Below are 72089 nucleotides of genomic sequence, written 5' to 3' on the forward strand. Positions count from 1 at the left end.
GCAGTGCCTTCTGTTTGTCCTTTACTATAAGTAAATGTAATCTCCAAAAATGGGGGATTTTAGATTCACTTAAATGTATCTAAAAAGGCGTTGTTGTTTTTTTATATATATATTATCCTCTTTAATTAGCTGAAAGCCATTGTGAGCAAAGATCACATTATTTTATAACATTTAGGGAGGAAAAATTCTGGCACTCATGCATGCAGGATGATATTTGTCACTGTGTATAGGATCAGGAATAGCGAATTACTTAGCCACCAGAGGCTTTTAATTAGCTCAGCTGATCCAGAAGTGATGCAATCATCACTGCCCCGTTTTCAGTGATATTTAAATCCTTTTCTGCATGGATGGTCTGGGCAATTGGCAAATCTTGACTCTGTGCTGACTCTGGTTTGGATTTAATGCGTATGGAGTGTTTGTGTGAGTGTCTGCAGCTGTGCCCTTTGATATTTTTTTTTGGAACGTGTGCGTTTCTGACCATCCTTTAATGCTTAATATGTGGTCTGCTGGAGGGAATCCATTGTTCTCATCAGGGCTCTATCCTAAAAGGAAATCTTTCACAGCAGGCTTCAACTCGTAAATAACCTCGCACTTCACTCCACTTTAACTTCTAATTAACAACTGCTCTGTTTGTTACTTATGCTGATGAATGAACACAGTGCCAACAATAAATTGTTCTTTAAAGTCAAGAAAGGCTCAAACTTGGGCTTTTTTTATTTTTACTTTATCTTAAAGTCATATTTACGACCAATTATGGAAGCAAGACTTTGTGCTGAAGTCAGTAAATGGGACTTATTTCCACAAGAACAGCAACAGTGATTATAACCTTTGTTTCACAGAATGATAAACTTCTTTTTTAAATCCTAAACTATTTTTAATGTCACATTTGCCTTCCACATACACCAGGAATGTGTCACCATCATAGCTTTTAAAGTTTCCGAAATTAGTACAGCAAAGTACAAAGAAAGAACAATAGTGTTTTGGAGGGGAAAAAAGCTTTTATTTGAGTTTCATTTGAAAACACAGTAATTAATAAAAATAAAACAACATGTTTCCATATGTTACATTGTGTTATTTTTTCCATAAAGATTGATCTTGATGGACCATGATGCATGGATAAATTATTTTACACTTTAAATAAATTCAGACAACAGACTTCCACTCGATGGTAAAAGGAAGATCCAAATAAACAGCCAGCACTGTGACATCAATGATCAGCTCCTGCAGGAAGAAATGTGGAGAGGAAAGACATGGCTTAATGAGTGTGTTCATTCAAAGGGACATTATTTATGAATAAATGTAATATTTAGTTTTTTCTTGTTAAGTATCATGTGTGAGTTATGATCAATTTTATGTGCACAAATTATGAAATAAAAGAAAATTCTGCCCAAAAAAAAACAACAGCAAAAAACTGTTTCTCTTTAGGTAACAAACATTATGTTTAGATCATGACAGAATAAACTGTCTTCCCTGACTGTATTTAACCCACCCCCCCAGCTGCTTATTCTTTAAGTTGTCACCCTTGCAGGCATTTTAGGAGATAAATGAATTGTCTTGTGCTTTAAAAACATTTATTGCCGGTGCGCATGCTATATCATCTTTGCCCTCATGTAATCCGTCTTGCTTTTGTTCTTTCTTTGTCTTTCTGCACCATTTAGTTCTCACTGTTTTTTCTTTCTCTGTCCCGTCTTTTCTGTCCCTCTTCCCAGGAAAAAGGAACGTACTGCTGTCATTTCATTATTCCCAGCTCAGCATTGCGTTTCTAACACATCCTCCTTCTGTCATTCGGATTTTCATCTGCAGTGGTAGGCTTTCTTTTTTGTTTTGTTTTTTGCTTCTCTATTTCCATCTTCTGAAACATCCACAACAATCTACAACTGTGACATTTTTAACCTGCAACTCTACAAGATATAGTTGTAGTAGCTTTCAAGTTCACTGAGTACACAACCGTCGGAGGAATATTTTACAAAAGGTCAAAGGAGCGAGCTTTACTGTAGTGCAACGGCCTCCTTTTTCCATTCCCATCAGATCTGTCGCTTTCTCTGTCGCCGTCTTATTTATTAGCTGTAGAGGTCTGTGTTTGCATTTTTGGACCATTACTGCTGTACAGTTTATTTTCTTGACACCCTTCATGTTTGATGTTTTTCTGTTAAAGTTACCAACAATAAGGTGAGTTCGTAGAATTTTGGTTTCAAAAAAGGGACTTTTTTGGTTAGTTTGTGCATAAAATAGCTTTAAGTGCTTTTGATTTGGCATATTTAAATACAACACAAACTCCATATAATAATAATTATAATTTAAAAAAAAAACATAGTTGTATGTTTTTAAAGGAAACTTAGACAGAAAAAACATGGCTCTGACTTGCATCATAGCTTATATTCTCTGAAATACGAATCAGAAATATCCTTCCAGTAAGCCATTTCAGTAGGTTATGGTCAGTGGACAGTATTTATATGAGGTTTTGAATGTCTTGCTGACTAATCGAAACATCATTTTAAAACTTGGTGTTCAGTTTCGTGCCCCAGGGTAGGTTAGAATATGAACTGGGGAAACCAGGGATCATATTTCTGATCTTGCAGCTGGTGGATGACTGCTATCCACCAGTTTTAACTGCCTTTCCTGAGTCAGTACTTAAGATCACACATTTTCTCTGTTGCAAAATGAAGGACAATGTAACAGAATTTTGTCAAAAACCTGAGTTGATTGTTGCTATTGTTGACAAACTGCAGGCTTGCATGGAGTTGCGTAAAGACTGTGACAACCTTTAGTTTTTTTTGTTTTTTTAGTACTGGCACTGAAACAAATCACTCAACTCAAATACGGTTGTTCTGTTAAGATAGAAAAAAAAATACTGCTCACAAAGACATAACGGCCATGCATTAAACCAGTCTGACTGATTAGTGACATATGCACAATTCACACCAATTACCAAACAATAATATAAAAACTTCAATCAATTTATAAATCAAAATTATAAAAGATCTGCAGTTATCCATGTTTTTTGTGTTCTAAAGAAGGTCTCTCTAACCTTTATTACTGGACTGTTTTTTTTTTCTTTCCTTTAGAGGATATCTGCAAACCTAACATGACTTTAACATTTGATTAGCAGGAAAACTGGGGTATAAAAGTCCTAAAATGCCACTGACAAAACCCCACTGACCTGAGTGTAGATGTTCTGCTGTGGAATCACTTGATGAATCTTCCCAGTGGAGTCTGTCAGAGTGACTTCAGTGATCTTTTCAGTGCCTGTGCCCCAGACCTTCACCGAACCCAGAGTCAGGCGATCTTCAGGATTCAGACCATTGTGGACAACTTTGTTGGTCAAAGTGTTCTAGGAAAAAAAACAGAAAAGTTACAACCATTAAACATATAAATATCTTGATTCATGTCTTTACTAAAATGTACATTTATTTTTAAGTTGCAGCAGAACTCACAACAGTAATTTTTTCCAGCAATTGTAATTTTAGTCATTTTATAGGTTCATATTGTTTTTCATATGTGTAGATTTTATTTGCCATCGCTTTGAGCCTGCATTATTGAGAATTTTCTTTTTTGTATTTGCCTTGGCACGCCAAACAGTAGACCCACACCAGTAGTCATATGCTACAGATTCATAAACATAAGCCACTGAAAGCCCAGAAGAAAATGGAAGAGACATGAAGATTCTGGAGCACAAACAAAAGCACACATACACACAACTGTATGTATATGTACTCCATCCAAAATGGCATATGATGTGCTAATCTGCCAGGCAGTAATTGCTTCATTGGACAACCTATCCTCATCTTCTCACATCTGTCAGTTCACATGTTCACACACAAGAACAGACACACAAACTGAGCACATCACACACACTGGAGCTCTTTTCCTCTGTCGCTCCCCTCTTCTTTGACTGCCAGACTCCGTGTCTGTTTTATGGTCGTGTGAAATTGCTTTGGATTGAGCCTGATGGTAGGCAGAGGACTGCCACAGATGTTTGGCTGCAATAACTGTATGATGTAAATGTGTGCACATGAATGTGTGAGGGTGTATATGGGATTGGGTTCTTGTGTATGTGCTGGCCTTTGCGAAACACAGATGACAGTAATTTGCGTACAATAAGTGCTTGGACAGTTTTTAAAAAGCTTAAGTAAAATGAGTTACTAACAAAGCATTGTTTTAAACTATTTTTTATTTATTTATCACAGACAAAAGATAATTATGATAATTTATTTCCTTGTCATATGCAATAAATTCCTTTTCTAATTACTGTATTGTGGTTTGATTGCTATGGTTTACCGTGGAACTGAAGACCGTGGAGGACTTTAGGTACTTAGAGTCAACAGTCCAGAACAGATCATGTAGGGAGGTGAAGAGGCGTGTGCAAGCAGGTCAAGGAAGGTTTCAGGTGTGATGCTGAACAAAGGGTGTCAGCAAGAATGAAAAGAAAGGTGACTGAGCAGCTATGTTGTTGGTTTAGAGGCTCTGAGAAAGAGACAGAAGGCAGAGCTGGAGGTAGCAGAGATTACGATGTTATGGTTCTCTTTAGGAGTAACCAGGATGGATATAATCAGGAATGAAGACATTGGAGGAACTGCTAAAGGTAAATGTCTTGGAGATAAATACAGGGAAGCAGGTTGAGATGGCTTAGACATGTCGAGAGGAGGAACAGTGATGATGTTGGTCAAACAACACTGAAGTTGGAGCTACTAGGAAAGAGGAAGACCAAAGGGGAGCTAATGTAGAGAATGAGGATGCATAGGAGAGGGTTAGACGGAGGCGGATGATTCTCGACTCCTGAGGGGAGCGGTCAAAAGGCAGAGAAGATCTTTTAATCATGACAGAAGAGAAGCAGCATGTCCCAGAGGCTCTCAATAGGGTTGAAGTCCGGACAGTCTAGTGGCCAATCATGTGTGAAAATAATGTGTCATGCTCTCTGAACGACCCTTCAACATTCTGAGCACAATGAGTTCTGAAGTTGTTATCCAAGAATATGTCTCGACCATGACAAAAAAAAAAAAAAAAAGAAAGAAGTAAGCACTTTTGTGGTCAAATTGTTTGTTTAGCAGTTAACCCCGATAGCTAAAATGTTGACTTTTATAATAAAGACGCTTGTGTAATAATGTGGCTTCTTAATAGGCTAATGTTATAAAAAATACAAAAAGGCTGAACTTCAATCAATGAGAGTGAAATGTGCTGTACCAGCAATGATACTATTATATCTCAAGGCACTAAAAGGGACACTTAAAAGTCTTGTTTTTGTTTTGTTTTAAAAAGAAAAATGAGAATATGCCTTATAATCCTGAGTGCCTTATGTATGGTTAATGCTGGTGGTTCTTACTGAGAGCTACGTGTTCTATCAAAATAATAGTCTGTATTTTTACAAGTTCTAACCAAGGTTGGGTGTTTATCATAAGTAATGTGGCTCACATGTAGCAGTGTCAGATTGTGTTCTTTTACGTTTTACTATCAACATTGGGAGTTAGTGTAGTCACAGGTTTGTTTTAGCAGTATCGGCTATTACGTGTTCGGAGTTAGTGCTATTTTGAATATGCTAACACGGCTAATACTTTAAGGTGGCTAACATGCAGTGTGTCATATACACGTTCTAGATTTAATGTGAACCCAATTAACAATGCATGACTGACTGACAGACTTATCCCTGACTCTTCTTGTAGTTTGGTGCGCCTTACATTTGACATAATTTCAAAAAAACACCATTTATTGAGGGTGCGCTTTGTAATCCTAATCCGATGTTCCCTAAAGTGCAGAAAACACAACGCACAAGGTAAGTTGTATTTTCTCTTTTTGCTAAAGCTGAATTGCTGTCTTTGTCGTGCTAAAATCAGAACTGAACTCACCGATGCCGTGGAAAAGGTTGCATGGAGATACTTCTTCTGCTCCACCGTGTCTAAAAAAAAAAAGAGGAAATAACAGTTATTGATATCTTGACTCAATATAGCACTTAACTTTCTGTAAAATCAAATAAATGACCAAAAAAAATTGAAAATCAGTGACAGGATATTCACTCGGTAATAATTTCTCTCTTAAGTTTGTTCATGGCTGATCTGAGCGAGAAAGAGATGAGGAGCAATAAAAGTGTGAAACAAATGGGAATGACACTGAACCGCATGGAATAATCAACTGGCTGCAAGAAAGATGGAACATTTATAACAAATGAGTGAAGGAGTAATGTTTTTTTTTTCCACTGGTTTGAAACCAAGAGGTGTGGAATAAAAAAAAGAGAGAGAGAAAATTCACACAATATAAAAGAAAATGGATCCAAAAAAGGCATTAACAAGCTATGAGGAAGACATGGAAAGGTATGCAAGGGGGAATAGCAGAAAAAAAGAAACTGATGGAACACATATCTCGAGGCAGCTACACGGGGGATTACTCCAACAGTTTATGTCACAGACTCTCCATGCATTCCTTCATTCATTCTTTATCTCTCTCTTTTTGTCCAAACAGAAACGGTCAATTCACAGAGGAGTGCCTCTTCTAACAAAAACACTTTAGGGACCAAATCTGTGCAATCAAAAGAATGGGCAGAAACATGTAAAAAGACACTTTTGGTTAGCCTGGTTTATTTGATGATAAAAAAAAAGGTTAATTTTACATAATAAAATAAAAATAACAGGTTCTTTGTTCATCATTGTGGGACAAATTTAGGTTTTGTCATTTTCACCTTCAGATTTCTTTAAGTACCCAAATGAGTCACCTTTATCAGATAAATCACATTAAGTATTTTTTTTTTATTCCACACACATTGACAGCATCTTTAAAAAATTATAAAATCGATAATCTCACAGTTTTTTGTATTGAGAAACTTTGATTGCTTCTTTTGTTGCTTTTTTTTCAAATAAAAGGATGTTGAAAAGCAATCAAGTAAGACTTTAAAAAACAAACTTTTTCATGTAAAGCTTAAAACACATGGAGAGTCAGGGTGCAAGACTGGTTGCTCTATCTTAAGGTTGTTTAATTACGCAAGATTTTGTCGTAAGTGTGAGTAACAGATCTCACATAGATGTGCCATGACATGATGAAAGAAGGGGTGTCACAGTTGAAGAGTGACCTTTCACTCACCTATGCCTTCTCCGTCATCCCAGAAGAATGATCCTTCAGCAGTCCCACTGTCACTCAAGGCAACGATCAGTCCTAGAGGATTCTTTCGGCTAAAACAGAGAGGATGAAGAGGGTTAGAGCGGATTTCTGAAGGACAGCGTCTATTTCTGCCCTGCTGCTGAGAGGACATAAATTAACATCCTTGCTGGAAGGATCCACCTGATCACACTGCTGCAGGACGTGTCACTGTCTCACTCTCTCAGTCTCACAGTGCCTCTTTCAACCCACAACAATGATCACAGGTGACATTTGTTTTAATCAGGAGGGTCTCTGAAGGGCCACCTCCCCACTATTTGTTAGGTTTAATACATCAGCAGCAATGACAGAATAATTGTTGCAGAAGACTTGTGTGCATTCTAAATGACAGGTTTAATTAACCAAATGTTTTTCCAGCAGGTTATAATTTTAAGAACAAGTTTCTGACAACTTGAGAATTCTCCCAACTGTCTTAGACATACTAATGTAAACAATTTCAGGCCTTAAAGGGTAATGCATTATTTCGGTTAGTTATTAACGCCATGTTAAGGCCCATGTTGTGTCAGACAAAATAGTTTTAATCAAATAAAAGAGAAAAATGTTTTCAGTTTTTCTATAATCATCCTCATCAGCTAGATTACTTGTTGCCATCAGGAGCAAACATGCACTTACCTCAATTTTGTATTGCTCTCTGGTTTCTGCCAGGGCAAAATGTAGCCCCCTCTGACATGAAGGTTGATACGTTCAAGGGGTGTCTGCATGGTTAACCACTTGCCACGGACCCCGACATCTTGAGCCTAGAGACATCAGGAAACAATATTTTACTAAAGCACGATCACACGCTATTTTTAAGTGGCTAATAATGACTACCTGTGTCATTGAATAGTTTAAAGCAGACATACATATTATAAACTTTTGCATTAGATATTTTGGCAAAATTGTCTTCAGTTTTGCTAAGGGTCAATAAGGCCATCAGTTTTCTTGCTAATATTTAATCTATTGATTTGTTATGTTAGTTAATAATAATTGTATTTTACTTTGACTATTTTTCACCATTCTTTAGAATTATTCCCTTGAACATTGGTTAACAGCTGCCTAAATGCTCAGAGTGGAGAGTCGTCTGCATGCATGATTATACTCAGGAGCTGGCAGTAACCATCACTTAAATTATGGAAGTATTGCACGTGCTGTGCTGGAACATCTAAGTCCATCTTAGATTATATGCAACCAACAACAGTTAGTATTAAATGGTTTCTGTCTATTACTTACAGAGTGGTAGTCATACCAGCGTGCAACTGGAAGGTAGCCATTGACCACCGTTTGTCCCTGTCAGCACAAAAAGTACAAACGAGTCAAAACAAATTAAGCAAGATGTGAAAGGAGAACTGCAAAAAGGTTTTGTATACCAAATGTTACAAATAATATTAATAAATAAAAAATTCCAGCATTTGTATGGGGGAGCATACCGCATCTAGAGCTGGACTGATAAGTAGGGCAGGTCCCCAGAGGAACTGTCTATGGATGTCCCATGTAGTTTTGTCATTTGTAAACCTGTTACAAAAGCAAAGAGCCACTATTAGCCTGGGCTGGAAACATGTGCTACTGAAAGTCCAGCCCTGGATACTGTGCACATGCTTACTTACAACTCTTTGGTTTAAAAAAAAAGATGCCCAAATAATAGAAAAAACATATTTCATAAAACCACAAAAAAGCTGCAGGAAGTATGTTTTGCATTGGTGCTTACTCATGTAACACTGGTCTGACAACGGTGCTTCCTTGGGTATGTGCCTCAAACATTAATGTGTACAGATAGGGCAACAAGGTGTAACGGATGTTCAAGACGTCCTTGGATATGGTGGCAAATCTGTCATCCCAAGCGACAGGGTCTTGTCTCTATAATCAAAAAAGGAAACACAAACAGCCCGGACAAGTAAGAAAAAAAGTCAACGTTAATAGAAAGAAAACACTGACATATGCATGCTATTTTGAATCTATGTGCATACACACACAAAAGATTATGAGGATTTCGCGCTCACAGTGTGTCGGCACCATATGCTCCCTTTTTTTGTTGCTGTGTACGGTAAGTGTTTGGGTTTAAAGACTCTTGCGTATGTAAATGACTATGTGGTGCATGTGAGTTTTCATGCTGCCAGTATTTTTATGTTGAGAAAAAATTACAAGGAATATGATGCATTCGCACAAACCTTTAAAGTGAGCTATAAAGCAATAAAGAGATTTTCTTCCCAGCTGCAGTTCTGCTAGATCATTTTTTATCTTGGTTATTAACTGTGGCACAGTGGTTACTCAGTAGATGCCTAACAGCAAATCACTGCATTCTGGATTTCTATTATTTTATGATTTAAAAAGTTTACTAAGTTATGACTTTCTGTTTGTTTACTTTGATGTAAGCGCTTCACAAAACTAATGTCTAAAGAATATGACCACAGATGCCATGCGTTTAACAAGGAATTGACTTCTGTTTTTTATTTAAATGGTTTGTGAAAAAATGCCCCCAAACATGAATTGCAGTTCTTGGAATTCACCAAGCACAGTGTGCTGCCTTATCAAAACTTGAATAAGAGTTTGACTTGGTGTCTTCTTTTTATTAATTCAGAGAAAGATAGATGTTCAGCCTTATCCAGGGTGATGCTGGTCCACTTCCAAGTTCACTCCATCAGCATTGACCACCTCAAATCCCGATACTTTATATACTGTTCGAAACTTAAGGTTTTGACGACAGAGCAGTCAAGCATTGCATATCGGTCCATAGACTCTTCTCTCTGCATCAGAATCAGCTGATTTTCGTTAACTGCGTAAACACCTTGCTACTGTAAAGTCTTGCATATCAGCTCAAAGCTGCTTTTTCTCCACTTCAGAATCCACTGGAATTACGTTGTGTAAATGATTAAAAAATTACGGTAGTTCAAAGAATGTAAATGGTGGGGCTAAAGCTCCGGTGTTACAGGGTTAACAAAAAATCTGATTTGAATTAGCTATACAGCCGAATGTAAAGCAACGTCTTCAGTCTAATAAAGGAAATATAATGTATGTGAAGTACATGAAGCAATTAAAATAAATAATTTCATGTCAGAGTTGTTTTGAATCTTCTCCTCCACATTTAACTGACATTTACTATGATTGTTGTTGTTGTGTTTATATTGCAAAACTCAGATCTGCAGAAAAAATATCTTGGGTACTGTAATATGACGGCCCAGATAATTACCAATATGCACAACTCCAATATGGCTCCTTAGCTGAAACAGGGGATGAGAGGGGGACCTTCCTGGTTTAATTAATTTTGCTCTGATATGACTTTGAAACCAGCAGTATATTGCCGGAGCAGTGGAAAGATGTGGAGGTCAACAGTGATGGTTGTCTGAGGGCAAAGAGGCACTGGGCGAGATGAGGTGAAGCGAATGACTCTGCAGAAATGCTCTTATTTTTTTCTCTGGATGCCCTTGTGCAGTATACAGCTTTGCAGCTTTTTCAGTTTATTTGGTTGTTTGTTTTTTTTTATGTACGCAAATGAGGGAAAATGTTCAAACATTGCATCTTATATTTTTTATCCTCATAGCTTTTGTGTATACTAACTTTATATTGTTAAACAGCGGACATCCGGTCAAATTTTTTCAATTCTATGAGTTAATTTCCTTCTCTGAAGAGGTTATTTTAGCATACTATACTTCTGCTGTATAATGGCTCATTGTTTGTTATCATGATTAGCATTTTTGGCTTCATGCATCTTCAAACAGGCATGTAGAAGTCATTAAATGATCAGGATCAAAGTGTGTGTAGCAGATGTTGGGTGGTGTTGAGTATTGTGCCCAGATCACCTTGAAAAATTCAATCTTATCCCCTCTTATGCCATTAAGAAGCACAGACATGCACCCACATAGATTCACACACACCCACCCACACAAGTGCCCTGTCTTGTATTGCAGACTCCTATGCGGAGAAATTTTGCCTGGTGGGATCGATCTCCGGACGGGTCTTATTGAATTTCTTAGTTGTGTTCCAGCGCTCTTAAAGGTCACCACACGAGTGAATGCCAGCGACACCACACCGAGATACAGGTCTATCCTTCTCAGAGTGTGTGGGCGCAGATTTACATCAGGCTCAAATTAAAGAGGTACAATGGTGAAGATTTTAAAAATAGAAAAAAAAAAATTGCCGAATCACTATATGTAGTATCACTTCTCCAAATTCTATTTTCAAGGATAGAAAAGTGAAATGCTGCAAATAGAGTGTGAAGTCACTTACAGGGTTACCCTTGCCATTGTGGTTGCGTGAGTATGGATAGAAAGCGCCCAACTGCATCCAACGAAGGCACATCTCATAATCAGCTTCGTTAAAGAAGCCACAAATGTCTGCTCCAGTCTGAAAAAGACAAAAGTGTGGGCGTAAGTTGATGTGAAGGGGACAGACACGGCTATAATGAGGATTGGGTTTGTCAAAATGTTCTGACCCAACGTAAAAAGGCTTAAAACTATTTTACAAACAGTTTTTGAAGATGCCAGATTAAAGAAAATGAATGGGTGATGGGGAAAAAATGTAAATGAAGAGAAAAAACAGGTAAATAAGTGATGGCAGAGAACACAGTTAAATAAGTTAGATTGCTGTTCCTTTCTGTTAATTGTTAGATACTGTGAATAAAACAAGGTTTTTCAGCTGGGGTGAGGCATGTAATGGCACGCTTTAGGTGCAATTACACAGGTGCTTTTTTTATTAGTAGGTCAAGCAAAGAGAAAAGCATTGTGCAAGCAGCTTTAATCTATTTAGAGAGAACAATGTCACATCAAGAAAATTTTATTTTGGCCAAATAACTGTTCAGATGCCAATACTTACGTAGGGAATGCCAAACAGGCTGAACTCCATCATACCTGCAGAGCAAAGACAGACAAAAAAATATGACCTTTTTTTCTGCATAAACCTGGCACACAGAGGAATAGAAGCCGAAAGACTGTAACCGCAAACTATTCATGTATAAACAAAAGAAACCCTGTTTTGCGATGTAAATAACAGCATTTACCAATAATAGATTTGTAAAGTTGGTCCCAGCTGGAATTGTTGTCACCCAGCCAATGTCCTGCCCATTTCCCACTGGAGGGGTAGGTGGATCTGGTCACCACAATGCCCCTTTTACCCGTCACATCCAGCAAGGCACTGAACAGAAAGGAAAACCCCAAGGGTTTGTTTAAAGTAGATAGCATGGTGTAGCTGTCCTTTTAAATAAAGTCATTTTATGCATGTCATTAGCCACTAAAATATATTTCTCAAAATGGGAAGTATTTGAAACCTCAAGGATAAATTGAAACAACACACGTTTCTGTCACTGAGCTCAGGAGATGAGCATCCCCAGGCTTTTCTGTGGTTAACTCCACAGTCTGTTGTGAGAGCAAAAGCTCGCTATGGGGACCAATGAACTTTTGCACCGGCAATTATTACCATTAAGATTTGATGAGAACCAGATTTGTGGAAGGGAATATAACAGTTATCTCTCTCCTAAGGCCTTTTTTACCCTCCTTAAATGCATCAGCAATGAGAGCTTTGAGTTCTTAATATTTGTGTGGCATTAGAATGATGTTCTTCTTTTTTAATATTTCTAATTATACTCAGATTTTTGGGAACTTTAGTACATTTTTTGTGTCTACCTTAGGGGACATTTAATGCAGTAAGTCATAGATAAATTCAAAAGTTCATCTAAAAAAACTATTATAAATACACAAAGTGATCACACACATATGACAGCACTCACTCGTAGGTGGGTTTGGTGTGGGACCATCCATACAGGTTGTGCACATCATAGTGCTTGACTCTCTTTCCATCACTGAGAATTTGCTCGCTGTTCATGCAGAGGGTCTTGTGTTTTAAGCCTTCTTCCTTGCTCTCCAGGGCTTTAGATCCAAAGAAATCAGAATAAGTCTACAGATTTCTTCGGGTATAGGATCTTCATTTTACAGCAATCAAAAAGAGAAAGTGGAAAAGGTTTCTCACGTGGCATATATGGAGGAAATTCTAGAAGATTCTCTCCAAGACATGTCCCTCCTACTGTGCCATGAACAAAACTGGCAGGCTCATTCATGTCCTTTAGTTTAAAGAGGAGTTCAAGTTATGAATCCAGTGGGAAAGTCAGCAAAGAAGTTTCAACAGACAATTCCATTACTAAGCATACTTACAATCCAAAGGCCATCAAACTTCATTACATTGGTATAAAAATCCTGGATTTCTTGATGCCACCAGGCTGCTGTTTGCGAGCGGAAGAAGTCTGGAAATGCTGCATAAGATCTGTAAATCTATCGAAGACAAATGATGTAAATACATCAAAAAACCATTTATTTCAAACAGCAAATTGTCGAGTAAATGTATATATATATACTATGCACCAAGTAAATGCATGAAAAACAGAAATGTACCTGCACTTGAGTTTCCCAGTCAAGATCTTCATCCACTGTTACATTTGGGAAATCAGGCCAGACCTATCAAACAAAACAACAAGAAAAAAAAAGTAAGCAAAACTGTGCTTTCACACACTGTGTAAGAATTTATGGTTCTTACCTTTCCCCATACTATTCCATCACCAAGCTCTTTAGGCCATTTGATGAAGACATCTTGAGCCACTCCTCTCTCAAAAGCGGGATAGTTTGTCTCATTCCCGGAAATGGCTGGATCCTAAAAAAAACACCAATAATGGAACAGTGTTGGCTTTAAACTGTCACGTTTTGTATCAAAACAATTTCAGAATGTCATTGTAACTCGAACTAAATAATGATTTGATTACCAGAATGAAGATGAATCGCATGCCCTCTGCTCTCATTTGGTCTACGAGAGCTGGAAGTCCTTGAAACTCTGAGTCCAACACAAAGTCCAGCTGACGCTCCATGTAGTCAATATCTGCATACTGGACATCCTGTGGGACATACCAGTTATGCACATTGATGCAAACCTGAATGAACAGTTTTCTGCATGTCCCTTTCATTCGAACGACAACTTTTAATAAAACATTTTTTCAAAAAAATAACGTCCTAAAACAGAAGTAGGAAGAGATAGTTTTAGCAATGAGTGGAATGATTTTGCAAGTTATGTGGCATGTTTTTATGAATGAATGAATGAACTGCCTTTATTATCCAGTACAATTTCAGGTACAATGAATTTAAGTGCTAAAATAGTACATCATGTGTAACAAAGGCCCATTTTTCTTTATGAATGCATTAATGGTAAATTCTGGAATCAATAGAGTTCTGCATTGTGGTGCATAGAGGATGGTGATGTTTCCTCTTGCATTGTTTGGAAATGACTGCCCTGAGCTCTTCTTTGAAACAAAAAGGAGCTTACTTTCATTTTAAGAGAGCAAGCAGATAGAAAAATGTAGAAATTGTGCAGCCTACAATGGACTGGACTCACAATGAAATTACAGTTGTCATGGGATTTTAAGTGGATGTACCAAAGGTAATCCAAGTCTACAAGCTACATCCTAATAACCAATGACAAGGTCATATCATCACATATAATGCAGTTAGGGGCTGCCTCCAGTAATTATATTCCAAATCTGGGCAGGCAATATGGTAAATGCAACCCTTGATGTTGCAGTGAGTGCATGAGTCTGTAACACAGTCTAAAGTGGACAGGAACAAGCTTTCAGATTTGATTTGTTCATACAAGGACAATTAAACCACTTGTTGTTGTGGAAGGGACTACCTGTATGACATCAATTTCTCTGCACTTACTCTAAACCAGTGCTTCTCAAATAGTGGGGCGCGCCCCCAGGGGGGGGCACGAAGCGATGCCAGGGGGGGCGCGCGGTGGTGGCGGTTTTAGGCACAGGTTTGTCCGGTGCGCAAATTTAACGTGGGGGCAGCAGTGACAGCGGCTCAGTGCTTGGAAAATAATCTGGTCCACTATTCGGTTCCTATTGTCTGTTCTGTCTGTCCGCGGCTGCGCGAGTGAGAACGAAAGGGGAGGGGTGGTGTGGGCCCTGTCTGCCAGGGGAATCGGGGCACGCGGACCACTGCTACCGCTGCCTGTTGCCCAAGATCACCGCTGCCCTTAGATTCCTAAGCTCATGCTAACAATGTCATTCTTTATGAACTATTGTAGACATTTTGATGACGTGTCTTTATTTTCCATCCATGTTTTCTTTGTCTGCCTGTGGTTTAGTTAGTGTCAGACAGACATAAAGACAGCAGGTAATGCAGGAAAACAGCTGCACTTTTATGAGATCAGAAATAAACAATCCGTCATTTAGAAAAAAAAAATCAGCACGTTTTTACCTATTTCTTCAGACTAAAAACGTTAAATATATTGGTGCTGCTGTGTTAATGTTTCAGATCAATTTAGATTTAATATTATTTATTGATTGAATTATTTTTTTCAGCATCAAATGGTTCAGTTGGTCAAAATGTTTCTAGTTTAAATAAGGAATGACAGATTTTTTTTATTTCAGGTACTTTCAGCTTCTTTTCTGTTTTAGACTAGAACAGGGTTTCTGTGGCTAAATAAAGTTAATATTTGTTGAAAGTGGATTTATTTTGCTTTTTTCTTTTGTTAGTGTTAAAAGATACAATTTTAGGTATACAAATTTTATAGATACTGACCTGATGTATTGTCACCGCGCGAGTGTGTCTGTGTGTGTGTGTGTGTGTGGGGGGGGGTTATGGGGGGGGGGGGGGGTCAGGGGGGGCGCGAAACATTTTCTTTTCCTAGGGGGGGCCTGGCAAAAAATAATTGAGAAGCACTGCTCTAAACTAAGGATAATGTTCGTGCATTGCAGGTAGTTGTGGAATTTTCATGTAAATACAATTGATGTAAATTGTTTTTAAATTAAACCTGGTGAACAGTAAATGACTTGCTAGTGGTTTCGTCTGCCTATTTCTATGAAAAAAAAAAAAAAATCTGAAGTCAAGATCAAAACTCAATCTGTTCCTTTTAAGATGGAAAATCAGCTTGGATAAGAAAAAAAAAAGGGAATCGACCTGGCAAAGTTTCTAAGAAAAGATTTTGCCAGGTTGCAATGTCAAAGTCCTAACTGCGTGGTAAATCTACTGTTTAGGAAATAACCTGGAAATGCGCAATGCATAAGAGCGGGAAACTATTAAGTCCAAAAGAAGGATGGCAACCGACACTTTCAGTTACTTAACTTTTTTCAGAATATTCAACACATGAAATATTCAAGAAAATTGCTGGTTGTTACGGTAATAGGTTAAGCAAAATAGGAGTAATAGAAACAGCTTTGACTGAAAAACAATTTCCTTCCATCAGGTCGCTTGAAATCTATATTTTTTTTTTCTATGCAAAATTTGACTATAACATCTGCTTAGTTTGACTTATAATGAATGTTTGATTTCTCAAAAGAGAAATGCAGTACTTACGTAAGGTATTCCCGCTTTTTTCATGTCAGTATAAAGGTTTTCTATTTCTGAGTCATTGGCGTAACCGTAGCGACAGAGTTGGAACCCAAGGGACCAATAAGCAGGTAAAACAGGTCGTCCAACCAGCTGTTAAGAAAAAGGATGAAATGTCAAAGCAGCTCAACATACGCACACACGAAACAAGTCGCTTTGCAGGAAACTGGAGCAGCATCTTTCAGGCATTTGTTTCATTTTCCGTGGATGCATGTGTGTTTAGATTGGCTAAATGGGAGAGCGCAATGAAGCGACCAACTCCCAGCTGCTGCAGTCCATCAACAGCGGCACAGGGCCAGACACAAGGCACACACACACACACATGGAGACGTTCAAAAAAGTGGAATATGAGAGCACTTACACTAGTGTATTCTTGCACAACCATCTCAGGAGTGGGTCCCAGGACCATGTAGAAATCCAGGATGCCTCCAATAGTCCGGTAGGTTAAGGATGGAGTGGGCTGGAATGTCACATCTGCATGCAATGTAAATAAAGCATTTAGGTCCATTGAAAGAATCAGTGTCAAACACAGTTTTGAGAGTTTGTGTGATAAGATTCAGGGCTAAAAAACAAACAGAGAGAAAAGTGTTTTTGTGAGGAGAAAAACAATGTGTCAGGGGTAAAATTAAAACAACAATTAGTGGTATTGGTAGGCAATCAGATGTCACTGACATGCTGTTTTTCTCTGTGTACATTTCCTAGTTGGAGACAATGTTGCACGGCAGGAAGCTCAGTTAAGCAAACAAACTCCAGGAAGTAAACTGATTCTTTCAGTAAATGATGTCACTCAGATTTCAGGGCTGTTTTTTTCAACTTTTTTTGTCATACAACTGTTGACAGACACATACAATCAAAGATCTTGGCTTAAAAACCTTTTACTGATGAACAAAAGGAAAATAAAGGAAATAAAATGAAAAAGGTAAGCACAAATAAATCTTTAAATATCATTTATTTTGTTTTCAAACCACTTTAGTAAATATGTTTTTAATTAATTTATTTAGCTTTTCAAACCAAGGTTTTTCAACAATTTTTGCAAGTTTTGACACCTTTTTTACTACGTTCTTTATTGATAGAATAAAAAAAAAAAAATACTATGTCTTTTGTTTAGAGATGATGACTTTAAACACACAATATATGTATGTATTTCCATGTGCTGTGCAAAGCTCCCTGTTTAAACTAGTTCCTCTTGAAATTCAAGACAAGTTTTAGTTCATCTAATGCATATCGTTTCCCATATGTTTTAGGTTTATTATAAAGTTTGAAAGGACAATACATAACAAGTGTAAAATATTTACTGTCTGCCTTTATCGCCGGAATATTCATTCCTGCTGTGTTCTGCTTACTCTTTCCTTGTAAAAAAGGGATGCACTAGCAGAATATCTGTCTGCTTGACTGATCATAGGCACCATTTATTAAAGTAATTGTGATAATAAGCACATGCAGGGAGGGCTGGCTGAAGCATCTGAGCTGCTCATTGCACGTGTGTCTCACCCATGGCATTGCTGTTGAGCAGCAGCACACCGTGAGCGTCGCCGGTGTTCTCCAGCCCCATGTAGAAAGGATGAACTCCATAGCAATTCATCTTGTACTGACGCAGAGGAGGAAAAACAAACAAAGAGACATATAAAACAAGATGATTGAAACACTGAGGGGCTTCTGTGATGTGTCTGGTTTATATGAGGGCTTTGTTTCTACTTGAGCACTTTTCTTTCCGCTTGACAGTACATCTCTGATTATGGGTTTTCAGAGAAGACAACTGGCAGCTTGAGAAGTCAGATTTGCACGCCGTAGTTTGGTTCAGTAATTATCCATATAGGAAGCACATATTGCTCCAGCATGAATGAGCAATGATGCTGAGTGATCCTCTTGTAAATATTGAGAGAATACCGCTCTTGTTTCAGCACTTAGATTATCATGGAACTAGACAGTGACTGAGGAAGAGCAGATGGAAAGGTGGTGGAGGAGAGGGAATCTGCCTCTTGCAGATGTCACCATCCTGTGATGATAACTCATGGGCATGTCACATTCTATCAGCCACTTGCACTTCTGATACATGAGAAGCTGTTAAATTGCAATTCAGCAGCTCTGAGAGCTGCCTCTGACTTAATGTCACTTTTGTCTAACCCTTTTTTCTCCCGTGTTGGCCGTTGCAGCCCTGCTATGGTGCTTGACAACTCCGGCTTTGGAAGCAAAAACGGCATTTGCTTATCCACGGACAACAGGTGGCTGCATGTGTCAGTGTGTGACAGCTTTTCTTTTTGCTGCATTAAAAACAGAAAAAGGAAAAGCTTCCCTGATAAACTGTTAAATCTTTTTTTACCAAACCTGAACATGCATCAAGAAGTCAGGGTTTCCACTCTTCCACATGTTATATTGGTTGAATTTAGTTTTATTATTATTATTTTTTCATTAGCATGCTCACCTCTCTTTGAGGGGGCACAACAGCATTTGTATGAACGCTATGGAGCCGTCCTGACAGCTCAGCAATTATGCTTAAAAATGCTGATGTCAGATCGAAGCCTCATCCTATCTGGCCCTGACACCGTAGGGGAAAACATGATGACACTCCATAACTGTGGTTCACATCAAAGACAGCCACATCAAAGTGACACAAAGAGATTAAGACAAGTTTAAAATCAGAAGGCTGCTCACAAGTCACCTTTGCAGTCTGTCCCTGGGGTTTGATGTTAAATATACTCTGTAAAGTGATGCATTCATGCATAATTGATATCAAGCAACACAACATTTCTAAGAATGGGAAAGTTGTTTGGCAAGGACATTAATTAACATCTGTGCAATGTCTCAATGATTCCTTTTTTGTTTTTGTTTTAAGATTATTGCTGGACAGACTCAGAGCTGCATGGACACAACTTGGGGGCAAACATGGCACCAGTCATGCTTTTTTCCGATACTGTCCTCTTCCACCTTTCCATTTTACTCTTGAAAATTGTTACTTTCTTCTTTGAGTTTCTTGCAGATAGCTACCCTCCCCCCTCACATCTTCAGTCAAACTATTTATCAATTCACATTATCAAAACAGCTGCACAATTAATTTCTTTGCAAAATTGCATTGAAGACCCACAGTGAACATGTTTTGAGCTATTTTCAAAGTGCTCCCAATATTGATGTAGTAAAGTTTTCAGCCAGATTAGTAAAACAAAGGCGAACATGGATCTAGTCGTCTACAAGCAAATGCATCGGAAAAGAGCGGAGCAGGGAGCTTGTAGCCCGCCCTGTGTATTTTATATGTAAGAAATTTGATCTTCTTTTAAGTGTATTTTTATTTGCACTTTAAGGGGGAAAAATAGTCAGTAATACAATTTTGAGTTCAATTTTCCTAAAAAAAAAAGTCCTCCTTCAACAGAAACAAGATGTTGAAAACACCAAAAACACAATTTTCATTGGAGTGGGTCTTTAAATAGTTCAACTTTTTTGTAAGGAATCTATTTTTATGCAAGCAATTTGTCAGTTAATGTTCCATATAAAACAGAAGATATTTTTCTACATAAACCTTCTCCCCATCCACCATTTTTTTTTCTAAGCTCCTGTCTCCTTTGTAGGAAACTGCCGTTTATTATTTTTTAATTACATCTCAGCCTGATTATTGGTGATTGGAATGACATTTAACCATACCATGAAGTGATTAGCTCTTCGCTACAAAGGAATTTGGTTAGCAATTGTGCAAAGAGTAGATATTTATTCCATTCATGAACAAATGTAAACAATCAAGATGGGTACCAATTAGTTTGTATTGAGTTTTGTGATCATAAACAGCTGTTGAGCACCAAGAACACTTTCTTTCAGATTACGTGAATTAGCCAGATCTTTTTTGAAGTGTTTTGCTCTCAATGCACGACAGAAGGTGCATCAGCAAGATGGCATTCTATGTATTCTCTATTATCTGCATCTATCATTCAAAACCTCATATGTTCAGATCACTGAGCACATACACCTCACTTCCTCTAACTTTAGAGTCCTTTGCTTGTTCTTGATATTTGTTTTCTATAAATCCTTTGGAAACTGAGATTTACCAGTTTGTAAAGATCAAAAAACTTGCTGTAAATTGTGCAAAAACTTTGTAAGCGGATGCAGGTTTTACCTCAATTAGCCTGATCTTACCGAATATATAATTGTGCTGCTTTAATAGAAAAGTCCTCTTGTTTTTCTTTTAGTACATTTTGCTTGGCATTGTTCCTTAATAAATGTAACATCATTTGATCCTACAATCTGCTGGTTTGCCTTAAAAATGTGGTTTGACTTCAGTAAATGCGGGAGTGGAATGTGATTCAGTGTGATACTCACTCCTGGAGGCTGGTCCTTGGCGAACATACCCCAGGTGTGGTAGTCGAGGTCATGCTTGAAGCTGGTGTGTTCGGTCTCCCCAAACCCATAGACAAACTTGGATGACAGTTTGGTTGATATTTGAATGAACATATTGGAGAAGATAAAACCTGGCATGGAAGAGTCCCAGCTGAGAAATGAAAGGGGCCCATAAGAAAAAGGGAGTTCAAGCAATAATTCACATAAATTGGACTCACATTACTTGAACTTTACATAAAGTCAGACTTTTAGGATAAATACTACGTATATCATCATTTTTATTTTATTTTTAATTGGAGTCTTAATGGTTACCTTTTAGAATTTAAGCTTAGAAAAACAAGAACATACACAACAACACAAACCAATGCTTACCCAAAGTATTTTAGGAAATTCACAATAAAGGCTTAGCAATAAAAAAATACTAATAATAGATTCAATAACAGAATACTCACACTGTGGTTCCTGTGCTTTTCCTTACAACCTGGATACCAAATGGACTTTCGGTGACAGAAACTCTGTACAGCCTCTTGTCCTCGTCACTTTCAGGAGTAGAAGGAACCGTCAGCGGCACAGGAACCTCAAAACGCTCAGTGCTTGGATCCCAGATCTGTATGAGGAGAAGATGTGAGTATGTTAGTTTCAACATGGGATTTTATGTAGGGGGAACTCGGCAGAGAGGCAGAGCAAAATAAGGGAGTGAGACCGAATGAACATGCTGAGCATTGCATTAATCACAAACCTTAAATTGGAGCATGTCACCGGTATGATAGTTAATCTCTACACGGAGGCTATCGATGTCTGGTGAATCTGGACGACCACTGCTTCTGTACCTCGTGTTCCGATTGATATCAACTCTGATGCCTGTAGTAGTTTCTGCATAGTTTAAAACGTTGTAGCCGTAGTCATCTGGATAAAAGCACCACGGAACATTTTCAGCAGCGCTTACCTTAAACAAAGCAGAGAGAAAACACCTTTAACTGTTTTCACAGTACAGAAAAATGGTATTATAGCATTATCTAAGAAAAGGTCTTCGTACTTCCCACAGACAGCCTCTCTTCTTGCATTCAGCCTCATTTGAATTTTCTTCTGGATGGCAGTCCACACGTTGATAATCCAATGTCACAGAATCCCACTGCACTTTGTAGCTTTCTCCTAGAGTCAAGCTGAGGTCATTCAGCGTCAGCACCTTGTTTAGGACAAAAAGAAAAGAAAAAAAACAATCAAATTTGGTGTAATGATAAACACACCAAAAATTGTGAAGAAATGTTTCTACATCCCTTTGACACAGAAGACGGTCTCAACTTTACATAAAGATTCCTGTGAACCCACAGTCATCAGCAACAGCAAATAGATGGTTAATTATGTTAATTGTATGTAATTATTTGTAATTATATGTATAGTTGTTAATTTAAACCTGATTTAATATGACCACAGCATTAGTCAAACTGGAGTCTTTTACTACAACATTTTACCTGTTTTGTTGTGGAAGTGCTTTATGTTACAAAATACCCACATTTCATTCACTACATAAAAACATCTGGCTCCAACCAAATGAACCCCTGTGCTATCTTAGATGACCCCACCCTTACATTGATGTGTTCTCCCTACCATGACAAAGGTGAACAAAGGTGGAAAGATTTCATGTAATCCATGGACACCAGTGAGGTTCACAAATCATTGAAGAAAAAAGGTTCAGAGCACTGTCTAGTGGGTCTAGATGACCCAACTCCCAATGTTAAAGTGCCTAGGATAGCACAAGGGTTACGTCGGTTCAGACATTTTTTTTTGTCAATACAGACGTCACCTGGTTGGATTCAGAAATCTACAATAGACCTAAGCAATGATTGGTCCGAATCAGTTTAAGCGAACATTTCTATAGCAACCAGTCATGTCAACCAGGAGTGAGTTTGCTGGAAGACCACACCCCTTACCACTTAAAGCGCTTCAAGGCTTTGAAAAATGGACGTGGGGGCCAGCGGGCTACTGTCGTTGAACAATCTGATTGGCTAGTTTTTGACTTAAATAAACTAAATTAACAAAAATTAAATAAATACTTAAATAACTTGAACTACAGAAACAAATATAATGACAAAAAAAGAGGATTATCTAGAACAGTGAAAAGACAAGGAAAAAGGTAGCAGAGCCAGAATGATTATTCTGACAAAAAAATGTTTGCTGTTTATTCTCAATAGAAGTCTATGAGATCTTGGAGCCAGCGGGCACTTCCTGTTTGGAGAGTGAAGGGTCACTGTGTCCAGTTCTTATATACAGTCAATGATTTTACTCTTAAAAATGTTTAGTGAACCGTTTTTCTAAAATGTAAACCAAATCAAGTACCATCCTAAGTCAATATCTCTGCTTTGCATCGTGCATCAATCTATTTCTGCTGTCTGAGTTCTGCCAAAACGGCTGCTTTGCATTTTGGCCAGACATTCTCCCTGTAGCTTTGCAATGTTGAGCACATTGTTGTTGTTTTTTCTGGTAACTTCAAAATCTTTGCCGTGCTCTTTAAAGAGATAAAATTGTTTTTTTTTTTCTTTCTCTTGCAGAAACACAATATTTTTAATACTGTTTTTTAATGACCATTTCAGTGGCTGCAACCAAAGCCTGTCTTCTCTGCCATCTTCTTCTCGCGGCATTACTGTTCATGCGTGCTCTTGAGCAGCAGACTGCCAAAAGTTGGTCTTTGAAAGAGGCGATCACAGTTGGTGTTAATAAATTAATCAAGTCTATTTGAATAGCAGCACCTGGCTGCTGTTTACCCTCCTAATTACTTTGGAAGCTGCAAGTAGTTTCCCACAAACAGCTCCCTAACTTTTGATAAATCATTAAAGCTCAAGTAAACACTGCAGAATTTGAACTTTTTGTTGATACATAAAAGATATTGAATTAAAGATAATGCAGAAAACCACTAAATAGCCTCTGTCCAAATAAAATGGGGAAGGGAAAATGTAGCTTAACCAAAATGTAAAGATTAAAAATCCAGGAGGAAATATAAATAAAAGGTCTGAAAAACAAAGATGTTAAAATAGAAACTATTCCAAATATTGAAGGTATCATAGGTATAAAGTGAAGAAGAAAAGTTGATAGTAAAGCTTCCAAAAAAAATCAACAAATCAGACTACAAAACCCTCACGTTTCTACTATAGCAGTCACTACAGGTCTAAGATTTTTTTGTCAGCTGTGAGGAACATTCAAGGTCCAGACTGGGGGTATGAAGACAGATGATCATGACAAGCCACAGTTTAAGTTTAACAGCACATTTACCCTTCACCCCCAGGAAATGATTACCACAGAGAGTCATTTGATAAAAGCATGCTTGTGTGAGAGACCTTGGGGATCTATACAAAAGCATCCGCAGCCACATCCACACGGGCATGTGTGCGCATGAATGAATACAAACACTCTCAAAGCGAGTCTCCGCAGCTCTATGTCGTCGGGCCTCCTGACACTTCACAGACTTTTGCCTTTTTTTTTCTTATAACCATGAGTGCTTCCTGGAGATTCATTGCTCTTTTTTCTGTTTCCTTTCTTCCACCTCCTCGTCATACCTCTTCTGCTCCCCAGCCATGCAGACAGCAGTATTTTTATTTTTTTTTTTTGCCCTCATATGTCCTCAGTCGGAATCATTTCTTACACATAAAGACAAGCACTAAAACCTACAGGCTCGGTTCTTTAACACATAATCTTACTTAAGGAAATGACAGATGTGTGGTTGCAGTAGATGTTGTGCAGCCTTTCACATATTCCAAAAAAAAGAGGATCAAATCGTTTATTTTCTTTTTTGTTTTTGTATTTGTCGCCTTTTGAACCACATTTAACACAGAACTGGCCCTGTTGTAAGTAGCCCCCCAAAAAATGTCAAATTTAATGACACAGTTTTCTAATTTTAAGTTTTAAAAAAATAAAGCAAACGACTATTATACTGGACTTGTTGGGTTGACCATAATTGGAGCTGACTTATATTTTTGTATTGTGTGTTTACCTCCTTGGTTGCATCATGATGAATGCTGGTGTTTTTTATCTCGACAGGGTCCGAAGCCCCTCCAGGGCCAATATGAATCACAAAGACGGCGCTGGGAGCATGGGGCACCCCGAGGACAGTGATGGTCTCAAACTTAAGGTTGTTTGGGTCGCTATAGCCGGCGTTCGTCACGTCCATCGCCAGAACGTTCTGAAAAGAAACACAAACCCCATTTTTTTTTAACTTTAACGCAATAAAGACCTCCTGAAAAGTGATTTTTAATACATTTCCTGTCTAGATCTTCTTTTTTGCCTTGTCTCGAAAGTTTTTAAAGAAATACTTTTGCAATAGTTATGCAGTAATAACATGTAATACTGACTGTACATTAATAGCCACAGCTAACATCAAAAGTAATGGTTGTGGACTCGTGAAATCTGTGCACTCATTTCTGTAAAACGACTGCTGTAATGGATTTCCTTTGCCGACATCCCTCAAAGCAGAGTGCTGCTACAAGAAGAACATCTTTCTCTCATACATTAAACATGTAAGGCAGCCCTTTACTTCAGTGTAAGGCACCAGCATGGGGCACTTGATCCAACAAAGCTTTAGCAGCACAACATGGATCAATCAAGCTCGGTGATCTGGACTGAGAAGGGCAAAGCCTCAAGTGATTTTCAACTTTGAACACAAGCTCAGATCAGAGGGAATATGTGGGCCCGATCTGAAGTGTTGCTGCTTGTGAAGAAAACTTACATCGACAACAGAGAAGTCATAGTGGATGTATTTGCCATTTTCAACGGTTGCTGGAAGACAAGATGATTCAGTTGCTCAGGTTAGTGATATAAAATAACTGGCATTTCTGTGGACTAAAGTCATTATTTCTGTTATACAGAAGGAAGGACTTCTATCTGTAGCACTGTCTCCAAAACAGTAATACCTCTTGAATCTCCGTCGTCCCAGAATAGCTCCCCAGTTGCCTGGTTGTTGTCATCAAGAGCGATAATCAACCCCATGGGTCTGAGTCGGCTAGAAAGGTGTACATAATCACACGAATGTTATTGAGCAAGTTAAAAGCCTGTTTGAATACACATGCATTTAAATATCAGTCTACTGTGAAAAGATGCTGTGATCGGCATGTAAACGGGCCGTGCGTGCACCTGTGTGTGGTGGTGACGTCAGGTTCCTGCGTTGGGAGAATTGCCCCGCCTCTAATGTGTAGGCCGAGCTTATCGGCTGGCAGAAACAGCTCCACGTGTGTTTTGCGTTGTCCGAGCCGCTCCCGCTGTTAAAGCAGACAACAGGAAATTTTGAAACACTGGAAATGTTTGCATCGTCTGCAGGGCAGTCCTTGTAAACCACCTCATGTCAGGAAAGTGGTCTCGCATTCGATTAAGCTAGAGCGGATGACTGGATATCAGTTGTTACAAGTGTATAAAAAACCTGGGCTGCACAGTAGTGCAGTGTTTAGCATTCTCGCCTCACAGCAAGAAGGCCCTAGTTCAGCTCCCAGCTGGGACCTCTCTGTTTAGAGTTTGCATGCTCCCTTCGTGTATGTATGGGCTTTCTCTGGGCGCTGCTATAGCTAGGTGATAACTTAAAATTCTCCCTGGGTGTGAATGAGTACGTTTGATTATTTGTCTCTGTGTTGCCCTGCAATTGTCTGATGAACCATCCAGAATGAACCCCGCCTTTGCCCATAGTTAGGATAGGCTCTGGCAACCCCAAAAGGGAAATCACGGCTTTAGATGAATGGGATATAAACGTACTGAATCTCAACTGTCAAATAAGGGATGCAGTTTTTCAAACCTACAGTAGATTTCCACAAAGTTTTTTTGAATAGCAAGTTGCCACAAGTCACCGTTTTAGTGTTTTCATGCTTTTTTCTTTTGCTGATGCTCTTTTTTTAAGCGTTTCTGTTAATCGAGTCAAAGTATCCATGTATTCAGAATTCAAGACTACATATTAAAAATACTCTGCGGTTACCGTATTTTCAATATATTTAGCATGCACTGAATTGAAAATCAACAGATTTAAAAAACTTAATGCACATCTCCGTATTTAGCACATTTGCTCAGAGCCAAAAAATGTAGCCTGGATTGCCTCTTTGTGCAAATGATGACTAAGTGATGTCAGTGATCGCTGTCTATCTTTGTCTTTTTGTAACCCAATAACATTCACTAAACTCCACCGCGACCACAGCCAAAGACCATGTGATGGGGCTATAGGGGTTAAAAGAGGAGAGGCATTGCACTCTAGTTTCTCTTTTGTTTCCCATTAATGAGTCGTCCATTTGCAGGAATATGGGTGACCCACCTGGAGGATACAAATGTGGACTGAATCCTGCACCACAAAGACTGATGGAGCCACTTGGATGAGCGGTGAATCATTTCAAGGAAGAAGATTTTAAGACCCTCTGCTATGGCTCAACTTCAAGACAACATCGGGTGGATGAATGAGAACCTTCACCCACAATGAACTCTGATGTTTAAAAGACAAAGTGAAGAAGCCTTAAATGCATTGTTTGTGCCTGAATACAATCGGGACCTGCAGAGACTGAAATGAATGGGAGACCCTGTGCAATAAGTTGTCCTTCAAATTATGATGATATAATCTGTGACTGTGGCTCTTTGTGTTCATTTAAGAGGAGCAGAAACGTGTCATCATTTCTATCCCTCACTGTCACTCACTGTCTTTGTGTCCCTGCATTTGTTCCTGTGAAAATCCCGACTGTGTTCCAGTTAATTTTTAATTCCCTGAGGGATGAATCCTCCTGACCACTTTCAAACACTTTTGAGCTATCTTTTCTTCCTCCTCTTTCTACCTTCCTACATTCATTTAGCCTCGCCTGTGGTGCCCTAATTTTTCTTATTACTTTTTTCTTTCAGCCTGTTCCCAGTGAGGACGCGTGTGTCTGTGTGTGTTTTCATGTGAGCGTCTCTTTTTTATAACCTTTTTTTTTATGCCTTACAGTATGGGCGTGTGTGTGGGCCAGAGTTAGTGGAGCGTCTATAAGCAATTTCAGATCCTATCTTCACCTCATTGTCTGCCTTAAAGAGGTCTTCTCTTGGCCTGTCTTCTGTTCCTCCTCTTGGTTCTACTCTACAGTCCTCTCATCTTGTCACTTCTCTACTTTCTGTAGTTTTTCACTCCTATCTCTTTCTCATGCTCTCCTTCATCACAGGTTTCCCTTTCTGTCTGTTTTGTACTTTGTCCATTACTTGCGCTATTTTCTTTTTCCAGACTGTGTACTTTACATTTTCTCCTGAGAGTTTCCTTTTTACCTTGCTTTTCATGGTCATTTTCACTTTTATCAGTGCCCCCCCCCCCCCCCCCCCACCCCCCCACGCGCCCCTTTACCCAGATAATCACAGGGGACCAACCAGGCCAGACAAGCAAGAGGGAAGACGGCCAATCTAATCGCCCATCAGATCAGTAGCCACTCTACATCGCAACTGTGATGCCCAAATAAGGTCCCAACAGAGCTCAGAACTCATTTTATCTCTTTGTCAGGGAGATTGTCTCTTTCCTCCCTTCCTTGTTGCTTCTCTCTTTGTCATCACTCTCACAAATATCTTATCGCTCTGGTCTCCCAGACTGGAACTCTAAAAAGATGCTCCTTTTTGTCTGTGACCATGCCCTTCTGTGATGCACTGATATCAACATCTGTTAGATAAAACTGTATGATTTATGTATGAAACAACAATGTTTCCATAGTTAGTTGGTTTATGCTGCATTTCACCTTAGGTGTGGTATTTATAAGAAAAAAAAGAAAAAGAAAAAAGCTTAATTCAGAGCTTTTTATATAGCTTTTCAGAAAATACCACACTTTTTAATAACAGGTGGCCTCCAGACCACAGGTGAAGAACCACATTTTAAGAAGAGAGAATATCTTACCGTCTCATAGTCGTACCACACAGCATCTGGGAAATATCCCTGCACGCTTTCCACACCCTGCAGAAAACAAGGATAAAAGAGCCTTTCCATATTTGTTCTCGCGCAGTTTTCATGCTTGTTGTGAATGAGTTCATCTACAAGTGCAGGACTGTGATCTATACAGTGGATCCATTATAAAGTGTTAGCTGATTGCTTTGTGTGAGAGCATGTCGTACGTCTGCAGTCGGTAATGGGCGCTTCAGCTCCCCGACACTTTAATATAGAGAGGCTAAAAATGAGGAGAGACACAATAACAGGCAGCAAAGCGAGTATGGATGGCTTCTGATGGAATACATCATCGCAGGCTCGTGGCAAAGAAAAGAGAACGCTATTTTTAAACTGCCATCATCAAATATAAAGTTTCGTCCAAAGCCCCAGTGACATTTCATCTCCAGTGCTGTGACGCAACAGATGATGGAGCAGACAGCACCAAGAGACAATTGATAGGTGACAGCCTTTGATGGCTTAAGGTGGTGGACAGACAGGAGCAATCAATAGATGCGTGCCAAGCCTTTGATAGCATTGTCACTTTCCCGTGCTCTCTGACAGGGAACAACAGAGGAAAGAAGGGAGATAAACTCAGAGGACACAGTAAAAGAAAAGAAAAAAAAAATACTATCAGTTCTTTCAAAAAATACTAAAATGTGAAATACTTTGTGTCGACTGGTTATGTCACAGCAATCTATCAAAGCAACTGTTGGCACCAGCATCTCCCTTCCTATGTCTGTCACAGCCAGCGGCTGCATCCATTATGCTGAGACCCCTTAGAGGCTTGTTAATATTGTCAAACAACAAGGAGTGTGGGGGACAAGTAAATAGGGAAACATATATAGACTTAGTGATAGGACTAAGAAAAAGCTTTATACTTCTTAAACCTTTCAGTCATATCACAAATTTAGCAAGAAAAATTTTCCACTGAACACTAAGAAAGGTAAAAAAAAAAAAAATTGTTTTGTCATAGTTAACATCTAAATAAATTATAGTTTTTTTTTTTCTCTTTTCAACGGCCTACCTGCCTACCTATGATCGCCTGTGGCTTGACAGCCCGGGGCAATAAATGCTCCTTCAATAGCTCGTTTTCTGGTGTCTGATTTGTTAACAACGCCTATCATTCACCCTGCTGATTAATGATTTGGGTTTGCAGGACGTAGCATGGCTGCTAACTGTAATTGAGACGGACACACCATAAGGCGTGCATTCTCATGGGCTGCTCTGATACTCAGCTAGCCATAAGGTAAGATTTGATCATGTGGGCCAAAGCTTCGTCCTGGCAGAGTGGTCGCATGGTAGCTGAGCTTGATGACAGGCCGAAGAATGGGGGAGCTTGCGGAGAGATGATTTAAAGCAGTGGAACGCGGTCATCAGGGTGAGTTGAGTGCAGCTGATTAACAGAACTCAGGCGGAAGCCAGAGCTTGACGAAAGGACCGGCGAAAACGGAAGCAGAGGGATGGGCATGGAGACAAAGACAGCATAGAGAAAGAGAGAAAAGGAGATCCTCTTTGTCAGTCACAGAGAGCAAAGCTATTGCATCGACTGATCTATATGATAAAGAAAGAGCATCATTAGTGAAATGTTGCTCACAGGCAGAGGGATAAACAAAGAGACTGATAGAGAAGAAGCAAGAACAAAGCCTGGCATCTGTTAGTTGGAGAGCGTGTTGTTCCCCTCAGGGACTACACCATGACACTGCAGCTCTGCAGCTCCCTCACAGACTCCATACTTTAGATGGACAGGGTCATTTTAACTATTCAGAATAAAACTGTTGGTCACTAGTTGCTCTTTTTAAAAACTAAATGTTAAACACTTTGCATCTTAATCAATTCTTTAGCTATGTTCCCATCATCCTTAGAAACTCGCAAGCAAACGACCACTTCCAATACAAAGTGCATATAAATGAAGATATATGTGCATTTTGGGTTCCTGTTTTTTAAAAAAAAAAGTCTGCTCTTTCTTCAACCTTTTTTAGGCTCTACGGACAAAATGCACGTCACGTTGACTGTGCATTGAAAATTAAACCAGTTGAACTTTGACCAATCAGGGACTCAGGTTTGATAGTGATGTATGGATGGCGTCCTTTTTAAATTACTGAAGTGCCAACCGTTTGAAAATTGAGCATGGAGGAGACATTATTAATTGCTTGGTCTGGAGTCTGTGTCTGTAGTGTCTGTGTGTGTTTGTAAAACTCTTTGGTGGAGTTGTCGAATAGTCAAACCATGCTATTAAGGTTTTTTACAACTATATATATATTTAAGTAGCAGGCACCTTTTCACCCTCTGTTGCCATAGTGCACGAATAGTGCAGATCCAAACCAGTTTTAGCTTTAAAGCCTAGAGAGTGGTCCCACACCAAACACCAAAAAGTTCAAAAGACAAACCATTTTTTTGGGGGGACAAAAAGTAGGAAAAGAAGTGTTTGATAACTTCTGCTAATAAAATATGAGGGGCCGTATAAGACATTATTTATTCTGAACCATTCACATTCATACATTCTTGCTCTCACAGTCATATATACTCTCTTTCGCATACATATATTCTCTTACGCATCCATATATTCTCTCTCTCACATTCATACATTCTTGCTCTCACAGTCATATATACTCTCTTTCGCATACATATATTCTCTTACGCATCCATATATTCTCTCTCTCACATTCATACATTCTTGCTCTCACAGTCATATATACTCTCTTTCGCATACATATATTCTCACTTGCACATCCATATATTCTCTCTCTCGCATGCATATATATTCTCTTACGCATTCATATATTCTCACTTGCACATCCATATATTCTCTATCTCGCATGCATATATATTACTTTACACATACATACATTCTCACTCTCATTGTCACTCTTAAAAAAGAATGTATGTATGTGAAAGACAAGTATATATGAACGTGTGAGGAAGAGTTTATATGTGTGTGTGAGAGAGGAGTATGCATGAAACGGAAGTTACTTTGCATGAAAAGGAAGGCACTTTGAATGAAAAGGAAGGCACTTTGAATGAAACGGAAGGCAGATGATTTCTCGTGCTCTGATTGGACGAGAGGCCGCCACCTCCCATTTTGAACACACTCTAAACCCTATCACTTGTACTGACTCATAACTATTAAGGTTACACAACTTAAATGTCATTTTGTAGTTGATTCAACTATAAAGTATTAAGCTCTATCAAGATTTTTTCAAATTTAACTTAACAGTGCTAAATATTTTAAAGCTTATTTGTATCTGGCACTCAAAAATTTTAAGATCCGTGAAGTAGCGTTATGACGTCATCACGTACTGGTGGGAGGGTCTTTCGTTTTCTCTACGTTAGCTCAGGTGGCCATGTTGGATTTGCCGAATGCGAGTATGCGACGTTTGAAATTGAAAGTCGAGCATTTTATTTTTCTGCAAAGCGTTGCGATTTCGTCCCGTTTCAAGACGCCCCAACCTCGGGTTTTTTTTTCATCCGCCTCATCGCTGATGGTGCCGTCTTGTCTTCAGCCCTGATTTAATTTGGTAAGTATCGTTCATGGTTTATGAATGAATGCTTTAAAAATGCTCTTATACTACCGTAAATGTGGTTTACTGTTGTTTAAACATATGTGTGTTATGATTGTTTTAGAGATTAATGTGGAAATGTATACATGATTAGTTTGTCATAGCAGACGTATGGCGAGCCAAACCCAAAATGCATTTCTGCCCGTAAGTTACGACAGTGATGAGGTTTTTTTTTTTTCAGAGGTAGAAATGATCTGTTATGCTGCAATCACACTAAACATGATCCGCGTGTGAAATTCGCGTTGGAGGCCTCTGTCTGTGGCTAAAGTTTGCTGCTGGACATTTGTCCAAAAATGTCACTCAAAGCCTCTAACGGTTGTGTGGGAGGAGCTACCGCCAACAGTTTTAAGCCTGGTTGCTACATGGAAGCATTGGGTTTTGAATGCAGCTTTAAGCTTTTATAAATCACTGATCTCCGTTATAAAAAAGGTTTTTGTAAAAATAAATTAATCAACGTGCTCGTGTTGTGTTCAGGTACCGAACTACAGAGTGTTCAGTGTTTCACCTCCAGGTAGACGCCAAGGCCAGCCAGGTAACTTGTCTCCTGATCAGTTATTTGTCTAGAGCTATTTTACAAAAACAAAAAATGCAATAGGTTGTGTAGTGCAATAAATGTTTTTTGATCAGAATATAATTGAAACATTTTTTAACATTGAAAAATCTCTTTTGGACTTTTTCAGATACTGAACTTCAGAAAGTTCACCAGAAAGTCACCATTTCACCAGAAAAGACCTGTCAGTGGGTGAGTTTTATACTTATTTAATACATTCATCCTGAACTATTACCATTATTAGATTTATACAGCAGCATGGAAACATTTATGCACATTTTAACTAGCCAAAGGTCTAAATAGAGTTGAAATTATTTACAATTTAACTAAACATATTTAGATTGCAGGCTGAAGGTGGCACAATGGAATGGAGGTGCAAGTTGTGTTCTGTTACTTTGGCACTATGCAGTACTACATATAATACTGCAGTACTACATAGCCAATATTCCAAAGTGTTTCCACTGCCATGTATGTGGAGACACTTTGGAATACTGTCATGTCTTTATGACAGTATATTACAATAATAAAATGATGTTGCATTAGCACCATTCCATCATTTGAAACCATGAAAACTCATCTGTCAAGATCTGAAATGGATTTATGTAGAGTAGATGCAGTTAGAGGAAATTGTGCAGTTTTTACATGTTTGTGTAACTTAAAGCTGCCCTTTTCTGAGACTAAGTCCACCAAAACAGACAGGAACTGGCCAGCTTGGTTAGGATTTATGACCTCCAGGTGAATTTCTAATGTGCATAATTCAAAAACGGATAACAAATCATTTGTAAACAGCTGTAAGAAGCCAAGGTGTAACTTGCCTTCAAATGACTTTGGGTCTTTGACCTGAAGTGGATCATGACATAAACACTGTATTGTCCTCTTACTAGAAATAGACATCTAGAAAAGGTATCATTTTATTATTTCTTAAAGTTCCTTAAGTAAATATTGGAAGTGTTTGCTCTGCATTTGCTTCAAAGGTAATGGATATTTCTTTTTATTCTTTTAGGACCAGCATGACGTGAACATGAGACGGGCACTTGTCCTCCTTGCACTTCCTGTTTATCTGCATGAAGATGCCTCCAACTTCTTCAAGACCTGTACAGTAAGTGTACACGACTCCCTGTCAATGGTTTTCACTAATCCTTTAATATTGATTGAGATTTTATTGAGTGACATAATAAATAGGGCAATTGTTTGTAGTTTGTAAACTGAGTGATATTTTTAAATGGTTTTAAAACTGAGACGGAAGATGAAAGGCGAACATCAGGGACTCCTGATTGGAAGGAGTGGAGTTTCGTTTACCTTTTCTGCTCCTGATCCATCATTATTTGAATAAAGAAAAATGAAGCTTTAGTCTTAAATTATTTTATAAATGTCCTCCTTCAGAAAAATGCTAAAGAACTTTTTAAAAACACAATTTTAATTGGAGTTGGTCCTTAAGACATCATAGCCAGTTGATTAAAAGCTAACAGAATGTTAGCATGAAAAGATTCCCATTGACAGATGGCAGGAATGTCAGTTCTGGACATTAGTGTGATGAATATCTTTGAGGGTCTGAACTCATCTGTGTTTTTTGTTTTGTATTTTCCAGAATACCAGACCTCACAGACACTGCTGTGGGTATCTTCTCAGTTGTCGTGGTGACGCTCCGGATGCTGCCGTCAGTGGTCCCACAGATCTGGCTGACTAATCTCTTCTAACTCTTCGGGGACATCTATGCTCTGGACCTACAGCACCCCAAAAAACTTGAACTTGCCTTCATATTTATTCAGAATGCTGTCTTGAGCCTTGAGGACAGCAAACCACTGAAAGGACATTTATTGACGCTGAAGAATGTTTCGTTGAGTGAGTCTTCCAGAATGGACTATTTGTTGGTTTAAGTGTTATGCTACTAATGTGTTTTGTTGTGATCATTTGCTTTTTCTGCCGTAAAATACAAAACCAACTCTTTTTGTCAATATGTTGTGTGGCACTCTTATAATGCAGTTTTATTGCACTTATTGTTTCTTCATCCTCTTGATATTTGTGCTTTTTTTTAAAGAGCAATTAAAAAAAGTGTATTATGCAATCACTATTGTGTGGCCTTCACGTTTGTTGGTTTTTATCAATGTTAGCCTTTAAAATGTAGTGGGGCAGTATCAATATCTCTGTTTAGAATACATTTTAAGCTGAAGAATTTTAAATATTTTCAATGCTACACATTTAATGAGTTAAAGAATTTATAAAGCATTTGAGTGAATTTTACATATTTTATGAGTTGAGTAATATAAAAATATAGTTAAAGCGTTTTTTAGTTGGAAAATATTAAAAACTTTAAGTAAATAATCTGTCTTTTATAAGTTGAGGAATCTTAATATTTTTTATATGAAATAATACAAATGTAAGCCAACTGACAATATGAATTTTAATAAATGTTAACTTAAAAGTTTTAATAATATAACTTAACTGTTGCGTAATCTGTTACAAAATAATTTTTAAATTCAGTCAACTCGCTAGGGATTACAGTGCAGACGCTAACATGAACAAGCAAGAAATCCCAAATTAACAGACTTGTGTTGTGGAAAGGTATGTTTTTCAGCTAGCAGGAATAATCAAAGTATCCGTTCTCTGTTTCAAAATGAGATTGCCACAAAACCGTATGTTATCTCATACTGGAACAGCTTTGGATGTAGAATTCAGTGGGAAAAGGTTTGGACCCTGCCACAAAAGTATTTCATCACCAATAAAATCAGAGAAATTTCTTTCAAAATTCTTCACAAATTTTATCCAGTGAAACATTTCTTTACTAAGTTTAAAAAAGATCTGGACATAAACTGTTCATTCTGTCATTCCTCACCAGAAACTGTGCCTCATCTTATTTGGTTTTGCTCTTTCACTCAACTATTTTGGAAAGATGTGATACATTTTATAAGAACTCATCTATGTGAAGATTATAGATTATTTTACGAGCATATTATTTTTGGATATTTTACACAAGAAAGACTTAATGCAGAAAAAATATATGTAGTTAATTTACTTATAATTATGGCTAAATACTTTATACACAAATGTAAATATGCCAACAAAAAAACCGTGTTTTATGTTTTTCAGAAAGAAATGGTTTTGTATTTGAACAGTATTAAATCTTCCACTAACAAAAAAGCTGTCAGAACAGTTGAAACATGGTCTCTCCTGAAACTTTAACAGATTCCTTTGCCTTATTATTTTTGTTTTCTTTTTGCATAACCTGTTTTACATGGTTATCATTATGTTTTTTTGTTCATTCTCATGGCGAACGTGAAGATTGTATTTTGCACACAGTGGAGTTTTGTGTTTGGTATTTTGTATGTGCAAGATATTGTTAATAAAGTTTATTTTTTTAAAAAAACGAACCGGCAAGAAGTAGCCACGGGGGTCCTGCAGCCATCGGAACCTTAACAAATATTTCATCTCCACCTCACCGTTGCCTTTTTTAAGAAATGACAGCTGGTTTTCCCACATTTATATGTAGTTATGGATCGAAAACAAGAGGAATTTGTTTTAATGTAAATGCGTGTTCCAGCGTCTACAGGAAGTGTCGCCCATAATTCACGCAAAGGCTCATGGGGGCTAGGAATAAGGTGGATACGGATTTTCTGTTTCGGTGGCACTTCTATTACCATTATTGGTATTTGAGACATTCCTTTGTGTCTCTAGAGATGCAGACAGATTTGTGACCACTTGAGGTGAAGATAAAATATTTCTTAAGGTTCCGATGGCCTTCTTATTGGTTCGTGTTAGCGTCTGTTCAAAATGGGAGGTGGCGGCCTCTCGTCCAATCAGAGCACGAGAAATCATCTGCCTTCCGTTTCATTCAAAGTGCCTTCCTTTTCATTCAAAGTGCCTTCCTTTTCATGCAAAGTAACTTCCGTTTCATGCATACTCCTCTCTCACACACACATATAAACTCTTCCTCACACGTTCATATATACTTGTCTTTCACATACATACATTCTTTTTTAAGAGTGACAATGAGAGGGAGAATGTATGTATGTGTAAAGTAATATATATGCATGCGAGAGAGAGAATATATGGATGTGCAAGTGAGAATATATGAATGCGTAAGAGAATATATATGCATGCGAGAGAGAGAATATATGGATGTGCAAGTGAGAATATATGTATGCGAAAGAGAGTATATATGACTGTGAGAGCAAGAATGTATGAATGTGAGAGAGAGAATATATGGATGCGTAAGAGAATATATGTATGCGAAAGAGAGTATATATGACTGTGAGAGCAAGAATGTATGAATGTGAATGGTTCAGAATAAATAATGTCTTATACGGCCCCTCATAATAAAATATCCCATTTTTCCCAAGTCTGTCACCATTCGGCTCTTTTTTTTTGTTGCACAAATGTGATTTGTGTCTCAAAGTATCCCACTTGCTTTCACTCTTGCAATCCACAAGAGGCTGTGCTAAGTTGCTAATTATTATTTCAGGTACTTTGTCATGAATGATTACCATGAATATGAATATAGAAATTCATATAAGCGTAGTCAGATAGGTTTACATGTGTGCAAAGGTGCTAGCACACATGCGCAGATCAGGAACACACAGAAACGGACACTGAAACAAACACAAGCGCAGACACTTCCAACTCTTCTAATCTGCCGGTAATGAGGTCAGCGCTCTCATTAGAACTGAGAAAAGAGGAAGGATTTGAGAGAGAAGAGAAAGAGGGATGAGAGAGGAGGAGGGCAACAAAGAAAATCCTATGTCATGTTTTCCCAGTGGAGGTCAGGGTGTGTGTGGATGTGTATTCGTAACAGATCATCTCATCTGCTGGAACATTTCTTTTTCTGCTCCATCTGATGGGTTCTATATGATGGATTTGTAGTCCTGCAGCAGATTTTTTATGGAGAATCTCAACAAATATGTATGTTTTGTTTTTTTCTTTTCTTCTTTTTTTTGGTTTTGTTTTGAGTTGAATATTTACCGGATCCAGCACCGGTGTGATGAGCAGGTACTTTCCCCAAAGAAACTGGCGGTCCACCGCCCAGGTATCACTGTCAGAGTAGAACCTTTAGAGGAAAAGAGGTTAAAATATTGTCACTGTACAACAGACAACACTTCCTGTTTGCTCCATTCATCAGGATAAGCTGTTTTTGATTATCTTTTTATTTTTTTGATGCCTGGTAAGTATTTTCTACGAATTTAGCAGAACTGAGATGACCGATGTACACATAGTAATATTTTAGATGCTGTCTTAGATTTTTTTTTACATCATTTAATGTTTGTTAAATAAATCATTCAAAATGAATGATTGTATGTGTTTTAGTGAAATATCTCGCTAACATCTCAGCTCATTTATTTATTTATTTTTGTTCTGGGCACTTGGGTTGTGCAGCATCAAGAGGAAGATTTCATGGCATTTGGGGGAACTTGCATGTTTGTTCTATGCATTTGAGATGATAGCAACACAGAGACTCGCTGGCCTAAGAGGTTCAAATCCACTCCTTAGTAAAACTCATTAAGCAGAGAGCAATTATTTTGCTTTGGTGGATCGGCTCTCTCAGCAGAATCCTCAATGCCGCTTGGTCTCTTTGAGAGCTTTGAGAGTTTCTGCTGCCATTAACTGTCGATTCTCTTGATGTGTGGGCCGGAATGATATGACGCTCATCATCATTTTCAAGGGAGAGCTGAGTCTGAACTCAAGCTGGTTCATGGGTTTACAGAATCTTTCCCAATGATCACATGGGAACATTCAAACATGTTTACTCAGGAGTGATCCTCAACACTGATGAGTCATCATTTTCACCTTTTTGAGATACTTTCTGTTCACCGAAATTAAACACCAGAACTTTTCACCATGTATCGCACTTTTAGGATGTGTCTTGTCCTAAAAATTGCTGACTTGTACTCATGACAGCTTGTTTATCTGGAATCTCTTAAGATCTTTTCTTACACCATAGTTTTAACATTTGAATTACCACCAGACACATCACCCTAATCTTAATTTGAATCTATTTGGACTGTAATGATTCATGTGTGTGAAAATTGACAGTCATTGGACAATAAGGATGCAACGATTCACTCTCACCGGTTCAAAACTCGACTTTTGGGTTTCGTTTCGGGTCAATATATGATTTGTGTTTACAAAACAACAAAAACTACAACAGGGAAGAAAACCCTCATACTAAACCAGGTGTCATGTAATAAAACAATAAATAATAAATCCCTCTATTTAGCACAAGATGTGTCAATTTCAATGTACACATACGCTGTAGGGATGCAACAATTTAATTTACCCATGATTCAGTATTATGTTGCAACATACAGTTCGGTTTTAAATTGTGAATTGATATATTCCTATTGGACAACCTTTTCATTGAAATGACTTACTCATGCAGGAGAGGTCGTACAACGGTGTCTCCTGAAGTGTGCGCTTTGTAGAAGAGTGTGTAGAGGTAAGGCAGGAGGGTGTAGCGTATGCTCAGGTAATGCTTGGATGTCGCGACCAGGAGAGAGGATGCACCGTATGAAGCTGGGTCCTGGGGCTGCAAACCGATCATAGAGACGAGTTACTTACACAAATGTTGTCTGTTTTTAGACTGAAGAACAAATAAGGAAAGGGTTAGGCTCATTTGACGAAAAGACAACTGAATCGGGGGAAATTATTGCATATGCCTGAGCTTGAAAGTAATTTAAACAAAAAAACCAGTACCATTTTTTTGAACAGTTTAACTTTAATGAATAAGTGGCCGTTAACCTCATTCATAATGGATAAAGATGAAATTAGCTTTACATAGGACTCATCTAAAAGTAGATTTAGTTGGGAAAAAAAAGAACAAAAAGAAAAAGCAGCATGATTTCATTTCCGTGGTAGTGGTGAGCAGGAAGGTGATTAGTTACTAACTGGTCCTGCTTCCCTAATCTAGCTAATCATTTACGCCCTCGGCACCTCAGAGTCTGATGAGAACGTGTGTGATTGTGTACGTTTGGTCTGGGAGTGTGGGCATTTCATGAGTGCCATGATTAGAGAAAAGCAAAGGTCACACGTTAACTGTCTCGTTTTAGTGGCAGTCATACATCAAATTCATCATCATCATCATCATCATCGCCGTCATCCTCCTGCCCCTGTCCTCCAGCAAGCCGGCTGCCATCCGTCCCTTCATTTCCAAACACGTACTGACACAGTCTAAATTTAAATCCATTCCACTACTCGACGTGGCTATTTTCTGCTGCAGTGATGAGCGTGGAAACGTCACCTGAGGATTCAAGTTAAAGGATGAATTTCCATGCGGTTCGGTTCTCAAGACTGACTTTTCTCCCAAGTTATTTGTGTCATCTATAAAAGTACGGCAACTTCAAAAATAATTCAACCCTGTTTTCGACTCAGCAGCCACTTTTCATGTCTCACAGTGGCACGCAGACTCTCATCTGACATGTGATTGTTATAGCTCTCATAATAATAATAGTAAACCTGCTATTTCCATTCAAAATGTCACAATGCAATGGGTCAAAACTGTTGCCAGAGGAACTACAAAGTACAATACAAGCTGTAGGGATTCATCAAGCAAGAAAAGGTGTTTGAAATCAGGAAGAAAAGCTGTCATTGGTCATTCACTTTGAGTCAATATTAGTACTAATATTGACAGAATTTTGGGAAATCATCAATAAAAGCTTCTTTAAACATTGCAAAAACAACAATACCTGTGTTTTAATAAAATGCTGCCTTTAAATGATGTGTTTTACATATTTTAACATACTTTTATGTTAATTTTAACCCATTTGCCACCCTTCTAAAGTCCCACCCACATATAAAATGATCTGGCTCCACCACTGCAAGTGTCACCAAAAAAAAAAAAAGTTTAATAGTGTGTTTGGTGTAAAAATATAGTTTTAAAGTTGTTTTATTTTTTGCAGACTAGCTGTGTGTTGTTAAATGTGTTTGGTGGAAACCTTATTTAGTCCAATCAGCAAAGCCTACAGATAGTCTCCTTATTTCATCCAAATTCTTTGGGCAAATAATTGGCTGTCAGGCTTTAGACATTCATTTGGCTAACAGAACCCTGTTAGAGTGGACTCGCTTGTGACCAATATTTTCTCCTAAACCCACAGCTGGAGGTGGAGAGGTGCAGGTAGAGAGATAACTCCTCCATCTGTTGCCCGTAGGGCATCTAAGCTCAAACCTGAGCGATATTTTGCAGCATCCTGATTCCGAATCCACCATATGGCGCCTCGTGTTGTGGCAACATGGCACAAATTTTCATCCCCATTTTGAAACAAATCCGATTTGTTTAAGGAAGGAGTACAGCTTTGAATTTGATAACATTTGACTTTTTTCAACGCGTTTTACCGCAGGCACAGCTGCTTCAATCCTCACTGTTGCTGAGGACCCTCAAAAAACTCACATTTATAGAGTTAGACCTTGAATCAGAGGTCCCACTGCTCCCATTTCATAAAGCAATTGTACAAGTGTTTGTGCCATGGAAGCCTCTATGGAGGAAGAATGAAGTTTATATTTTTAACCGCCTGGACTTTATAGCACCTGTACATTGTTATGAAATGAAGGGTATACCCTGGAGCACTTTAGACCAAACTGTGGCTGCGCAAAACATAAATCTAAAACTGACAGTCTAATATAAGAACTGCTGGACAAAGTGCCTTTACACTACCTTGTAGCCCTCGGCGTTGTGGTTTCGGCTAAATGGATAAAAAGCCCCCACTTGCATCCAGCGACGACATAACTCTTCGGATGAATCATCAAAGAATCCACAAATGTCAGCACCGATCTGAAACAAATTTGCAAACAGAGGGTTCATGTTTTGCCAAAACCTGTCTGAATACAAACGTTGTTATGTGGTTTTGCTTGCAACATTAAACATAAATACCCATGAATGTGAACAAATATTGAGGAACTTTATGTAAAATGATGACTAAAAGGATGTTTTTTATTAAAACAAATATTGTCATACAACAGATTAGTGGTCTTGACCTTTTTCAGAGTCAGAAAAATAGATTCAGGTCAAACGCCAGGGGCCTCATTTATAAAACTTTGCGTAGGATTTGCGTCAGAAGTGGCGTACGGATGAAACATAGGACGTGCGTACGCACAGAAATATTTGGATTTATTAAACCGTGCGCACGCACATCCTACGCATCTTTCCCTTTATAAATCACAACCGATTCTAAATGCAGCGCAGCTTTTGCGGCTACATGACACGCCCATAGTTGCCCATAAATAGTCCGTGAAACGCCCACAAATTAATATTCATGGCTTGCTAAATCATGGCAAACACAGAGGGGAAATCAAAAAAACGTAACTTCACTCAATGTGAAGTAGAAGTTATCGTTGGCGAGGTGGAAAAGAGGAGAAAAGTGTTGTTTGGAGGGCACGGTGTGGGCATTACTAATGCCAAAAAGGCACTTGTGGCAAACGGTGGCAGACGCCGTAAATGCTGTAGCCTCACAACCTCGGACCGTGGCCGAAATAAAAAAGAAATGAAAGAAATGATCGGACATCAAAGTCGAGGCAAAAAAACGTCTAGCGCTGCATCGGCAGAGTGTGTCCGCCACGTGGGGGGGTGGGGTGGGGGGGGACCGGAGCTGACCCCTCTTGATGAGAAACTGGCCGCTATTATTGGGGAATCCCTATTAAGTCCCCCTTATCGGCGTCCTCCTCCGCCTCAGTCACCTGACTGAGACGGAGGGGACGCCGACGCGCCAGGGTCAGGGTGACACAGGTAAGAGAAATAATTCAAATGAATGCAGTCAAGTCACATGTATGCAGGCTACACAATTACAGATTATTAATATAGAACAATTTTATTTTAGTTGCTGGGTGTTCCAGCGGGGCCAGTGGTTACGATGTTGCAGCTGAGCAGCCGTCTGGCCCCAGCGTCTCCACGGCACGCGGCTCTCAACCCTCCAGCAGTGGACGCGTCCTCACCGATGCAGTCCTTGAAATGCAGAGGGAAGTCAGTAGTTCAATCAGAGAGGTTTGCCAAGGAGTTGGGCGAAATCAAGATCGCCCTGACTGAAATAAACTGCACGATGAGGGAATGCTTAAATAAATAATATTTTCCACACCTCTTTTTCTTTACAAGCGACGCATCACTTCCAAGCGCTGGCGCACAGCAGCAGCAATTGGCTCAAATGCGTGGGGATGGGGTTCAGGGTCGGGGCCAACACAGCAATCAGCGCCAGGGGGTAGAGGCACGTTTTTAAGCTGTGCCACATTGTGTAGCACAGCACATGCCAGCACAATTTGGCACACACTGTCACTTTCACGTGTTTCTTCCATCTGCCGACGGTGTCGCCGTTTCTCATTTCACCCGTTTTTGTGCGTACGCATGGGTCAGAGCTTGCGTGAAGGACCGCACATTTTCCCGTCAAGTTTGCTTTTTATAAATCTCAACTATTGCGTAGAGAGTGGCGTACGCCTTCTTTTGTGCGTACGCAACGTTTATAAATGAGGCCCCAGATCTCTATCTGCCTGCATCCATGTCAACAAACTTCAGGGGCAGAAAATGAATCCAAACTCCATATTATCTGATTTTTCTGGTTTTGTCTAGATAGGTTTTATGAAACCTAAAATCTGGTGGTTCCACCTGACAAAGTTGGCATATGGACCACCTGATGTTTAGCACTGGAGGAGTGTGTGTTGTTAGTCTCCCAAGTTTTTTTATTTCTTTTCTTGTGTTTGATCTAAACCTGAACACATTCTGGCAGCAACTAGCTTCTGCCCCAAACTGAGTTTTATAAATTCTTATTTTTTTTACTGTTTTTACTAAGCTCTACATTCTGTTCTTTGGCCTTCAGGTTAAATCTTAATCAACAGACCACAAAGCCACTTGGCAAATTGAAAGCATTAGAAGGTGGGAGTTAATAACTGTTTGTTGTACCTGCCGTTAAAAGTAAGTCATTTATTGTTGAAAAATATTTGTTTAATCACAAGGTAAACAGATGACAAATTGGAGAGGGGATTAAAATAAATGTCACCAAAAAAAAAAAAAAAACCTGAGGATTTCTGTGACATTTGAAACTGGAAAAGATTTCTTTCTGACAGAATTAAATTGTTTGTTCTCTCTAATGTTGTGTCATGGAAACCTCCCAGGATGTTGTCACTTTTCTTTCTTTCTTTCTTTCTTTTTTTTTTTTTTTACTTCAATAATGACATGAACTAAGGGTTTTGTACTCACATAGGGGACTCCAAACAGACCAAATTCCAGCATGCCAGGAATGGCCCATTTGATGTCATTCCAGTTGGCTCCGTTGTCTCCCAGCCAGTGACCTGAGTATTTTCCAACTCCTGGAAAGGAGGAGCGGGTCAGCATCAGGGTGCGGTTTCCTCCAAACACTCGCTGCAGGGCTCTGTGGTGCAGAGAAAAGAAGAACTCGGTGAGGAAACTTTATCAGAAATAAGGTGGCTATTTTTATTTTCCCTTTTTATTCTGGAGATTCATTGAGGGAACGATCTCAATGGTAACAATGATATACAAAGTACATCTCCTCCCAATAATATGCCTTATAAGACAGAATGAAGAGAGATATTTAAAAGTAAGATGATCAACTTTTTTAAAATGTATTTTGAGGTAATATGCATTCATTGGGATGATACACTTGGCACAAAGCTGACCATAGATTTGCTTTAAAACTTCTGTACATGTATGTTGATTTTAAAATTTGGACATGACTTGCTAATGTGGCTCAAATGCAATCGTTGGACGATCATGGCTATACCATTTTGATGGTCTAAAGGGGGAATCTGCCACGGTCTGGTAAATCTCCTCTGCTTCTCCCCAAATTGCTTTGCGCTGACGTATCCATGTATGATTTCATACAAATGAAATCTAATCTAATGGACCTTAATGTTTCCCAATTATAATTCACAATCTAGAAAAAAACCACATTTGACCAAAAATACAGGATTTTCCTAAATAATACACGTCATAAATTAAGTGAATTTTAAGTATACGCGCACAAATATTTGTCATCAGGCGTGCACGTGAGCTGTCATCTGGTTGATATTCATAATCCATAGAGATTTCCATGCCTCAGTGAGAATATGCCACGCTCACGTTGGTGTTCCTTTGTAGGTTTGTGAACATAATGAGCCATTAAACGGTTCCAGCATTAGATCTAGATGAGGAATTCATCCAAGCACTCAGGGAGCCGAGCTCATTAGAACATATTTCTGCTCATGGGATCCAACTTACAATTTGTCCGTAAAAAAGACAAAGTCTAAGATTTAGAGCAGGGCACAAGTCAGTGAAATGCACTAAACTCGCTAACCCTATCATTTCTCTGCTCGTCAGTGATGTCTGGGTGTAAATATCATGTGTTTCCTTCAGAGCAAGATATACATTTTGACTTACTGTTTTAAGGTGACAGTGACAGCTAAAAATCCCTAAATCAGTCCCCCTAATTTTGATAGATGTACTCACTGTTCAGTAGCCAGCACCATAGAGTAGCCATACAGACTGTGGACATCATAGTGGTTCCCCCAGGCCTGCTTTGCATCCATGCACAAGGTCTTACTGTACATCAGGTCATCTAAAATCCCTGGAGAAGATAGGACATGAAAGAGATGAGAAGATGGGCAAAGTAAATGGAAGGCTGAAAAAAAAAGAAAAAATGGAGCAGAGTAAAGGAGGTGGAGGGATGAGGATGCAGGGTGGGGGCAATGTAGGTGACACTGAGCTGTACTGCTGTGAAGAGTGGCAACAATGAAGAAGAAGGAAAGCATTAAAAAAAAAGGATCATAGATGCATGTGTTCTACAGCTCCTATCATGCAGCCAGTTGAAACGTTGCAGAGGAGTCATTTTCAGGATTCTTCTCCTGGGACCTACTGTTTTGGATTAGTTTTCCACTGAACCTGAACCTGAAACCCATTCAGGGGAACCTCTCCCTAACCCATTTTTTTCCGCTTCGCTGTGCCGTGCCGCGAGCTGCACCTTCATACAACAGTGTTGCTATTTCGGTTACACCACCGACTCCAGAGGCAGTAACAGGAGCATTAGGAGAAACTGCAAGTTCACAATGGAGAAGTTGTTGAACCACTGGTTCTTCAATTCAAGTGCAACGTTGCTGTGCAACTCGCAAGATTTGACAAACAGGTTTTTGTAAAATAAATAAGTAAATAAATAAAGTATAACTTTATGTACTGTACATAGTTTTACAAGCTTGTTTTTTATGTATCCAAAATCAGTGATTTAGCCACAATTTAGTGCACATCTACTGTGTCCATTAAGTGTTTATTTAGCTCTGTAGCTATCATTCCTTTTTTACTTTAGCACATCATTTTGGATCAAGGCTGCAGATGGAATTGTAAATCTTTTAGCTGAAAGTCAATGCTCAAGTTGTGACTTTAAATAGTATCTTTTTTTAAAGTTTCACCACAAATCAAAAAAGTGAAATGACATACACATGTCTATTCATGAATATAAACATTGATCTTACTTGGAGTGTAAGGAGGGTAGTTTAGCTTGTTGACACTGCAGCCCTTACTTGATCCCTGCTTGAAATTAGCCACCTCATTCATGTCCTAAAAAAAGATCAAATGTGAGATATGCAACTTAAAACAATAATACAACACATAAACTCTATTATGACTTTTATTTCTTCTTTTATTTTCTAGTATCTGATAACACATATAATGTATTAATATGCAGGCGTCAGAATCAGCTGCTCAGTTCTGGTTTTCTTTCTTTTGAGCGGCTAATTACTAAGTGAAGTTTATGTTTTCGGACTTACAATCCACAGAGCGTCGTGTTTGACCTCCTTGTAAAGTCGATCATACTCATCCACCCACCAATCGATGCAGTTTTGGCTGGTATAATCTGGAAATACTGTCTCTCCTGGCCAGACCTGTGAAGACAGAAAAGTCCAAAACCGTTAATTCACAAACACCTTGATGGTCACTTTTACTTTAAGTTCAATCATATGCAAAATTATTGATCAGGAATAGTGCAAGAATATTCCTATTTTATGTTTATTTTTTATTTTTTTTATTTTATCATTACCTTTTTGTTTTTACACCAAGTCAATAAAAGGTTTATTTTGACCGGTTTCCATGTAAGATTATGCGTATTTCTGGGAAGTTTTATAGTTTAAGTAGAAAATAAATAAATAAATAAATTAGCAATCTATAGTTAAGGTTTTACAAAATCTAACGTTACTTCAAAAGAGTTACAAATGCTAAAAGGTAAATGATGTCTGCTCCTTGCTAACCATTAACCCCCTGCTGCTCCTCTTCCTTTTTCTTTTTATTCATATTCTATGCTTACTGGCATTAAAGTAATTCTTTTTTTTTTTTCAGTCTTAAATGTCTCTGCATGATGTCTTTAACCTCATGCTCACTGTGTGACTGAGCATAATCAGCTGAACTGGTGCGCTGAGCTCCATGGAGGCTAAAAAAAAAATAAAATAAAAAATAAAGTGCCCATGGGGGTGTCAGCAAAACAGCTCAGAGATGTAGGAATGACAAAGAAAAAAGGGAGGCGGGGGGAAAGGAACTCAGCGAAAAGGCTGGATTGATGAGGGGGAGATGGCAAAGGAGAAAGCGGATGAAAAGGCTGACTGGTTGGGGAAGAGAACAGAGAAAAACAGGAATCGATAATGCAATAAAAATCTCCAGACGTGACTGTGTGTTAGAAGTCAACCCTAATGACATGTATTGAGAGAAATGAATAATCAACAGACAGAGGCAGAGATTTCCTGCGTGTGAGGAGGTGTGTGCGTACATTTTCTTCTGTGGGCGCACAGATATATTAGAACTCAAGGTTGTGCCATACGCGCCATCGTATGCCTCCACTTCCACCAGCAATAACTTTTCAACCTAGTCTGTGGCAAAGGCATGAATCATGCTTATGTATGCTCGCGTGAATATACACAGATTTATAGGTGGGTGTTCTTGGCAGGCGGTCAAAATTCCAAGGTCAGGAGCTTTTTGATAAACTGTTTCTGATGCCATCTTTTCTTTTTCAAAATCCTTCCTTCCAGGTTTTGTCAGTTTAAGGTTTCCGCTATCCCTGACAAAAGTTCAAACACTTGGAAAAAGGGCTTTCTTTAGAGGTGCAGCGAAAAATGAAATTTTAGCCGCCTGTTTCTCTCTTTTACTGCACCGTATGATGTTTTCTCTGTCATTCCGCTTGTCTCTGTTCTCCTAGAACGCATCCCATACCTCCTCGGCTGGGCTTTTGTTCTCTGTACCTTATTATGTGTCTCTCTGTCTCATGCATCTCTGTGTGACTCGTTTCCTGCCCATATCTCTGTCACTTAATCAGTAAGCCAGTCAGTCCGTCTCCCTGCACATTTCCCTCTAATCTATTATCTGTGCCTGTCTGTCTGCTCATGTTTCTGTCTGTAACCTTCACATTTACACCAACACAGACTCTGTCCTCTCCAAGCTGCTTTGTTTACTCCTATTCATTTTTTTTTCCTGTCGAGAAATGTTTATGTGTACAGTTGAGGCTTTGCGATCACTTACTCAGACACTGGAACATGTGAGCCAACTGCAGTAGCTTTTATCCTCATCTTAGTGGTGTTTAAAGCAGACAATATGTACGCCTGTCACTATGTTTCTCTTATATTAGTAAAACATTCAAAGAAAAATTGTAAATATAGGGAATGTAACAATTCAACAATGAATCAATTTCTATTCCTACGATCCAACCAGCTATCCTAGGCACTTTACCATTGGGAGTGGGTCATCTAGACCCACTACAGTGCTCTGAAGCTTTTTTCTTCAATGATTTGTGATCTTCACTGGTGTCCATGGATTACATGAAATCTTTCCACCTTTATCCACCTTTGTCATGGTAGGGAGAACACGTCAATGTAAGGGTGGGGTCATCTAAGATAGCACAAGGGTTAATCGAATCGACCTTAATACCATTAGCCCCCATAAGGTAATAACAACTAAGTGTCATCACAGCAGACAACACATGTGTGATGGCAGCAAAACATGATCAGTCCATCATTCCAGTTCAATGTGTGGAAAGACTTTACATGTGACCATGTATCATTTTGATGTGTAAAAACAACAGTGGGCTGAAATTTATAAAACAAAAACAATAATAGATTTGCAATTAGTTCTTGTTTACTTGTTTGTTTGTATACATATTTAATTTACACTTGATTATCTTGCAAGTAATACAAGGAATCTGGAAAACTTCACCTGCACTGTTCAGTATTCAGATATTTCACAGTTAGTCCCAAAAATTGATTTATTTGGGGAATGATGCCCTGGATTAATTTTAGCTCAGTGAATCAGATTGTTCAAAATTAACCAACACTGACTATGAATTTTCTCGGCAACAGCAAATTATGATACAAACAGAATCATAGTTGAAATGAATTGTTAAACCCCTTTTAAATGTCTTTTTAAATGATTTGACTGCTTTCAATACAAACATGTGCTATCAGACAATAAAAACACTAGGATTAGTCATATGTGTACAATATGGGCAAAGAAATTTTTTAGCAGGTGCACAGAACTAAATTCTTTTCTCCTTTTGTGATTCTTTCTCACCAGCAGACATACAAACGTCTGCACATCTAATTTGCCATGTGTCGACTCAGAACATTCCAGGACTCAGGAACGTTCTGGAATCACTGCATGCGTTTGACCTGTTCATAAGTACCATGAAAAAGGCGATTAGCAGAGGGGCCAGGCTTAATCGTGTGTGTAATCAAATGCAGCATCGCAAAAGCGCAGGAGGAGTGTACTTTTTGCTCTGCACTTCAACTCACTGCAGGGTGGAGATTCTTTAAAAAAAACCTTTGCCCTGTGATAGGAATAACAACTAATAGTTGAGCTTCTGACATTAGTTGTAAGATACAAGGCATGAAGCAACCGCACACAAATGAGATGTGTTTTAGAAAACTGCGAAGAAAAAAAAAAGAAAAACAGTTAATGAAACAAAGGTTTTCATTTTTAAGCTGGTGTATTAAGTGATGGATCCAACAGCCAGAATCTCTGCAGGTGCATAAATGCCACTAAAACCAAACCTGAAAAAGGGTCGATCTTAACCCAAACACCAAGTATGTCAAACTAAAGTAGTTTAGGGAGATTTTTGTTGTTATTTGTTTTCCTTGGATACTCTGCTTCATTTGTGAAGCTCACCAAATTTCAGACAACAGAATCCTGGTCAGTGGGAAAATGTGGGCCTTTTTTTTTTTCTTTACCAGTGAGAAAACCCTGCTGTGCTTTCACACAGTGTGAACACAGAGACTGTCCAGTGGACCACAGAAAGGAAGAGAAGCAAAGAGAGTCAATGGAGTAGACCAAAATATCCAGGGGAGTAAAAATAAAATTTACAGGGGCATTTTAAGCAGAGGCCAAAAGAGCTGGAAATAGTTTCTTATAGTTGGTTGCAAAAAAAGTGAGGTGGTGCAGGTCAATATTTTCTTACAATAAAAAATATGTTTTAGTATAATGTTAAAATTGCACTGTATTTAAAAATTTAAGAAATCCCATATATTTTTTATATGCCACCATATTGTAAACTTGTGTATCTTTAAACTGTATTTTATATAACTTGAATCACCAAAATTGACGTAGTCATGGTAAAATAAAAAAATCATGTATGAGACTGCAGCAGTACTCATTTGAAGTTTTTGTGTCTAGACGTCTTTTTAGGTTACATCAAAGGTATTTTTTGGTACCAAGAGTTAACAAAGGTGTGTGAAGTGCTCTGTAAAAAAAACATTTTACTGAGCGATACAACTACTCAGGGTACAACAAAAGAAACAAGCCTATGCGTACTTGTACTTCACATTCAGCTAAAGCAAAGAATTTGACTTTGCAGACATATCCTCCTTGATAAAACAAAAACAAGTGAAAAACTCTTGCTCACCTCTCCAACTAAATGAGTTTTCCCATCTGATTCTGTGACCCAGGCATTCTTCGCAGTTCCACGATCGTATGATCCGTATGCAACATCTCCTATCAACTTACTGGTGGCTATGGCAGGATCCTTGGGGACAGAGAGCACATTTATTAAAATGACACAATAAAAAAAACATACATTTTACTGTCTTTAATGAGGATCAAGCAGCCAATTATATCACTACAACTTTCAAGCATGGCTGCATGGCTGGTTTCAATATTTATAGTGTCATTGGGTTAGGCGGGTTATTTCGTGTAACCTTAGTCTTTGCTTTTTGCATTGGTCTGGAAGCTGATTTATTTTATGGTTTAGGCATTACATGCAATTGATTTTACTTTTTCTTATTGCAAGCTCAATAATATGGAACAAATGTTGCCAAACCTCATTACAGTCAAAAAGTATTACTTAAAAAGTTGGATAGAAATGAATACTTACCAAGATGAGGATGTACTTTTGGCCCTTCTCATGCAGGTAGTCAGCAAATGTGGGCAGGTCTTTGAAGTTCACCTTGTCATAGGTGAAATCTTTCTTTTCCTCCATGTAGTCTATATCAGTGTACTGGATGTCCTGTGGTTGAAATAAACATATATATATATATATATATATATATATATATATATATATATATATATATATATATATATATATATATATATATATATATATATATATATATATATATATATATATTTAGGCAGACAAAAACTTCATAAAAATATGCTTTTTGGGATGACAATCTAATTTTAATGCATTCACTTGTGTTTCTATTAGGACATTTCCACCGTAAAATGTTTTTATTTCTCCTACGTAATAGATTTTCCCAAATTTGAATAACTCATGAAATTATTTTAATGTTCTTTGCTGATGCATTAAGATGCATTAGTACTCTCTTTTTACTTTGTGCCTTTTCACTGTCAAAATCCTGCCAAAATCTGCTTCATATCAGTGGAGCAAATGGTTGAGAGCGCTCAGCCAGTTCCTTCCTGCAACGGTAATTATTTCCAGATATATAAAGGAGAAGGTGATAATACCACCTGCGGTCTATCTAGCGCTTATCAAACATGTTCCTGAGTACAACAGCAGCGAAAGCCGCAGGTGCCTAATGTCTGTGGATATGAAACACAAACTGGAGATTACCGGAGTAAAATACAGAGATGAGCTTGATATTTATTTGTGTGTGATTATTCGATAAGGCTTGGTTCAAGCTTAGTTCAAATCATAGCCTTGACCGGTGTAATAACTGCTACATTGTTAAACAGTTGCTTGTTTTATGAGGGCATACAACAATTAAGATTAAAATTTCGCTGACCAGTTTAGAAAAAAAAAACAGTTTATCAATCATCAGTTCCTATAATGGAGGGGACTTTGTGCCGTTTGTCACCTTTGCAGGCTCAACAAAGATAAGCAGCAAGATTCATACAGAAGGAAATGTCAAGCAGAACTGCTATTTATCAAACGTCTCAGTAGGAATGAGGTGTTGAAGTAGTTTTAACATTCAGACGAGGATGAATGAGATAATGAAAGGAACTTGGTCAATGTATCCGTGATCAACGATAACGTTCCCTCTTGAGAAATAGTGGTTCTGGGATTGAATTTTCAAAGCCCAGCAGACTTTCTATTACTTGACAAAAAGCTGGATTACCCTGTCCAAGCTAAAGGCCACCTCTATCGCTCTGACTGCCTGCCAATCTTCTGCTTCAAACCTCATAGAAGGTTTTAGCAGATAGTGTTGCTGTTTATGTGTTTTCCACTGGAACTAAATAGTGGTCGATCCGTGGTTCAAGTTTCAAAAACAGGTGCAAAAGATAAGAAATCAACAGGTAAGATAATAGTTACATTTCTGATGCCTGAATTTATTTACAGCTTTGAAAAAAAAAATAGTAATGTTTTGGATTTCAAGTAGATGCTAAGGTAAAGTTATTTTTGGAGCCAACATGGTTTGCTGCATATTTGGATCAAAAGTAGACTAGGCTTTCCATGCTTATTTTTTTGGTATAAAACAGAAACATTTTCAAATCAAAATATTATGATCTATTTACTTTTTTTTGTTTGTTTTTTTTACTTATGTTTTGTCCTTCTGTAATACTATCTTCCGTGGCTTTATCTTTCTTAAATAACAGATTCTATTCAACTGCTTTAACTTAATCCAACTTGAGAGTTTCTTGTTTCCCTTTATTTGGATCTTAAATAAAAAAAGATTTAAATATTGTATAGGTAATAAAACACAAATATTAGAGTTTGAACATTTATGTATGATTACCTGTTGCCAATACTGCATTGCTGAGAAAATACAAAAACTACAAGACTAAATCTTACATATGGAAGTCCCACTGCACGGTTCCTCTCCACTGTTTTCTTGACCTCACTCAGGCTCCCGTAGTTCCAGCGGGACAGCTGGAAACCCAGCGACCAGTAGGGAGGGATGACTGGCCGGCCGATCAACTGTGAAAAACATGCCCTTTTACTTATTGTACCAACAAAACAGCTTACAATTTTACAAATAATTCAGAATCAAATGAAAATGTAAGGTTCACCTCTTCAAACTCCTGCACAACTTGTTCTGGTGTTTCTCCGAAAAAAATGAAGAAGTCAAGGATTCCACCGATGGTCCTGTAGGTCACAGCCGGGGCAGGCTGCAGAGTCACCTCTGCAAAGAAGCAAAACACAGCAATTGTTTGTCAGAACTTTATTGCAATCAGCTAACAAAGTGTATTTTGTGCATTAATATCCTTGCAGACAGCTGCTTGCAGTCAAAATGTGCATTGTGTTTCTTTACCCATAGCATTGCTGTTCAGAAGAAAAACCCCAAAAGAGTTCCCACTGTTATCTTCCAGACAGAGGAAGAAGGGATAATGTCCATAAAGGTTATGGGTTCCCTACAAAAAACAAAAAAAAGGGATGAAGGGACTTTTTCAGGGTTAAACTTGTTGACCAAAGTCACATTTCTTTGTGTCCCCCATACCCCATTGGGGAAGGCGTCTCTGCTAAAAATGGGCCAAGTCCTCCAGTTTGTGTCATGGCGATAGTTCTGATGGACATGTTCACCAAGACCATAAATATTATGAGATGGAAGCTTGGCAGACAGCTGGAGGAACTGGTCTGCAAAAACCAGTGGTGCAAATGTAGTGTCAAACCTAGACGGGTTGAATGAAAGAACAACAAAACAAAAACAACAAGGAATCAATATTTGCTTCACAAATTATGAAAGACACATGGAGGAGAAAATGCAAAGCGGGAAAAGCGGACATCAGAAAGGAGATGAGCATATGTTCAGTAGGCTTTAATGAGAGCACAGCCGGAAGAAGACAGAGTATCCCATCAAGCTGAAACAACCTTCCTGACAGTTTGTATCTTCTCTTTCAAAAAACATAAAACAGCATTCGATTCTGAAGCTGCAAAGACAAACAAACAAGTAAATAGCTAAATCTATTAGTAACAGAAAAAGGACAACCACTTTTATTATGTTTTTTGATTGCATTTTTGTGATGAAACTGCAAACAGCAAACATTTTTTCATAAAAGTAGCTCAAATAAATTCTGGTAAAAACACCTAAATCACTATAACTTAGTGTGCACACTGGGTTTTTCTGAGCTGAATAATAACATAGCTCAGTCTTGTCCATAGGTGCAAGAACACTGAAGTTATTGTTGGGAAAAGTTTGCTTTTATACGTTATGACACTGAGAATTCAGTTTGGCTAAAATGAGACAATTTTGATATTTGCATGGCTGAAGGATTTAATAGATATATAATGGCCAAATTCAGTTCTGAAAAATAGAAATGAGGAACAAAAAACAAAAAAAGGGAGTTGTTTTGAGTTGTTTCTTTTAGTTTATGGCTTTAGTTTAACTCATGCAAGTAAGAACATCTGTATTTAAACTCAAAGCAACTAAAAACAAATTCATCTAACCAGTGAATTGTGCTCTAAAGTCTATAACACTTCAAACAACTGTCAACCACTAAAAACTGCTCATAAAATGAAAACATAAAAAAAAACTTTCTCTATTAAACCGTGCTGTTATCCATGTTTAATCTGCAATTTTGTGTTCAAACATGTTCTGTTGAAAAAAATAAAATTACAATAACATCCTGTTTAAAAAAAAATATTTTTAAGTCAAATATTTCAGTTCCATCGAAGAATTTTATTACAAAAGATTTTTTGACCAAATTGTTTGTTAAAGTCATACCTTTTAAATATGTTTTTGTCTCTGCTCACAAAATTTTACAAAAACGCACCGCACAGTTTAAGGTTTAAAAACTGTGAAAATAAAAACCTTTGTTTTATAGTTTTTTTATTTTTATTTTTTTATCAGATTCGTATAATAAAAACGATGCATATCAATGTTGGCATGAACAGCAGATGTTAAGCTGCAAAAACTTGCTGATGCAACATGCACAGCATAATATAAAACATAATAAAGTGTAGCAGATGCGGTAAATTACCTCGTGCAGTCTTGTACTTTGATATAACATGGTAAATAAGTGCTCTTTTATATTTCTTTGAATTTCCTACATGGACTAATGTAAAAAAAGCAATAATTACTTAAAACTTCAAAGTCAAAAAGGCTGGGTAATTACTCACAGGACTTTTTTGTTCTCTTTTCTGCGCACAATGAGGCCGAAGGGTTCATTAGTGATTTCTAGTGCATCGCTGATGGGGGTCGATGGGTTACTTGTGACGGTGTTGATGTGTTCATGAGGTACCTCAAACCTCTTCTGCTGGGCATCAAATATCTGAAAGAAAATAATAAGACACTCATGCATCTGTTGTGTCTTTCATGTCTGCACCACGCACATTTGTTTTCTTCCAATATTATCCAATTTTATGTTTACACATAGTGATTTAAAAATGTTTATTCAATATTATAAAATATTTCCCCCCTTTTTTTTATATATAATCAGAGTTTGGAATGTAAAAAGAGCACTGTGTTGATGAGACAGAGGAAGAATGAGCTGCTGCCTGACTTTGGTTACCTTAAATCGAAGACGATTGCTTGTCTGCATTTCGGCGTGGAATGACAGCTGCTGTATATCCGCACCAAACAAAGATGGAGAGGGCATTCTGCTCAGCTCAGCTGTGATCTCTACAAAATCAGGCACACTTTATAATGATATTTTAAATTCACATTCTACGCAAAGAAACTGCAGTTGGCAAAAATCTTTGGAATCCTGGTGTTGAAAAATACATGACTTTTATGCTTTTCCTCATGAGAGAGAATCATTTAGGCTAACTTTTGTTATGAAGGAATCCCAAAAAATAGATAGAATTAATGCAAAACTTTAAAATCATAGCCTTTTAGAAATCCTTTTCTAAATTACTGAAAGATTCATCCAAAAATGTTTTCTTCTTTTAAATTTTTGACCTTGCAAAACCTACAAAAATGCACATAATTATTGATGCGAGGAACACCAGAAAAACATTGGGAATGTGGTGCAGTCAGAAAACAAACAGAAAGTCAAACATTTCCATCAGTGAGTGAGCACACGCGTGTGAAAGCAGGATAACAAAAAGGGGGGGGGGGGGGCACAGATTTACCATGGGGATTTGGGTGTTTCACTGAGTGCGCTGTGTAACCATGGTTGGATGAGAAAAAGCACCAGGGAACATTTGGGGTATCCAGAGGGCTCCAGCAGCAGCCGCGCTGCTCACACGTCAGCTGTGGGAAAAGATTGAAATCCTTTTTGTCATTATTCACACAGCCACTATGACCATAGTACTGGTAGTACAAGCTTTGCAAGAGAAATCAATGGAACTAGTGGCATAATCAGTATGATCAGTTTCAATACCAGTGTTGACCAAATCTATTGAAATGGGCTTTTTATCAGACCTGTGATGCTCCAGTTTCAGGAAAACAGTCCACCCTCTCAGCCTGAGCAACGTTCGGACAAACAGGAATGAATCCCTCATTTGTTTCTGTCAAAAAAGGACACAATGAAGGATTTGACACAATGTGAAGTAATATAGTTGGGTTTTTTTTTTATGTATTTTTTTTGTTTTTTTTCATGATGAGTTTTACATTTTGTTTCTGTAACATGTCCATAACTACAGAGTTACGTAAGCAGCTGATGACAATAACTCAGGTACGCAGTTCCACAGCCAGACCTTTAAAATCCAACTGTTCATTTCCAGTCTTTCATCGTAAAGCAGACGGCATTCAAAGCTTCAAGTTTTAAAGGCAATGTCTTGGTGTGAGTCATAAAACAGACTTTGGCAGTTTTTACAGCTCTGTTGCCGTAACCCCTTGTGCTATCCTAGGCACTTTACCATTGGGAGTTGGGTCATCTACACCCACTAGACAGTGCGCTGAACCTTTTTTCTTCAATGATTTGTGATCTTCACTGGTGTCCATGGATTACATGAAATCTTTCCACCTTTATCCACCTTTGTCATGGTAGGGAGAACACGTCAATGTAAGGGTGGGGTCATCTAAGATAGCACAAGGGCTAAGAACAGGATTTGGCAACATGCCATCCACATGCCACTCTGCAGGACCGCAAAATGTTTCTACTAAAGCTCATTTAAGGTTTGCTATGGTATTGTATCATGTTTCATCATCCCTCTAATGGTTGAACTTTGTTATATTTTACTTAAAGACTAAGAGAAATCAACTTTGAGGCTGTTTTTTGGTTCCAAGAAAATTCCTGTTATTGTTGTTATTTTCTGTCTTTTGTTCTTCTAAAGACACAACTTGATTTTCTTTGCTTATTTTCTATTTTACAATCACTTTTTCATAAAACTGAAAAATAATTCTTTGAGAAAAATACTTTTTTTTTTACTGGCTCTTATTTATTTCTGGTCTCCCAGCTCTATTATAATTTAAGATAATAATTTATCTTTTTCTTTTTTTTTTAACTGTCTACAAAAAATAGTTTTTTGTAAAATTGTGTGTTATAATTAAACCAAAAAGCAAAAAATAAAATCAAAAACAGAATCTTGAAATAATTCTTTTGTTTGATTCAAAAGGTGTGTTTTACTGTAAGTGTTGGGGGGTTTCATTTTACCATCTTGGATGGATTTAGGTTCTCTTGTGAAGTACAGAGCGATCATGGTGACAGCTGTTGCAGTCATCAACACAAAGAGGACCAGGAGGGTCACCTCCATACTGGAGAACCGCCTTTTCCCCATCTAAAACCATGTTAAGAAAAGCACATACTTACTGGAAATGCAAGGTTAATAACTGACAATTGTTAACATCAACTCTACCCAAAAAAAAAAAAAAAAATTAAGATCATATTTGAAATAATTGTTATTTTGAGTATAGAAAAAATTGACTTTGTCCTGAAAAGCAAAGTCTATAAAACAAAGGCAACCTGTTCATAGATCAATTGTAATTTCACTTCTCCATTTATACTTCGCTCAGTTTACTTTTTCCAGAAAAAAACAAAAAAAACAGGGTGAAAGTCTGTGGGCATGTGTCTGTTTGGATGCACGAGAGGCTCAAAGCCATTGTGGTTAATGCGCTGTGAAGAGCAGCTGAGGGCACAGTGAGACAGAGAGCCAGACGTGCGCATGCCCCTGTTTGTTTGCAGTCAGCTACACATCACAGTCGAGCGCTGAAAAGCTCCTGCACACATGTAGTGTAACACACAAAGACACGAAACATCAGAAACAGCAGCGCAAACACTTCATGCAGACTCACTGCTCCTCTTTCAGCTCGTGCTTCTCCTCAAAATAGCTTTGAGACAGCCGATACTTGCCGTTGCCAACTGAGCATTGCAATACACGTGCATCCTCAAATGTCAAAACTGCACATTTGTTCTTTGCAATGCAGTAAAGGGGACTGCGCTGAGAAGCACATATCCATCTGAAGCCACGTTTACACCATGCTCAGAAACACGTTTACGTCACTACTTCCAATAAAAAAAAACTTTGTAAAAAGACATTTATGTGCGATTTGGACTTGGTAATGCATTGTTACAAAAGGGTTTAAGTCCATTGAACCGATGTCAAAAGTTAAACAACTTGAATTTCGAGCAACCATGCAATTATATTTGATAGTGACAAATGCATGGTCCTTCTTTAATTCCAGAATTGCTGACCTTTTGGAAATTGATCACAAGGTAGACATTAATGATTGCAATTCGTGCAACGTGACACCAAGTCTTTCATGTATCGAAGCAGAACTGTTAAAATAATAAGCACTGTGCAAGATTTGCAGTGCTTTGACATTTCCCACCAAGCCTCTTCCAACTAGAGTCGATACCCGATACATCTGCTCGTACTGGGTAGCGACAGTTCAATGTGAGCACGACATGCTAAAAGCGTATTCAAGATTGCTCATGTAGCACATTCAAGTATGTGCATCACATGCTCGGTGTCTATGAAGCCTACTGCTTGTAGCCTCAGTGAATTTGTTGTTATGGATAAAAATAGCATGTTTCTTTAAAACTCACTTCTGACAGCAAGAAAAGTTTAAACGAAATCTTTATTTTAGAGGTTTGCTCCCATAAAAAGATAAATTGAAAATGCATTAGTAGTTCGTCTAATCGATCATCTTGTATTGGGTAATGACTAAAATGTTGCTTGCATGCTACATCCTCAACTGACACTATGATTCATGTAGAAAAGAGTGTTTACTCGCTCCAGCGTACATAAACTACAATTTCAAATGTAAAAAAAAACCATGTTGTTATTTTTTGGAGGTCACTGTCTTGTCAGCCTGAAGCTTCAAACTTACCTTGCTTGTCTCTGCCGTCTGGGGAGAGGTGACTCCCAGTTCAAGTGTGACAGCGTTTTTATAAACCCGGGGTAAAAACTTATCAGAGAACCACCACCCCTTTACTCCTTATCTCTGTGTGTTTATGTGAGCAGCCCCAGAGTGAGTTAACAATCTCCTATGTCATAAAGTGAGTGTGGTTTAAAATTGATTTGTCAGCTAGCTATTATCTATCCCACCATCAGGGTTATTTTCCACAGTGTTAAAAAATGTACATTATTATATAACCTTATGCCTGTAAATTACCTAATGATGATCATGGATATTTTTTTACGTGCCATGATACTCAAAAGGTGCTCATTTAGAACAAAAGACAAAAACATGTTTCATTTATGTAAAAATGATGTGTTTACTTTACTTGTATTTTCCTCTTTTGTAATTAATCTGCAAAATTAGGAGATTTATTTTTTCCGTACGAAAGAGCTTAGCAAGAAAATATCGGATAACATAGTCCTTCAACTATGCTTTTTAATTAGCTTTTTTTTGCATGCTTACCTTGGAGACAAATGACACCTAAAAAACTGTTTGAAAAAAAAGGAGAACAACAGAAACTTAAATTAGCACAAAAAAAAAAAAAAAATATATATATATATATATATATATATATATATATATATATATATATATGTATATATATATATATATATATATATATATATATATATATATATATATATATATATATATAGGAGAAAAATATTTAAATGTTGGAGCAATATTTCTAAGCAATAAATTATATGGGGTGTAAGTTGTGTTTACTTTTCCAATGATCCACTCCTGTGAAAACAAATGTCACACTTTTTTACTTGTCCTGTCCAACAGCTGGGCAAACAGATGAGAGCTGAAGGCCTCTTGTGTTGGACATATTTTACTATAACAAAAAGGGTTATGAATCTTCTGACAAAGCAGAGGTATGTCTGAATAAACCCCTTTTGTAATCTAAGCCAAACTTTATTCATTTTTATCATATTTGAAACTCTTTTGTGTTGGACCGGACGGAAAAGGGAAGGGGGGAAGAAGAGAGAGGGATATTAGAGAGTGGGGGATAGGAGGGTAATTGGGGGGGGGGACCATGAAGCAGCATAAAGCAACAAGTTGCTGGACGGTCATAATCATTACAGTGAGGTTCAGAGCTAATACATGTCTATAAGGGCGGGGCCTGTCCACACACACACTCGAATTTTATAAACACATATGTTGGCTCAAAAATGTTCACATGTCAACATGTACAAAATGCAAATAATGTTCACACACGCATACTTATGCATTCAAACCAACTAGTATGAAATATTTCATTCGATCACGCAAAGTGTGCAAAGGTGAGCTAACAACTGTGCTCGAGTTAGTGTTGATGTTCTTCTAAAGTGGATGATGGAATGTGAAAAGAAGGAGGGAGAGTGCCCAGTCATCCCCACACCAAGACCCTCGCTGCAGCAGCCAGGAAACTCCAACACCCGCCCGGTAGCAGATAAAGATCAACTGCCACCCGGGTGATCACGTCCGCCACCCAGGCCAGGGCCTGCAGGACCGCCACGGGGGCCCCCAGAGCCAGAGAGCAGAGGGGCAAAGGGGGACAGAGAGTAGACCCCCGCCGCACCGTGAGGGCCCAACGCGGGGCCCCGCCCCAGAAGAGCGCCCACAGCCTCAGACGAGCCCACCACCACCACCCAGGAGTTCTGGGCATCCCCCACCCCAACCCCAGGTACGAGCCAGGACCCCCCAAGGGAGACCTGCCCCGCTCTCCAGGCAGCCACCCACCCCGCCTACGGTTGGTCCAGGAGAGAACAAGGCAGGGGCCAGCCATTCCCGCCCAGGAGGTGGACACCCAGGGGAAGAGGGGGTCCACAAGAAGTGTTGTAAACATGACCCTACCAGGCTCGCCCACAGTTGGAAATTTGGCAAGCCCAGCGCTCAGGGGCAAGGACCAGAACCTACACCACAGGGACATGGACACCCCCAGGCTCAGATGTGATGTGATATGTGATCCCTGGCTCTTGGTCTTGCCAGAGAACTCAGAGATCCCTTTCCCTGCATGGAGAGAGGACTGCCTGGCCCAGGAAGTCAGCACCCAGGGAACACGGCCACCGTGGCCAAGGGCCCAATACCCCCTACCAGGGATGGCGTAGGGGACAGATGGTCCGAGGTCCCACTTTCCTTGTGAAATGCACATGTGGTTTTTGATGTCGAAAAAATGCTGTTTGAAAAAGCTTGAAGCAGTGACGTGGGTGATACAGCCGTTGAACTACAAGGTCCCTACTCTGCTCCATTCCAAAGCATCCACTTACAGACAATTAGATCCATGTATGTCTCTGTTTTCCTCGTCTGATCTGGCTCAGAATTTTATGGCTGGATAGCTACAGTTTTGCTTGCCATTTTTGTTGGACTGTTAATGTTAGGTTGGAGTTGATAGGGGTTGTAAACTATCTACAGAGTGTGTAAAAAAAAAGGATCAGGAGAAGTAACGAAAAGGTTTACTCCGTGCCAACAGTCGCCCACAACACAGAAGTGAATTACTAACGAACTACTGCAGCTCTGCAGAAACTATGTCATAGAAAACTATACCTTTTTTCTTTTTACATTTTGGCTAAAAACGGCTTTTTAAAAAATAGCTTATAAAATAGATCAAAAGATAATCAAGATAGGGTAACAATATCTGACAAGAATATCTGACCCTCAAACACAAATGTTCCTACTTTTTGTGTAGAAGAATATCAAATGTTGAACACAATCAATCAATCAACAATGAAAAGGTTAAAACTATTACAAGAATACATAATAAAATAGTAACAGAGGGAAAAGGAAAAAGAAAACTCACCAAGTCTCCTGCTGATTCTTGCCACGCAAAAATAATTATAGGATGGATTTGTTTTTTCAAAAATGGACATTGAAGATGCTTGCTGAATGCTCTGTTGTAAGATATACCACAGATTTGGAGCACAGATTGAAAAAATGCCTCCCACTCGAGCCTTCTCTTTGAACTCAGTACATTCAGGAGAAACTGATCAGCAGACTTGAGGCACCGGACAATTGTCTAGGGTAAGATATGCTTAGAGAGGTACAGCAGTGTACGATAATTTAAAGAATTAAAGAAAAAAAAAAAAACATAAACTCAAAAATGTACAGGGGTCCAGTGAACAAAAGCCAGGATGGGGGTGGTGTGGTCCCGTTTTTTACCAGAATAAAAGTAGCAGCATTCTGGACCAGCTGGAGATGCAAGAGGGATGGCAGGCTGACACCAACATAAAGGGAGTTACAGTCTCCCAGCTGAAATGTGATGAAAGCAGGGATTATTGCCTCAAATTGCAGTTGTGACAAAAGCTGTTTGATCTTCACCCATGGCCTCAAAAGAAAGACACTAGACTTTACCATAGTGCTAATTTGGAAGTAAAGTTTAAGATTACTGTCCATATAAAAACCCAGATTGGAGAGTTGTTGTTTTTTGATTTTTTTTTTTTTTTTACTTGTCCTGTCCAACAGCAGATCAAGCAGATCAGAGCTGAAGGCCTATTGTGTTGGATAGATTTTACTGTTACAATAGGGGGTTACGAATCTTCTGACACACAAAGTGTATATTTGTATAAACCCCTTCTGTATTTGAGGCTAAATGTTATATATAAAACGTTCTTCTGTTCCTACTTCTTTTTAATAATTCTGTTAATCAACAACTTAAAAGTAATGGCTGATTTTGATTATTTAATTTTCAAGAAATTTTAATTTATTGTTACTTTTGAACGTTTCAAGTCATTTCAGTGAGCATTGTGGACTTTCTTTCTGTAACTGAGGGGTACCAACAATTCCGTCCACCACTGTAAATGTGGAGCCAGGGGACACAGGTAGGGTCTAGGGTTAACAGGAGCTACTCACACCAAACACCATCAATTTCATGTTTTGTCATTAAGGCTTAAATGTTTAGGGCCATCCAGTCTTGGGTGGGATTTGTTAACTAGACAAAAGCGGTTTGACAGAACACATTTTTTTAATATGTTAATATTTCTAATTATCGTCAAAATAAATGTGACAGAAAACTGTGTGTTCTCTCTAAATGGACCCTGGAGGAAGGAGATAAAGAGCCCTGCAGAGCCCCCAAAAACAGTGGAGCAGTTGTAGAATCATACCCAGAAAAGCTTACACATATAGTTCTATCCATCCATTTTCCAAAGCCACTTAATCCCCGTGGGGGTCATGAGGTTGCTGAATCCTGTCCCAGAGGTGGACTACTTCCTAGACACTCTGTCAGTCAGGGCCACACACATAGTTATGTTAGCTGAACAAATAAAAAACAGTATTCTTTATTTTAAGTCTGAATACATTTTGCCACTACCTTTTAGGCGAGTCTCCACAAGATTGGGAGCCCACCTGGTTCTTTGATGACAAAAGAATTTTGATAACTGCAAGACGCTGAAAGGCTGAAAAAATCTAAATGCCTTTAAGAGGTTAAGCCATTGGTTGTGGCAGAGTTTTGACTGCAGAATCTCCAACCCCATTCACAAATGGGATCAGTAGAAGGCACATATGTTGTGTCAATGTCTGCCAAGTACAAATCTTAATGGTGATTAAGAAAACAATGACTAAATAAACAAAATGCATAATGTATTTTCAACCAATTAAATGAAAACATAGAACTTGAACTAAAAAATTACAAAAAAAAAGAAAAAAAAAAGAAACTGCTGCAACAAAAGACCATTAAATCTGGCAGTGAGGAATTAAAAGTAATTGTCATAAGTTTAGTTTGTGAACATGAGTGAAGCAGAACACAAATACTCAAAAATCTAAGTAGAAAAAATGATCAACACTCACAGGCCAAACGTTGTCTTTTTAAGTCTTAAGTCTTTTTCGTCCTGAAGTAAAATTAAATGAATCTAATCAAAAGCAGATTTTTACTTGACACGTATACCAATGATGCAGAGGTTCACTGTCAGTGAGCTCCTTTACAATATACAAGAGTAGTGGCATGTGAAAGCAGTACAGACAAACGCGTGTGATGATGCTCAATGAAAGTGGAGCGTACTTAGCTTTTGTGACTACTTGTCTGTCATGCATGAACAAAACACTGTTTTTATGGACCTTATTTTGGAACTCACTTTATGTAAAAGAAATCTCTTTTTTTATGGATTGTGCTTCATAAGCAAACATGTTTAATGGTCAAATCTCCAAAGACTATTAGCAAGGGGTAAACTATATCCCAGCTAAATACTGCACCAAAGTTTTTTACTAGGTATGTTTTCATTTGTGCATGCACTACTTTTTTTTAATTCCTTTTAATGTAAAGCTTTAAACTTAATCACCTGCATTTTGTAAACTCCATGGGGAGACATGTTTTCTTACTTTCTTTGAATGGTGTCTTGAGACAACGCTGGTTATAAATGGCTGGTTTGCAAATAAGTAAAATAAAACAGCCCTGAAGTGAAATAAAATAGATGTGCAACAGAAATAAATTGGATCTTGAACTGACTCCATATCAACAGTAGAGTTGGCATGGTTACAACAGCAATTGTTTGGAGTTCATCGTTTTCATTCCTTTTTATTCCGTTTTAAAGAATAAAAAACAGATGAATAAACAAATAATTCTTATTTCATGATCCATATACGTGTGCAGGCCAAAAAAGCCACCTTTCTCTGCACACCGATCTTTAAAAACCATTTGAAAACGAATATGTGAGTGACTGTGTCCTTGTACATTCATATGAATATCTGTTCAGACTATCAAGAGCTTTACTCCTTATTGTGACAGTAATAACCTAAGAATGCAGATTAATGAGCTACTGAGCACAAAGTTATCACAATCTGACAGATGACTGTTTCAGCCTTGACAAATAGTTCTAGTAGTCGAGAAGTAATATTGTATTGCCTTAGTAGCTCAATGAAGAAGATAAAACACAAATACATACATAAATAAATAACTGAATGATACCACATGCACATCATGTGACGGGGGCTAATTAGCAGAGCTTTGGCGGTGTTGCTCATGTCATTATGACCGAGCGTTCTCTCAGAAATCTAATTCCGCCCTCACACTGCTAATTTCCAGTGTTTTTCTTCTTGAATGCACTAAAAAAATCCACCTTCAATAGAGCAAACTGAGGATGAAAATTCCCTCCCCTGTATTGATCGAACCGTTGAAAAAGTCAGATCTGAAAAAGGTAGCAGCCAAGCAGCTGTATATATACTAAGTAATATTTAGAATCTTGGATCTATCATAAATGAGAGAAATAAACAAACATGAAATAAGTGAATACTCATCAGCAGGTCTCGTAATGAATGTGAGATCATCGTTTTTCAAAATCTCTATATCACAGTTACATTTCGAAGCTAGATTTATTACAGTAATAATGGACCATGTGAGGTTTAAAGGTCAGTTGGCTCAGATTTATGTTGATATTTGCAAAGTCCTTCGAATATTGAAGGTAAGAGATGCTTTCATATTTTTGCACTGCCTTGCAGTGTTGTATGACATTTACCACATTTCTGCAGTGACACATGCTATAGGGAGACGGTTCATTCATAATGACTAACATTCATAAATGCTATAGCTTTTACTAAAATATGTTTACTTCACATATAAGCATTAACTAAAACATATAATTATTAATATTGTGCTTTTTTTTGCGTGTATTTATACCATGTAAAAGAATCTTTGTCGAAAAGCTAAACATTTTCTTGAGCTGTTACTTTTTTGTATGTATAGGACACAGTTCCGTGTTCAGTTTATCAAGCAGATTCTTATTCATACTTTTTTCCCTCTATATCCTTCTATTTTTAATATGAAATGCTATTTCAAGTGTCATGAAGTACCATAAAATAAATTAAACACCAGAGTTTGCTGATGATGCAAGTCTGACGTTATTTTTAGAGGATTATTTGTATAAACTTGGAAGGATTTGTTTTATCAAATACTTAAATGGTCTATCTTACGCTAAATCAACTTTTTTTTTAAACTTTTAAGTGTATCATAATGCTATTTCCTCACAAAAAACAACAACCCCAAAGCGATATTTTGTTCCTTTCAAGCATTCCTCTAAAAACCTGCTCTTTAAACACAAGCCCCCGCCAAGCCACAAAAACGAGGGGGTTCTCACATTGTGACGTAGATGGGGGAAGAACTGAAGAACCGGCACCGCCCCCAGGCTAACACACACCCCCACTTTCTCCGCAGAGCTAGCGGTGATCGGCTAAACGATGTGCATATGCACAATATGCACACATCCATCTTAGCAAAAGTACTGATGTTGTTGTTTTTTGTTGCCGAAACGCAGACACTGACTCTAGGTCTACGTCATGAAATGGGCGGTGCCATAAAGATCGAGTCGTCTTACTTCTGAGTAACAGCAAAAATAAAACCTATTTCATAAAACAGTGTGCGAAAGGTAATATATTATCATGGATATAGTTTACTCTAAATGCTTAAGAAAAGCATGGCGTAAGCCCTTTAATTAAGCAGAATGTCTTATGATTGGCTTGAAACAATGAATTTATTGTTCCATTGGCAGTTAATTCCGAAGTACATCCCTATTGAAACTTTTGTCTAACTAGCAGAAATCAAGAAGGAAACTGTAAACACAGTCTTTCCTTTTTGTTTGGCTGCATCCTTGCTGGTCACATGATCCTATTTTGATTCAACAAAGAACTGCTGTCCACCAGTCTGATCGCCATAAGCACGATAGCATTACGGTTCAGCTGATCTTTCTAGTCATTGTTGATCATCACTACTCCAGTGATGTGGTATCACCACAAATGCCAGATGCATTTCAGAAGCTTCCCATAACTGACCCTCAAATCTGCTCCTCTGAAACATATTAAGTATGCAATGCTATTCAACTACAGCCAGACTATCAGCTTAACCATCAAGCCATCTTCTGTGTATCTGAAAGTGACAATCCATTTGGAAAAAGATAGTTTAGAGAATGTATTTCTTTTGGAATAAAACCCCTAACCCTAATTGAACTCTAAGAATGACTAGGCAAGTTAAGTTAGAGAGTGTCAGATAAGATATGAAGAGCAGAAAGGAACCGATGTAGAGATACAGAACACAGACAGACAGGCTAAGAAAACTCCTTTTATGAGCTTTTCTTTAAAAAAAAAAGATCAGAAAATAAGACGGAGTTTGGTTTTCTAATTTATTTCACTCTTGCTTACACACAGAAAACTGCAAAGAAACTTGTGTCAGAATAAATGAGAAGAATCCCTCTTACTTTGAAAATAATTCAAGGTGTAGACTTAGAGGAGAGATCCTTTCACAAAGAAGGTTCAATTTTGTGTTTCCCCCATTGTTGATAAAGTAAAACAACATATGGTTTCTTTTCAGCAACAAAACCAGGATGACAAAGAGCCTTCATTCACGTCAGTGCTGTTTTCCTTTAGCTCTCCAAAGCAAACACATTATGAGATTCTTCACAAATTTAATTAAGAGAATTTGGGACATCTGTTTAAGTACATCTATTGGAGGGTTGTGAAATACACCAGCTGCAGAGATAACTTTGAGCTGAATTTGTCTTTAACTTTTCAAAAACCAAGGTAATCAAGTCCTTTAAGGCTCAAAGGGTTGTTATAAAATGATCTATTTTGAAAGGACATTACAGGGATGAAAAGGTCAAATTTAAGGTCAAAGCAGTAAACTGATTCAGGCTAACATTTGAATATTTCTCTATTTATTTGTCACACATGGATATATGGAGGACTGCAAACTTTTGTCCTTTGGTCCTAAAATCTCATACTTATTTTAATTTAAGGCTCCAACAAAAGAGAAAAGAAAAAAAAATTGGGGTTTGGAGCTGTGAATCTCAGGAATGAATTTCCTGACAATGTTTGTGTGGACGATGTTTTGGCATCCACTTTAGGAAAACTCAGGAGAGGCAAGATAATAAAAATTTCTACCTTCTGTAGCCAGACTTTTTTCTTCTTCTTTTAACTAAAACAAATGGGAAAAAAACAAATTAGTTTAAACTGGAATGGAGACACTGAATTTTTTGAAGCTGTATTTCAACTGGAATATGGTTGAATTGCAATAAGACTTCAATTGATCTTATCAAGTCAGACTTTTTTTTTCTCCTCTTTTTTTTGTTTACATAAATAGCACTGGGGCCATGAGGTGATACATTCATTTTTTTTTTAATTTCACAAAATTTACATACAGTTTAATTGAGCAGGAGTATTTTGTTTTCTTTTATTTTCTTGACAAGATTGTGACAGAGCACCCTGTTAGGCTTCTTCGGAAGTCGATGACCCTCCCAATCCCTCAACTCTATCTTTCAGAAATGCAAGGCATCCTCTTTATTCAGATGTTCTGTCGGATGCGTCCATCAGTGCTACAACTAAGGACTGACGTAATGCAGCAGAGGCAGCAGGGAGGTTCAGGTGATGCTAAGGATGCAGAGAACTACAGCAACCTCTCCCTGGGATCCCACCACACAGCACCCTCAGGAAGAACTCACACAGCCCCGGCCACCAAAGATGAGGTATTTTTGAGCAACCAGATCATATTTTTTACTGCTTTCCTTTCTCAGTTCATGAGGATGATTTTACAATCAACCTTTTTCAACCTGCTTTATAAATAAAACAAATTACTCTTACTGAAACTAAATAAATAGATAAAACTTTACTATCAATTTGGAGCAAATTAGAAAATTCTGAAGGGGGACATGGGGCTTTTTTAATCAAGAACATTTTTTCTTTCATTTATTGGCTAGCAAAAGCTAGATCTAACTGAAAAATGTTCAAATGTCTGTTCAACATTAGAGAGATTAAAGCATTTCCAGTTGTTGCCTATAGCTTTTACAACCCCCCCTCCCCGTATGATGAACATACACATTAGCCCATCAACAACACACCTCCCTGTGTCTGAACGCCTTTCGTTTCTTCTGTGATTCACTGCACGTTTTAAGGGAGACGGACTTAGGACTTCTGAGAGTTCATGACAGTAACCTTGTCAAGTAAACACTCATAAAATGAGCAGATAACCAATGATAGCTGCTTTAAAGGATAATGATTAACTCCTTGGTTTTTGCATGGTCATCCTTTTTAAGTTCTTGGAAATTAAAAAAATAAAAGTTTTATTATCTATTTGCCAGTCTTACATAATGTGCATGAAATAAACTGTGTACCTTTGTGAAGACCAGTCTTCAGAAGAGCTGTAGAAAAAGAATACTGGGAGCAGTAAAAAATGAATAACTTTCATTTTTCAAACTTTGCTGCTTTTAAATGAGTATTTATTTAGGTTTTTACATGTCCAATGAACTAAATGGGGATTTTTCTTCCTCAATGAATGTCTCTTTACATTGATATGATATATGTCTTCAATATTTGCTCTTTTATTTTTCCCACTGTGCTTTCAGGTGTCAGACTTCAGAATTTGATTCAATCTGACAGCTAAATGCTTCACATTAAAAATGATTGCAGAATTAAGGGTCAATATATTGAATCATTAACCCAGTATTAGTTATGGTCAGATGGGTAAAAATATTCATTTTTCATTGTACTAATAACGGCTTCGGAGCTGCACAGCGCCTCGGACTACGCCGTGGAGTTCCGGACTCTGGCTGCCAGCACCCGCTGGCTGGACGAAGCGCTAGTGGACGTGATTCTTCAGGGTCTCTCCAGCGTCCTCAAGGATCAGCTGGCGGCGAGGGAGATCCCGGAGGAGCTGATTAACCTCGCAGTGCGTATTGATTGGAGGATGCTGGAACGGGCGACGCAGCAACACCAGCCCCTGTCCTCGTCTGCTACTTCCTTTGGGTGATCCACCGCCCCGTACATCCAGGAGGGTCTCCAGGCTGGCATCATTCGTCCCTCTTCTTTTCGTGCAGGATTTTTCTTTGTGGGCAAACGAGGCGGGGGTTTAGGGACTTGCATTGATAACAGGGGTTAAACAGCATCACTGCTCAGAACACGTACCTTTTACCTCTTTTACAGACTGCCTTTGATCAATTAAGAGGGACCCAGATCTTCACCAAATTGCAACCTCCGAAGCGCGTACAATCTAGTCCTTATTCGAAAGGGGGACGAGTGGAAGACCGCCTTTAACACCCCTAATGGCCACTTCGAATATTTGGTCATGCCTTTCGGTCTCACGAATGCACCTTCCGTTTTTCAGAGTTTGATCAACGATGTGCTAAAGCACATGTTAAATAAGTTTGTGTTTGTTTATTTGGACGACATTTTGGTCTTCTCTCCAGATCTCGAGACCCATGTGCAGCACGTCAGAGTCGTACTCCAGCGCCTCCTTGGAAAACAAGCTGTACTGCAAGGCATAGTAGTGTGAATTCCACATCACGCACACCAAATGTGCTTATGGATGACGATAAGGTGAAGGCTGTTCTGGAGTGGCCTGTTTCTACCGAACGCAAACAGGTGTAGCGTTTTCTAGGATTTGCTAACGTGGCTGCACCCCTGTATGGACTAACATTGGCTAAGGTACCTTTTATCTGGGGAAGCAGATAGAGCGTTTACCGAGCTGAAAAGACGCTTCTCTACAGCTCCCGTCCTGACTCCTGCAGAAAGAAATTACGACATTGGGAACAGAGAACTACTTGCTGTCAAATTAGCACTTGAGGAGTGCCGTCACTGGCTGTAGGGTGCTGAAAGACCATTTCTTGTGTGGACGGACCACAAGAACTTGGAGTATATTAGGACTGCCAAACGTTTATGTCCTCGTCAGGCACGGTGGGCTCTTTTTTTTGATCATTTCGCCTTCAACCTCTCTTATCGTCCAGGCAGCAAGAACACCAAGCCAGACGCTCTGTCTCGTCTACATCAGAGAGAGGAAGGTGGGGACTCAACTACATCCAGCCTGATTATCCCATCCTATTTAGTTCTGGGTGCGGCGCGGTGGTCCTTGGAGCGCAGAGCCAAGGCTTCAGTTTCTGACTCTGCAAGTATCCAACCAGGTTGTCCTGCAGAGTGTCTATTTCAAGAATCAGGATCAACTTTATTAATCACCAAAGGGAAATTTAGTTGTAGTAGCAGCACCACAGAAACAGGATAAGAGATAAAAGATAAAGTAAACACAAGACACAAAATATACAGGGGAGAAAAGAAAAAATAAACAGGCGGACAATATACAGTCGAAAACTCTAGAACTCTCAAAAATCTTATATATACCTCAGGTATATCAGTGCATCATCCACTCCAACCTTGGGTTGGTGTGCAAACTGCAGAGGGTTTTGCAAGGGGCTCAACAGGGGTCTGAGGTGCGACAACCCAGCCACTCCATGACCTTCATAACATGGGAGGTCAGTGCTATAAGTCTGTAATCACTAGGGACCTCAGAATGGTTTTTCTTTGGCACCGGGATGAGGCAGGAAGTCTACCATAGCATTGGGATACTCTGAAGGTGAAGGCTCAGGTTGTAAAGGTGCTGGAGTACACCACATAGCTGGCTGGAGCAGTTCTTGTACCCGAGGACTAATGCCATCAGGTCCAGCAGCCTTTCGCTGGTTGAGCCTCTCCAGCTCCCTCCTCACCTGAGTGGATGTGGTGAACAGTCCAGTCTGATACATACATATATATATCTATATATATGTATATACACATGTATATATATATATATGTATATATATGTATATGTATATATTTATATACACATATGTATATATTTATATACACAGTAAACCCTTGTTTTTCGCGGGGGTTACGTTCCAAAAAGAACCCGTGACAGGCAAAATCCGTGAAGTAGAAACCTTTATTTTTTCTTACAATTATTATACAATTAAACACTCAATTATACATTTTAC

General features: G+C 38.4%; 1 protein-coding gene and 1 long non-coding RNA gene across 3 annotated transcripts; one reads left to right on the plus strand and one right to left on the minus strand.

Moving 5' to 3' along the window:
- Nucleotides 1-978: 978 nt before the first annotated feature.
- Nucleotides 979-59477, minus strand: si (sucrase-isomaltase). Its single transcript, XM_023961588.2, has 48 exons — nucleotides 59326-59477; nucleotides 57650-57773; nucleotides 56476-56561; nucleotides 56184-56304; nucleotides 55622-55731; nucleotides 55230-55381; nucleotides 53611-53782; nucleotides 53425-53524; nucleotides 53183-53295; nucleotides 52965-53090; nucleotides 51084-51215; nucleotides 50616-50735; nucleotides 46510-46623; nucleotides 46216-46300; nucleotides 45200-45317; nucleotides 43955-44126; nucleotides 41429-41545; nucleotides 39153-39307; nucleotides 37747-37831; nucleotides 28657-28713; nucleotides 25920-26044; nucleotides 25700-25788; nucleotides 25516-25565; nucleotides 24784-24972; nucleotides 21835-21984; nucleotides 21538-21744; nucleotides 21251-21405; nucleotides 20781-20949; nucleotides 17970-18066; nucleotides 16840-16952; nucleotides 16446-16571; nucleotides 13859-13987; nucleotides 13636-13749; nucleotides 13494-13556; nucleotides 13257-13373; nucleotides 13075-13165; nucleotides 12836-12974; nucleotides 12110-12243; nucleotides 11926-11960; nucleotides 11341-11457; nucleotides 8825-8973; nucleotides 8547-8631; nucleotides 8350-8406; nucleotides 7753-7877; nucleotides 7066-7154; nucleotides 5841-5890; nucleotides 3161-3331; nucleotides 979-1221 (listed from the first exon to the last, which is right to left on the minus strand). Exons 2-48 carry the CDS (start codon nucleotides 57771-57773, stop codon nucleotides 1144-1146), a joined length of 5472 nt encoding a protein of 1823 aa, XP_023817356.1. The 5' UTR covers nucleotides 59326-59477; the 3' UTR covers nucleotides 979-1143.
- LOC144981506 (uncharacterized) lies at nucleotides 32075-34505 on the plus strand. Of its 2 annotated transcripts, XR_013647130.1 has the most exons (5): nucleotides 32075-32198; nucleotides 32715-32772; nucleotides 32921-32982; nucleotides 33794-33889; nucleotides 34379-34505. It is a non-coding gene; the product is annotated as an uncharacterized LOC144981506 (long non-coding RNA). The 2 variants fall into 2 exon arrangements; XR_013647129.1 differs by lacking the exon at nucleotides 32075-32198 and having other exon boundaries at nucleotides 32579-32772.
- Nucleotides 59478-72089: the final 12612 nt, after the last annotated feature.

The sequence above is a fragment of the Oryzias latipes genome, chromosome 13 (assembly GCF_053564925.1).
Source record: "Oryzias latipes strain Hd-rR chromosome 13, Olatipes_Hd-rR_3.1".
Classification (NCBI taxonomy): Eukaryota; Metazoa; Chordata; class Actinopteri; order Beloniformes; family Adrianichthyidae; genus Oryzias; species Oryzias latipes.

Excerpts from the sequence above, each read along its gene's own strand:
- si (XM_023961588.2), bottom strand. The coding sequence starts at position 57,773 with ATGGGGAAAAGGCGGTTCTCCAGTATGGAGGTGACCCTCCTGGTCCTC. Across the intron at positions 53,783-55,229 it reads AAAGAGAACAAAAAAGTCCT|GTTTGACACTACATTTGCAC; the intron begins GTGAGTAATTAC and ends CAACCCGTCTAG. Across the intron at positions 45,318-46,215 it reads CTACCCTCCTTACACTCCAA|GGATTTTAGATGACCTGATG; the intron begins GTAAGATCAATG and ends TATCTTCTCCAG.